The following is a 72,089-nucleotide window of genomic DNA, read 5'->3' on the forward strand; positions in this document are numbered from 1 at the left end:
CCTTTTTGTTCAATTGAGTATCCAATGAAAATACATTTCGAATCAAATTTCTTCCTCAACTCATCAAATACATGAGCATATGTAATATAATCAAACACTTTCAAGTTTGGTACATCAGATTTCTTGTTGTAAAACATTCTTTAAGAGTCATACCCCATGAACTGTAACTGTAGGAGACATGTTCATAATATAGACAGTAATATGAACAACCTCAAATAAAAAATGCTTGGGCATATTTTTCTCAACCATCAAAAATTTTGTAATATATTCATTTTTCCTTTCTACAATATCATTTTATAGTGGGGTATACCTACACATAAATTATCACCTTATCCCTGAGATCTTAAAAATCACTAACTCATTAGAGATGTATTTTTTCCCTCCATCTGATCTCAAGCACTTAACTTTCAAGCCAATTTCTCTTTCAACAACAATCTTGAAAGTTTTGAAGTGCTCAAACATTTTACTATTTTTTCTTTATAAAATATACATAAAGTTTTCTAGAGTAATAATCAATTAATGTAATAAAATACTTACGGCTATACATTCTAGGTAGACCCCTAAACATCCGTATACGCCATAACAAGTATATTCTTGCTTACATCTCTATCATGCGTTAATTTCAATCTTTCTAGATTTACATGTTCAATACATTTGTGGCATATTTTAATATATAAAACCACACATTTCTCTTTAGCATATATAGCAATATTTATAATAGAGATTCTAGTATTCGAGGTAAACATGCGACCGAATCTAATTTCTTTTGAAATCAATCTGTACTTATTATTAAAGTCTTAAATAAAATAGCCCTTCATAAAAAATCTAACTTACAACCCTTGCTCTATCATTTGATCAACAGATACTAACTTTTTATGATGGATAGCACATGTAAAATATTTGATAAACACGTTATCTAACCATTATGTAAAAACAATGAAACTTTTGCAATATGTAAAATTAGATAATATGAATCATCACTTATCTCTATATAATCTAGACTTTGTAAATTATACATCTCTCCAAACCATTCAACATGACTAGTTACATGATTAGATACATTTGAATCAACATACCATACATCATCACATATCCCCTTTTATATAACAACATTCATCATATGCTACATAAAAAACAAATACTCATTTTTTTCATCATTCTATCCTGAAGATGATGTATAATTTCCTTGCTATAACTTGCCATTGCAAATGTCATCATTCTTATCAAAACAATGGGCTGCAATATGATTTATTCTTCCATAGTAATGACAAACAATATCAGAATTACTAGAGTCTTTGTACTGCCATTCATCTCTTCCTCTAGAGCTCCCCTTGCCTCTAGAATTACCGCGCCCTCCCAAATTTTATATACCACTATATTAATGATTTTAATCTATTTTAATAGCTACCACTAGTACAATTCATACCACAATCTCTTAAAGAGAATCTACCACATCTCCTTCTTGAACTTGAGTAAAAAGCTTGGACATCTTTGCTACTTCTTTTAGATGATTCACCCTACATGTTAATCTCTTCAATGATCATGAGAAAGATCAACTCATCAAAATCTAGAAATGACTTTCGTATATATACAAAAATAACAAAAGATCTCCAATCCTCATTATTAAGGCCACCCAAAGTAGATAAAAAGAAATCATTATCATCAGGCATTGCATCAATAGTTGCAAGGGTATCTACAATGCCTCTCACCTTCAAAACATGCTCATTTACAAACATCTTCCCTTTCTTGAAAGTATTCAATTATTGATTGAGTTGAATCTTCCATACCTTTGTATTTACTAAAAAACACATTCTCAAAAGTTATCTAAGGTCCATATGAACTTTTTGCATTTCTGATATGGTGTTTTTTATGATTGCAAATAATCTTAAATTTTATATTTTTGTATTTTACATTCCATTCTTTTGATACCTTTAATTACTGTGTAGTCACAAGATCACTCAGCTTTTGATCATTTTCTTCACCTAAAATAAGCTTGAAGATGCCATTTCTAATAAGAAAGTTTGTCAAACAAAAATTCCAAGATAGATAGTTTCTAGCTTCTCAATAATAGAATTTACATTGTTCTCGCCCATTATGACACAACTAAGTATCTTCTTCATAAGATATACACATCAATAAATTAAGTAGCCCTCTTTATTGACTGCTCAATAATACATACAATCTACAACTAGTTTGCATATAAACCTTGTGTTTGCCCCTTGACAAAGACCTCAAAACTTACAGATTTAAAATATGTAACCTATGCACCAAAGAACATCGAAGATAGCTAAAATTACATATGCTTGAAACTGGTGTCCACCACCCTATGGAGTTGAAATGGGGCTCGAAATTGTCTCAGATGGCCAAAAACACAAGGGAAAGGCCCAAAAGGACTCATTTGCAAAATACACATCGTTTTGCTTGTGCTGACCAAGAGAAAGTTCAAGGCTACATCCAAAGATGAGAAAATACTAAGAATCCCAAAGGTGCTAGATGGACACTATCGAGCGAAGAGCTTGCAAGAGTGCATTGAGAAGTTATACTTCAATTGCTTAGGCCCTCATGAAGATATGATATAAAGAAAACTGGCCTACTAAGTTAAACAATGCATAACTCACCATATTAATCGATTCGCGCTATAACTATGCTAGTTGTAGGTACATATAACTAACCAAATATAATAAGCAATAAGTCCATGGCCATGTGAGAATCATAATGACCACCCATATGCTAAGTGTAGATGTATGGACCTATCTAACCAAGCAATCCTTCATCAATGTTTGCATGTAGCTTGCCATCTCAACAGCTTAGATGCTGGCTTGAAGATTATCTATGTATTTTCATAGTGGCGTGCTCTTGGAAGCCTCCTCAAGCATGTGCCAAAGAAGAAGTTATTGCCAAAATCTTTTGGTGTAGATGGCCACAATGTTGCCTTCTTGCCAATATAATTTTTCCCAATTTTGCCTACCATGAAGATGAACTAAAAAGAAAGGAATGATCCTTTAACCTATTCTTGAAATTCATTCCACATGGTAGGATGGTTATGAAGCTATGACAGAGGAGATTCCACCAAAGTAAGGCTTTATCTGGAAAATAATTGATGACACACTTGATTTTATCATTTGCAGGATAAGATTCTTCATCAAAATAATCATCAAACTGGCTTGACCAAGACAAGAAATTTTTGCACCCCCTTTTTTCATTGAATGACCTACTACTAATTCTCTAGTCCTTCTTTGCTTGTTGTGCATCCCCCTTGGGTGCCATGTGTAATGTACCCCTCCTTAGAACCTTGGAGGATCCTCATGTTAGTAGTTAACTGAAACTTCCTAGTTCCACAAATAATTTCGTTGAGTTTCCCTCCTAAGAGCAATGGACTTAGTTGAATGTGGGAGTTTTAATCTCTACTTCTTATATGAAACAATGTATGGTCACCCTAATAGCAATCTAATGTCCACCTAAGAAAGGTCACTTTGAAACCATTCAAAATTGAGAACGAGTAAGATTGTACTTAGTTCATAGAGTGCGACAATCTTTTGAACTTCCACACCCTCAAGGACCAATACTCTACCATTCTCTATTTCCCTAAACCAATGTTAATTAGGTTATCCAATTGAAGATAGTCATGAGCGCCCAGCTCCGAAAGCTACATGACTAATCACGTTCACACGTCCATAGGATGGGATCATAAAGACCTCCACCCTCCCACTTTTCATCTTCTCACATAGTGTTCTTAAGTTATTAATTAGTATCACATTATGTTTGGCATACACATTCCTTCGTCACATCTTTAATACTAGTTCATTCAAACAATATTTTTATGCAAACAAGGATACACAAATAGTCCCTTTCTTGTCTAACTAAGTAAACTCTAATTTATACAGAATCTTTACAAAAATTGTGAATCAGTATAGCTATACAAAATATGTTGGTAACCTAGGATCTAGTTATTAGTCCACCATTGGGTATGTTTCTAAGGGATTGTGCACCTCATCCTAAGTAACCAATAAGGTGATGAGCTAGCTAGCATTTTCCCTAAACCTAATACCTGACCCTTGTGCTCCTCTAAGGGATATCACACACTAGGGTTAGACTTTTTATTGCCTACCTCATGACCACAATATTATGCTATCCCTAAAAAATGTGGCTCACTTATTGTGATGTATTTGTGGATTTTCATTTGTCTCTTTGTTGCATCATTAGTGACTTGTTGCACTAGGTACCACGTGTGACACTCATTGCATTATGCATGGTAGGTAGAGGGTAGGAAACTAATGTGTAATGTGTATCTATTGAGCAAATTATTAGACAAAGTTATGTAGATAAAGCACTTTTATATTTTATCAATGAAAAATATTTTGGGGTGTGAAATTTATTAATAGCATTGGGCACTTCCATTGTGTCGATTTATTATTGTTGTAACCTTTGTACTAATGCCTTAGAGCAATACAGATGTTTTTATAAGATAGACTAATTATAGAAAGCTTGACTCATACTCAAGACATTACGAGTTCAAACCCTTTAAGAGTTTCTTTTTATTATTTGTTACTTTTTTATTTCTCTTAGAATTTTAAATATTTAGACTTTACCTTTTACAAGTTTACCTTTTTATTTTGAAGCCCCCTTCTAAGCTTTCAAAGCCTAAACCTCTCTAGAAAATTAAAACAATTTAATACAATAGCTTGTTTCTTGTCATAAAATTTTCTAGGGAGAAATAAAAATTTAAAGAAATAACAAAAAGAAAAATTTAAGAGAAAAGTTTAAATGGTTTGAATCTGTACCCTCTCAAGTATGGGGCAAGCTTTCAACTACCACTCTATATACTATACACATGTTTTAAATAATGAGTTCTAAGGATACTTTTTTGCTAACCATTTTGTGGCACCAATTTTATAATAATCACTTTTCGATTGACTAGGCTTACATTTTTTACTAAGCTTACTTTTTAAAAAAGTAGTGATCACAATCACTTGCTTTTCTTAGGTGTGACTTGGACCATAAATCACAATGCTTTGGGATCTTTAAGACCCCATGGGAGATAGTGTTGAGGGCTAGCCCTCACGTTTGTTGCAAACTGCACTTGCAAGTAAGCTATTAACTCAAGCAATGTCAAGATTTTGAAGGTGATAAAAGAACCAAATCAACTAGACACATAGAGGGTGCAAAAAATCTAGGGCATTGATGTCACAATAGAAGATTCAAATGGACATTCTAGTCCATCAATTCCTCAAATGTGGCTTGTAGTATTGAACTACCTTGCTATAGATCTCCACAAACAAGGCAATGTTTCCATATGTTTAGGCTCACTTTATCTTCTTGTCCCAAATTTTTACATAACCTTATCCTCAATTATCCTAAAATCACACCACTGTCACATCCCTTATGACAACAAAAGTATGGTAAACCTTATTGTCACACCATTGTTACATCCCCTATGACGACAAAAGTCATGGTAGACCTTAATGTCTCAATTTTGATTGGCTAATCATTCAAAACTCCCATGGATTGGACCCTTCATCCATCAACCACTCTAAAGAAGAAGTGCACATCCTCAAGCGGTCGAAACTCTTAACACGTACTCCTTTTACTCTTGTGCCCCAATGTGTATAGTGCATGGCGTCTTTGGTTTCCCATTATATTGTTAATCAAGATGGTTGTATCATGACAAATTACATCTTGATACTTCATGCAAAAGGTACATCAATTGTATTCAAGCCCTCCTTGGACCTATAAATCCTTTTGAGAGCTTGCCATAGCTGAATATTCTACTTGAATAACATGCTTAAAGGCATAAAACATGGATTGAAACTCCAAACAAGTCCATTAGTCCTAAACTACTATTTTGCTCCATGGGGCCAAGTAGGTTTGGGTGCACCCATTGCCATTGATTATAATAGGATCAAAGTCTCCCCTAGCTTGTTCTATGTAGCCACTAATCTAATTGGTTAGCTTGATTTTTCTAGAGTTTGGACATCCCCACACATGAGACATCTAGTGTGATTAGACTGTGTTACTAGCTCTATGGAAGGCTATGATTGGGCATAATTAGGTACACTACTTTGGTTCAAAGATAGGGTTTGTTGTTATGCCCTTTTGGGCCTTCTTTTCTTGATATTCTTTTACCAATCTAAGTTGCTTTGAGGGTTTAAGGACTAGAATAGGAACTACTTTGAATCTAATTATAATGCTTACGATTGCTTTGAGTTCTAGGCATAACTTTTGAACGTGCAACTTCACTATCATACTAAGAGGCTTTTCCTAAACCTACATTGGTCTTTTTGCTTGACTCCAACTCTAGAGGACAATTAGTCATCATATAACCATGCTCTTGGCACATGTGAATTATACATCCTTTCCTAGTTCCACCCCCATATCTTCTTCTTGCTCTTGGATTCAAGGTACATACCTCACTTAATAGTTATATGAGATGTTCTATTCCTTATCATTTTGGTAAGTGAACAACTCAACACCATACTATAGCATATATCAAATATGTGTTCTTGAAGGATAGAACAGCTAGGGATTCTAGCCATTTTCCTTAATAATGGCTTAGGGCAACTGAATTTATTTTGTCCCATCTGCTTCACTCAATTGCTCATTTCTGTTGTTTTTGGATTTATTTCCAAAAGGTTTGCCTTCCAATCATGCCTCATCATAGAATAGACTAAGCTCTTTGTATTTCAAGGAAGGGTTTGTAATCAGAAGCTAATCTACAAATGTTCAGGATTAACTTTCTATCAAAACAAAATGATTGTACATGCAGTTCAAAGGGCTCATACTTGTGGTTTTGGTATATCAAACACCTCAATGCTATTTACCTTGGCTGAAACCAAGAAAAATAGACACGTAAAGAATGAAAAAACTAAAGATTGCTTTCTTATCAATCTCCAGCTGTGATGAAAGAACATAGACTGTGTATGATTATGTCTGAAGTTTTCAATTTCATGGTGCAGACCATCCATAGGCACACCTATACAATAGAAGGTATCAAGAATCCAACATCTGGGCAAGCTTTTCCCTGTTTGTATCTTTCTTGCAGTGCACTGCAGCATATCGGATCATAAGAGCTCTATAATTTTATCACTTCCGAAAGGTAGAATGATAGATTTGTGGACTTGTGCCAGGTCTCTGCCTTGTGCTCTGATTCTAATGTACATGTATTCATGTGCATTGTGGAGGTTTGAATGCACATAACTGGATTGACTCCCAACATTTGCTATTCCTTTTAATCTTAGTATGTGCTTCAAGTGTACAAACTCAGTGGTCTTTAATGGTTTTCAGATAACATTCTACATGGTCTTTCCTCATTTGTAATACTGCTCATGCATGTCCAATCAATGAAACGCTCACTAGTAGCTTGATTTCAACATCTGATGGTTGTCAAAACAAGTAATAGTTTTTACAGCTTTTGGGGATGTGTCCTTAACTGTTGCAGGTGCTTTCCTACTTCACTAACAGGAAACTCATCTTATCAACCCAAATCTACAATTGTGCCTGCAAGTCAAAAGTTTAAGTTATTGTGGTTCTAAATCGGCTTGTTTTGGTCTATGTTTATCACGAACATATCATATATAGGGCATCATATAGATGCATCAATGAGAAACTGATTTATTTGGAGATCCAAGAGCTCTGGATAATGAGACCCTTAACCACCTAAGGCAGAATAGGAGTAAGGTATTGCTACAGAAGGATAGGAGTTAGCTTTAAGAGAGTTACTGGGTTTGGGGTCTATGTTGCAACAGACATTTGAGCATTAAATTAATAGCATGTCTGTTCTTTGTGCTCAAAAGTTGTGTTGTTCTAAATCAAATGGTTTTGTTCCTCTTAAATTAGTCATAAGTCAAACTGATTATCATAGACACTCCAGCAAAAACTGATTGCAATGTCAGTTCTTTATGCTCAATGTACATAAATGAATCAAGCATTAAACTAATCACAATGCTAATCCATTATGCTCAATGCACATATACATGTGAGAAAAATAGGAGTACAATAACTTACCTATGTTAAAGTAGGTTTTGGGGCTTCCAGCTGACTTCAGAGGCTGTTTCTCTATCTGCGAGTTCGGCTTTTGTCCCAATCTTGCACCATTCATGGATCAAAACTACAGTTCTTTTGACTGCATTTGAGGAAAGAGACACTATTTGCTTCATACTTCTAATGCCAAGATGTCCAAGACGTGAAGACAAGAGCGCTTCGCTGTAGCTTGATCCAAAAGTGAAGTTACCAGGTAGTGGCGTTGCAAAAGATTAATATCCATTTTAACACAATATTTACAAATTAGGTACCATATCTTCATAATTACAAAGATTTGACTGGTTACCTGCAAAATGTACGAACTTTGGAATAGAAAATAGTCATACAGATTTAACTTTATTGATTGAATAAAGCCCAAGGGCCATCCTGTGGCATATGATTTGCACTAGTCAGACCTCATCTAATACAGATAAGTTTTGTGTACACAATCTCTCGTGAACTATGGCACTATAACCATCAAAAACTTGCATTTTTCTGTACAAAAATCATTAGTTAGCTGCTCTCAGTTCAGCGCTCTCCTGTCACAAGGCTTCATGTAAGAATTTTGGAATATGAAAGTTTCTCAAACACTAAAGTTTATTTGTTGGAATCAAGCCCAAGGGCCACTATGTGGAACGTATTCTACACAATGAGAACTCATCTGAAATACAGAGAAGCTTTGTGTGCACCATCTATAGTGATTATGGCACTACAGAGCCAAAAACTTGCATTTTGTTACAAGAATCGTTAGTTAGCTGTTCTTTCTAGCAGAAAGATATTGCCCTTCTACACAATGAGAGCTCGTCTGAAATACAGAGAAGCTTTGTGTGCACCATCTATAGTGATTACGGCACTACAGAGCCAAAAACTTGCATTTTGGTACAAGAATCGTTAGTTAGCTGTTCTTTCTAGCAGAAAGATATTGCCCTTGTCATCTCTTCCAATTCTCATGGTATCATCAACATATCTAGCAGCAGTCAAGGTACAAGGTTCTTGTCAAACTAACACAGACAGGATTAGAAACTGAAAAACAGATTTTGAGCATCACACTTTGCCAATTAGAATTTGATGTGTTGGAGTTTAAGTTGGCTGAACCAAAGAGTTTTAAGTAGGATCTCATCCCAGCAAACAAACTTATTATCTTTATCAGCAGGTTATGAAATGGAGAAAGTTTGAACTCCAACCACCAGCCTACAGTAGGACACTACCTTGTGCTCCACATCGTGTAAGTGGCATTAAACACACTTCCTAGAACTGACTGTTATTTTCTATTATGTGAAGATCACAAACGTTTTGTAGACTGATACAAGATTATGCAGTTGTCCACAAGAGCATTACTCATAAACTAAAAGATTTTAACCTTATCTGCATACTAACCACCTTTCTCCAACTGCATTCATCATGCTGTGAATGGTTTTCCAGCATACTTTTCATTTCCAGAAGATAGTTATTGATGGTTTTTCTAAGTATAAAATGGTTTTTCACCTAGTACTCCTCATTTCCAGAACATGTTTATTAATGGTTTTTGTAAGCATTACAAAACCCAGGCCAAACGAGAAGGATACGTTATCTCCAACCAACCATCTGGATTGAATATACTTAGGAGAAGATCATAGTTTTTCTGAAACAACTTAAAAAGCTGCAAATATAGATCATATGATTAGCAGACAGACTTGTGTGAAAAAAAGTATGATACGTTTACCTTGCAATGTGGACATGTACCTGCTCAGGAACTATACTAGATTTCTCAAAACAGATGTCAACCCGCTACATCATACAATAAATCAAATGTCAGATAATATCATTATATATCAAGGTTGGGCTGAGAAGATAGATAACATAATGTAGCATGCTAATGGATATACCGTTGCACTTGCGACGGTGTATGAGGCTTCAATAGTCAGTGCACCTTGAAGCATGCCCAGTCCAGCAACACTAAATGTGATTGTATTTACAGCTTTGCTCTGACTTCATCATTACAATGAGGAGAGTCAAGTGAACAGAAAGAAAGAAAAGCGATAGCATCTCGATTTTTTAAAGCACCCACTATAACTGCACAAATGTATAAACCCCTCATTTCCCTCTCCCTGTAAATCAAAGCTTAAAGAAAATGAATCCATTTCATTCAGGAGACACAAAAAATTAACCTTCCCTGGTGTGCTAGCCTATCAATTTCAATCACATTGTTGAACTTGATGAAGACTGCAAAAGACAAGGGAGCTAGACAAAATTATCGGCACAAATTTGGGAACACCAGACCAATCATCTAACTACTTTCTCATGTTCACTGTAAAAAAGAAGTCAATGTCTGCCTTCATCAAAGACGGGAAATGATCATTAATCTATTGCCTTGTAAGTCAAGACACAAAAGGAAGTTGATCTGCTTCAGCTGCTATAAAGCTTACAGTTGAGCAGCAGATGGTCTAGCAGAGTGGAACACTTATAATAATGGCTCCAGTTGAAGAGTTTGTTAAGTAGAAGTATACTTCAAGAATAATGTGAGCAGGTAAATAAGCAAACTTTGGATGAGATACTTTCAAGGCAGAATGCTCACACAATGTCATCAATCATGGATGAGGGAAACTTTTCTTCAACAGAAAGGACAGCACACAAAACAATCTGACACACACTGCATTCTGACATAGAATTTGATTTCTGTAGACCTGATCAATGGCAAAATATTCACCCTGGCGCTGTTATATGAAATGGTACCTTCCCCACATCAATCACTTGCAAAAAATCTCCAAGTGTAATGAAATCTCTTAACCCAAGCTTTGTCCTTTTTGCACCTAAAATTGATATTGTGCTGTACAGAAGCCTCCATTCACCCTTCACCTGTAAGAGTTCAATGTGTTTAGTTACAACCGATTTCTTACCAAGGAAAATGGTACTACAAAAATCACAATAATGGTACCCTTCCAACACAAACATGCTAATCCACAGGTCTAGCCTACAACAGAGCAGAACAACAACCAAAACATAACCACAGTCTATCCAACAGACATACCAACTACTTTCATTGAAGTTACCTTCTCCAACTGCTCAGTTGGTCGAAGGATAGGATTTACTCTCTCCAAAGACTCAATCAATTGCTCAATCTGGACCTTCCTCCCAACCGATACGCCAAATATGCCTCTGTTTACACCTGCCACCACATACATTATCCACTTTAAAGGATTATCTGACAAGGTAACTTGAGTTTCTACGATGCATAACATGCAAGAGCTGACATGAGGGCTTGTGACCCTTTACAATACAAACTATCAGAATTACATAAGAATACTTTTTCAAACATTGACGTCAAAATGTATCAGAAATGGTCACAATGTAGGCTAAGCTACGTAAAATCCATATTGAATTTCAGTCACAAGCCTGTCTGACAAGTTATCACTATTCGTTTGTCTACTAGTGGCTTTGCAAGTGCTGATGTCATTGGAACTCATTTACCCAGTTATTAAGAAAAGTAAAAATTGTACTTCCCTATGTTTCTTAGCTGCAAAAACAATATTAAACAAACTGAAGGGGAGGGAGAGAAAGAGATTCAAAGAGATTCACATCAACCTTGTGTGACCTTTTTGGCAAACACTAAACCCTTTATTTTAGATCTTTTGCATGTGTTGCTGCCTTGGACTTGTTTGAAATAGTTGACCACTCTTCCCCATCAGGAATCTTGCACAAAGCAGAACGACTGATGGGTTGCTCACTTGGACTGCAACTGCCTGATCAATTTGTAAAATATAGCATGGTTGTTTGCATCTCTAGGCGACTGTGGCAAAACAGATTGTATATGTATTATAGATAAGGTAACTCCAGATTTTGATATGGGCTACCCAATTCTGAGCACCTATGTTGTTAAGGTTTTCTCATGGTGTCATTACAAGGAAAAAGTAACTCCAGATTTTGATATGGGCTACCCAATTCTGAGCACCTATGTTGTTAAGGTTTTCTCATGGTGTCACTACAAGGAAAAAGTAACTCCAGATTTTGATATGGGCTACCCAATTCTGAGCACCTATGTTGTTAAGGTTTTCTCATGGTGTCACTACAAGGAAAAAGTGAAAAAGAAAAATTAGAAAACACAGGCATTTCGTTAGTAAACGTGCTTTGATCTCTACTTCAAGGCTGCACTGGTCAAGGACAGGTATCAATGGGAATTCACTTCACAAAATTTTGCCTCTGCAGAGGGTTCAAATCTCGCATATGTCTTTTGGATTAGACACAAACCATTGGGCATGAGTCTTACATACCTAAGCTTGATTCCTGTTGGCATTGGTACTTGTATGTTCCATGAACCAAAGACAGATGATTGGGAATACAGTGTCATGAGCATTAGAAGGACATTTGCAACACTTAAGCCTCCATATGTCCTCATTATCCTCCATATGTCCTCATCACTATATAATATAGCATTTCTATTGACATGGCAACAAACTTTATTTTTGGGCATTATATGGAGATTTATTGATATGCAGCTGGAGGCACGTGTCCTCACTATCACCATATAACACAAGCATATCTATTGACATGGCAACAAACTCTATTTTTGGGCATTATATGGAGATACTGATATGCAGTTGGAGGTTGCTAGAATGCAATGTTTGAGACATTAATCATACAAATTGGTGGCATGGAATTAAAGACAAGAGGGTGTTGCACATGCGAACTCACCTTTCTGCATATATGGGAGAAGCCAAGTGGAATGCACGTGAGCAAGGCCTCTAAATATTATAATAGGTAAATAACATTTAAGTGATGAAGGATTCAACTAGTCTGCTTGGATGAGGTGATCTCATGATTCTGTTTTTGGGCAAAGGTGGAGCAGGTAGGGCTTTGCAAGAGCAACATGATTTAACTTCTCACATCTAAGATTGCTACGCTCTACTTTTCTTCTTCCGATGCAACAGACTCAGCTATTGGAGTACCATGCTCAAGGCAATAAGGCACCTATGAGGCATGCTAAGTACTTCCAAGAAAAGCACATAAAGGCACTGGCAATAAGCCCTCATGGATACCCATGCAAATTGCCACAAATGTTTCCTCTCCCACTTATTTCTTCTAAGTCCTCATGGAGACTGACACAACCTATTACAAAGGTTTCCCCCTGTTTGAAATACACCAGCTATGGAGGAGAGGGAAATGAGAGAGTGAGAGTAGACAATGTAATAGATAGTGTGGGCTGAAAAATGGAGTGTACTAGCTAAACTGGAAGTGATAGCATGAAAGTATAACCCTAGGTCTAAGTAGACCAAATCCTAACTTAATTGAAGTCAGCTAACTCTAGAACTAACTCTAAATGTGGTGACACAACTTATTAATTTAGTTGCGTTCATATTGCAAACTGACTAACTAAAACATTGGGCACTGCCCATAGAATTGGCAAATTCTAGCATCCCCTTGCAGTGCCAATGTGATGGAAGTACAAGAAGAACAATCACCAAAGGGTAGTAAGTTCAAGGACTTTCACAAAGCCTTGAACTTCTCACAAGATAGTGCTTTGGTGAAAATTTTGGCAACATTTTCCTATGTAGGAACATACATCAAATTGATCTCTCTAGCATAGCATCTCTCTCTGACATAATGGTAATGTACCTCAATGTGCTTCGTAAGAGTATGAAACACAAGATTCTATGCCACTGCAATAGCACTCTAACTATCACAAAGAATGGGTATAGGACCCTCCTTTGCAATTTATAGATCAACCAACAATCTACACGGCCACACACATTCCACTGTTGTTGTGAAGGCTGCCCTAACTCAACCTCACAAGACAAGGTAGCCATTGTAGATTGTTTCTTACTTAGCCACAAAATGCATGAGCAACCCAAAAACAAAGTCTCCACTAATAGATTGCCTAGTGTCAGAATCACCAATCCAATCAAAATCACTGCAAGCCTGTAAGTGCAAGTCTTTCCCCTAGGAAATAATAAAGCATACAACTGACTACCTTGCAAATATCTAAAACTTTGCTTGACAGCTTGCCAATGTACTATTCATGGGCTATGCATAAACCTACTTACTTGAGATACTGCAAACTGTATGTCAAGACGTGTGTTGCCAAGGTAAATCAGATAACCAGTAGCCTAGCTGTAAATTGCAACATCTAACATCTCTTCACCATCATGCATGGACAGCTTGAGCCTTGGCTCCATAGGAGTGCACATAGGTTTGCAATTTTACATAGTAAACCTATACAAAATCTTATCCACATACTACGATTGTGATATGACGATGCCATCCTCATTTTGGGTGAGTTGAATCCCCAAATAGTAGTGTAAACATCCCATATCTCACACAGCAAAGGCATGTTTCAGTTTACCCTTGAAATCTGCAATTTCATGCTCTTTTGGTCCAGTGAGCAGCATATCATCTACATATAGAATGATAGCCAGCAAGTCCCCCCCTCATTCTTAGTGTACAAAATGGGTGCAACTCGACTATTTGTGAAATCAGTGCTGGCCAAATAAGCATCAATCTTAGCATACTATCACAAGGACATGAAATTGTATTGCTTTGCTTAGCATTTCATTAAAAGTTAATCAAATGTGCAAATGTGACTTGCACATGTGAGGTGCAAGTTAATTATTTCACAATGTGGGACCCATCGCTCCAAGATATCAATTAGCACCAAAGGCAAATATTGTAATAAGTTATGCCTAACAAATAAAATGTGGTACTCCGTGTCAAATTTGGGCCTAGACCAATTTATTGGCCACTAATGTCGATAGTGACATTACAACTAAGCATTAATTAATTAATTAATTAATTAATGTCGATCTAGGGACTAATAACAACTCATTGGAAGAAAAATTGGCCTAGCTATTTTAATTATTGGCCGGTGGAATTATTTTCCTACATACTAGATGAATTATTAAATTTTTAAAATTAATACTCTGAAAATTCATTTAATAAATTGGATAATGCTGAAATTTGGGATTAGAAGATTGCCACTTGGCAAAACTTGCCCATGCAAGTGAAAAATATGTTTTTGGGAGTAACAAAAGTGTATTTCTACTATTGTGAGAGAGAAAGACATTGTTAGAGAGTAAGAAGATGTTGCTGATGTGATTTACAACCACTAAAGACCAATCCTACAAAAGTTGACAACGATTTGGAGCCCTCCAGATGCAAGTGATAGCTTCCCAAGGTCCTTCTAGCACAAGGATAGCATATAGGACAGAGCAGCAACCTTTCTGGTAGTCCTAAGCTATAGGTTACTATCAGAGTGAAGCAATGCAGAAGCGAATGACTATGACAAAAAGTGAACAGAGAGAGAAAGAGCCAGTGAAACGCAGAAAATTTGCAATGAAGAATGCTATATAAGGATGCAAAATTATACACAGATGCAGAGAAAATATTTGCGTATGTCTCCACCTCAAGGATCTCGATCTCTATCAGCCCCGAGAGCAATCTCTACAGTCAGCAGGTTGAAAATCTGTCAGAGACAAAGTAACAAGACTGCTGGAAACCCAGCCTTTTAAAGGCTAAAAATAATACCCTGAAATACTCAGGTTGGATGCATTAAATGCAGCCCTCTCAGATCATGGACAAGGTAGCAGACGGAGGGATCTAGAATGTCGGTGAAGTAAAGCCTGAGAAAGTGCCTTCGTAAACAAATTTGCAAGATTGTCTTCAGTCTTACAGTATTTCACATCGATGGTCTTATCCAAAAGCTTCTCCTTGATGAAGTAATGCCGGATCTCTATGTGCTTCATCCGGGCATGGAAGACACGATTTCGGGCCAAGGCAGTGCAACTCTCATTGTCGCACCGCAAGATAGTAGGACAAGTCTGGGGGCAACCAAGCTCCTCCAACAATCGCGGAAGCCACACAATCTCACATGTGGTAGAAGACGCAGCCCGATACTCTGCCTCAATCGAAGATAGGGCTTACTGTGGGCTGCTTCTTGCTACTCCAAGAGATAGCACCAACACCCAAGGTAAAACAATAACCTGTAGTAGACCGCCGTTGGTCCACGTTGCCATCCCAATCCGAATCACTCCAACCTGCAAGAACAAGATCAAAAGCACCTGTACCTGCTGGATAGGAAATCTCAAGGTCGGAGGTCCCCCTTAGAAACCGAAGTATCCTCTGAGCAGCCTGCCAATGCACTTGCTGAGGTGCACTCATGAACCCAGCCAAGAGACCTACAACAAAACATAGATCAGCCCGTGTGTTGAGGAGCCAAATTAATGATCCAATCAGCTGACGGTAGCAGGTAGCATCCGCCAAAGGAGAATTTGCATATGAAGTGGCCTTCTAGTTCGGATCCATAAGAGTAGAAATGGACAGACAATCCTCCATCTCAAAAGTCACCAAGAGCTCCTGTACATATCTCTGCTGAGAGATGAAAATCCCCCACTAAGACTAATAAATCTCATGGCCCAAAAAGAAATAGAGAAGTCCTAAATCTATCATCTCGAACTTCTAATGTAAGACCGCCTTCGTCTCTTAGACTTGCTAGGCATGATCACCTATAACAATCAAGTCATCAACATACAAAACAAACAACACACGACCACCCTCAGAAGTGTGCACATAGAGCTGCGAATAGGCCCTAGAGTGCTGATATCCCAACTTGGCCTGGAGAAACAAATCAATCTTCTCGTTCCAAGCACATGGAGCCTGCTTCAAGCCATACAAGGCCTTCTTCAACCTGTAAACCTTCCCATTTGAGGAACCAAAGCCAAGAGGTTGCTTGACATAGATCTCCTCCTTCAAATCACAATTCAAGAAGGCCGACTTCACATCCAACTCAAAGACAGGCCATCTCCTATGACCATCCAAGGCAAGAACAACACAAATAGTCGCCATGCAAGCAATAGGGGCAAAAGTATCATGGAAATCAACACCTAAGCATTGTGCAAAACCTTTAGCAACAAGGCGAGCCTTGTGCTTGTCCAAAGAGCCATCACTATGGTACTTGGTCTTAAAGACCCATTTGACACCAATCACCTTTTTATGAGAGGAACAAGACACAAGGTACTAAGTGTCATTCCGCTCAATAGCCTCCAACTCGGCTTCCATCGCTTTCCGCCAATGATCAAATTGTGAAGCCGCCTTCACTGATGTAGGCTCTCTATCCTGCATAACACGGAACATTAAACAGTAGTTAGGGCAAACAAGCTCCATAGTATGTGCCTGGTGCCGCCATAACCTCCGCGATCCATCTTGCGATTGCCACTCCTCAGGGACCCCCTCAATCCCTGAATCTCGCAGCGTGTCACAGGCCCAACGAGGAGACCTCACCTCGGCACTCTCCATCTGCAGAAGTTTCTGGAAGATCCACTAGTAATGGAGGACCAATCGGTGAATCCGGTGGCTAGGTAATAGGCTCCTCATTTGAAGAAGAGTCCTCAAGAGACACAGGCTCGAGAGGAACGGTCGTTGGGGCCCGATTATCACCGGGATCTCCAAGTACACAGTGATCCTCACCCCCCTTTGGGGCTAGAATCTCCATGAACCGAACATCACGCTCGTGTAGACATCTCGCTTAATAGGATCATACAATTGGTAGCCTTGAGATTGCGAGCGACAGCCCACAAACACCTATCTTCTAGAAGCTGCCTCAAATTTGTCACGCTATATCTTCGGGATGTGAACATAAGCATCACACCCAAAAACCCTAAAATAAGAAACGTCGGACTTTGTTCCAAAAAGTACACCTCAAAAGGTGTCATACCAACAACAGCGAAAGTAGGAGAACGATAAAGGATGTGAACTGAAGTAGCCACAGCCTTAGCCCATAGACATTGGGGTGTCTGACGATGCTCCATCATGGTACAGGCCATCTCGATCACATTGCAATTCTTCTACTCCAAAATGCCATTATCTTGAGGGGTGTTTGCATTGGCAAACTCCTAGTGTATACCATAATCTACACAAAACAAAGTAAACTCATTAGAAACAAATTCTCCACCCTTGTCCGATCGTAAGATCTTCAGCTTCCACCCCGATCGGTTCTCCTCAAAGAGCAACCAATCCTTGACGTTGGAGAAAGCCTCCGACTTCAGCTTTAAGAAGTAGGCCCATGTCATCCTACTATAGTCATCTACAATGAGCATGAAATACAAACTCCCTCAAAGGGATTCTGTCTTTATCAGTCCACAAAGATCGGTGGAAACAAGCTCCAAGGGTGTTGAAGACTGCCTCGAAGCCTTGCTAGGAACAACATCACGAGTCTGCTTCCCACAGATACAAGATACACAAGGTTGCTGACTCACCACAATATCTGGCAAACCTCGAAAAAATTGGTTCTTAGACGCCTTCCAAAGGTACTCATAATTGAGGTGACCAAACGGAGCAAGCCAAAGCTCGGACTAAGTTTGAGAAGTAAAAAGAAGAGAAGTTAGGGCACAAGAAGACCGCAACTTATTGACTCTATTCTCCTCATAACCTGAAGAAAGAACTGCTCTCAATCCTCGATCAAGAATCCAAAAAGAATCCACATCAAATTCGACCAAGAGGCCAAGGGCATAAATCTTGTGCACCGAGAGAAGATGATACCCCAAAGCCAGCACATAAAGTACCTTAGAAGCATGGGCACCACCATGCCTATCTGGAATAAGATGCATATTGCCCCATCCCTAAATAGTAATAGATGAGCTATCTCCAACAAGAATCTGTCCATGAGAAGGCGGCAAATGAGTAACACCTGCAGAAGAAGTCATGTGCCTAGAGGCACCACTGTCAACAATCCACTCCCATGTAAATGGAGCGGTCAACGTAGCATCATAAGCCGACAGGTCGAATCCTCAACCACCTCCAAATGGAGGAAAGCAACTGATGAGGGAGCAGCCACCGCTTCAGAATCCTTTGAAGATTTCTCCTTTTTCTCCTTCTCCTTCTTCTCCTTGTCGGGGAAATCCTTCTTCGAGTGAGCTGTTTTGCCACAAATGTGACAAGTAAACTCCTTGTCTTTGTCCTTCTTAGATTTGTCTTCCTTCTTCTTCTTTTAGTCCTTCCCCTTCTTCTGAGAAAATTGACCAACCAAAGCTTCAGATTTCAAAGCATTGGTTCCTTTCAGTTGCTCCTCTTGGTCCAAGACCATAGGAACCAACTCTTCCCACCAAAGAGTCTCAAACCGCCCTGAAGCAATCAAGGTGGAGTAAAAACCATTGAAGCAAGGTGATAGCTATGAAAGAAGAGTTATCGCCATGTCTTCAAAAGTGATCACCTTCCCTGCGTTTTGAACCTGCATCTGAAGCTACCTTAGCTTGTTGATATGCTCCTGTATGGACAATGACTTGTTAACACTCGGAGTCCTCATTTACACATCCAAAGAAACGCGCTTCATGACAGTCATCCGACTATACATCTGATCCAACTCCAACCATATCTCCCTAGCCACCATCAAATGCTCTATGTGAGAGATAACAGTTGTAGTACATGAGATAAATAAAAATGAGCGAATGCAAGCGTTGAGTTTATCCCAATGTGCCTGAGGCTTTGCCAACTCTACCTTCTCACTAGAAGAAAGTCTGGACTCATCTCGCAAAGAAAGACGATTGATAGTCTCTATAACAAGCTCCGCCAAATCATAGGACTCCAATATAGCAAGCATCATGACTCCCTAGATGCGGTAGTTCTCACCATCGAGCTTTTGATCGGAAGGAAGAGCCGGTAGGACATGCATCTTCCATAATCACCTAAAACTCTGTCTCGGTCTCAAAAGACACCTTCTCTTACAATACCTGCACAAAACACAAAAAAAACTGCCCCCTCTCACTGTGAAAATACAACCTACTAGGATTGAGGTTCACTCGTCGCATTCCTTCTTCACCCACTGGAGGCGATGAAGATGTAAAATCTACACTTGAAGGCCAAAAACGCAGCCTTCTTCCTTCTGTAATAGCCAAAACAGTAGCAACTTCAACAAATCTTCTCTTTTCTCGCATACCCACTCACACCTCAATCTTGTTTTAATGTGCAGCCCACCTACTCGCACTTGAATGCTGAAAATGCAACCTTGTGTTGTGCTGAAAACTCCTCTTCAGATAGATCCACCCTAGGTCAGTCCTTCAATGCTCAGATACCATGTCAAAGTGAAGCAATGCAAAAGTAAATGAACGTGACAAAGAGTGAACATAGAGAGAAAGAGACTGTGAAACGCAGAAAATCTACAGTGAAGAATGTTGTATAAGGATGCAGAATTATACACGGGTGTAGAGAAAATATCTGCATATGTTTGTTAGACAGTCATTTCCTGGACAGTTAGTGGACAGCAGGCTCCACATCAGCAATACGGCAGTCCACGTTGGCAGTACGGCAAGGCACAGGTACAGTCGGCCAAATTTGCTGGTACAGTCAGCCAGATTTAATGCAATCGGCTGCATTTAATGCAGCTGACCTACTCCAATAATTTCTTGTTTTTTCGGCTATTTATAGCCTATTTCGTGGCTCAATCCAGCATTCATTATTCAGATCTCAGCCAAACTGTGCTCGGGCTGACAGAGATTGAGGTCATCAAGTCGGAGACATACGCAGATACTTCCTCTGCCCCCTTGTGTATTTCTACACTCTTATACAGCATACTACACCGCAGATTTTCTGTGTTTACACTATCTCCTTTTCTCTCTCTCTCTCTCTCCTCTCTATGTTCTCTCTCTCTCAGTCTTTGTCCTACGCTTTTGCATCGCTACACTCTGACAATGTCTCCACCTTGAGGATCTCAATCTTCGTCAGCCTCAAGAGCAATCTCCACAGTCAATAGGCTGAAAATCTATCTGAGACAATGTAACAAGATTGCTGGAAATGCAACCTTTTAAAGGCTAAAAATAATACCCTGAAATAATCAAGTCGGCTGCATTAAATGCAGCTGACTATAGTCGGACTGTCCGACTGCTGCCACGTGGCAGCCTACCACATGGCACTGCTGACGTGGCCACTGGAAATTACTCCTAACAGTTACAACTTCCATGGTTGTTTGAGCAAGGCAGCAATAGTTTTTCAGTCTTTCTCATGATGAAGCTCTAGAATCTCTCTTCAACATTCTCTCTCATCCTACAACCATCTCTCAAGTTATCTCAGCAAAATCCAACCATTTGAGTCATCAGTGATGGAGATATTGGAAAATCATTGCTCCAAACACTAATTTACAACAAAAATTAGTTTGACAACCACCTTGAGATGCATGCTCAAAATCAAGGACCTAGGAGTTGAATTTCAACAACTAAAATTAAAGAATTTTAGGAAGATTTAAGAGGCCAGCTAGCTCATATCAGATTTGAGGCTTAATTTGTCTTTCAAGGAGTAGGGTGAAGATTAATCCCCAAGCAAACCAAGGGGAAAATTGCTTTGAAGACTTGTTGGTCAGTTTTGACAAGAAGAGGCACTTGGATTAGCAGAGGAGATCAAAGAATCTCAGTTATACTCCATCCATTTGCAATAAAACTTAAAGAAATACCACAAGGGGTGCCAATTTTAGGGCCAACTATCAGAGTGTAGCGATGCGGAAGCATATGACCAAGACTGGGAGATAAGAGTGAACACAGAGAGGGGAGAGAGAGAGAGAGAGAGAGAGAGAGAGAGAGAGAGAAGAACAAGAAGATCTGCAATAAAGGAATGCTGAATAAGAATACAGATATATATACAAGTGTAGTGCATATGTCTGCGTATCTCCACCTCGATGATGTCACCCTGCTGTACATCTCGAAGTTTGCTGCAATCAGCACAGTCTCTGCATAATCTCAACTTGAAGTCTAAGATCCGGGGGTTGGTTGGAATATACAACCCATTAAATAAATAAATAAATGTGCACAAGTCGACTGCATTAACCGACTGTGACAATAAATGGTCCAACTGCAGAAAAAAACTGTTGATTGCACAGCTGCCACATGTCCGACAGCTGGCATTGCATCTCTAGCTGTACGACCACCTGCCACGTGGCAAACCTGCTGCAACTACAAACACAGGACTTGTCATAAATGCAATGACTGATCAGACTGCCACCTAGCATGTACAGCCTGCTCTCACTCTAACAAATTGCTTTTGAATGCCTATTTGACAAGAAAACGCGTGAATACTGCCTAATTTGACACATGCCTGTCCAATGTATGATCATAACACTAACACCAACATGCTATGTGAATTTTATGATTGCTATAACTGTTGATTAATTGGTTCATTGCCACCCTCTCCAAGGAGGAAGGCTGGTTTCAAGGTTCCATCGCTAGGATACCATCAACTCCCTTGAATTGGTGAGCCCGAGGCACCTTATTAAAGGTCAAAGGCTTTGCTCTAGTGTTGCTTTGCTCTAGTGCTGAAATTGTATTAAGCTAAGCATTACAACAAGAATGTCTTCAAATAGTGAGATGGGATCAAACAATGATGATGCCTCTCAATCTGAAAATTTAACGAAGTCTTGGGAGAAATGCGATGTCTGATCTTAGATAAGGCATTTAGTATGGGCAATAAGCTGATAATGTTGGTTTAGACCAAAATGTGGGTCCTTCTTGGGCTTTAGAAGCTGATGACCTAGAAGAGGGAGAGGAATTTAATAACCGGTTTAAAGCCAGTTGAAGATAGTAATTGAAATGCTTGTGCAATTGCCCAAAGATCTTCAGTTTATGCACTTTTAGTACCCCTTAAAAAGAGAGCAACAAAGGCCTGAAGAGAAAATTGTCTTCAAAGAGCTTCGAGACAGCAAGATACACCAAAGGAAGAGCCAATACATCAACATGATGTTCCAAATGTGGGTAGTGAGAATAAGCAAATGAGACCGGTGGGGCAATTGATACAAATGCAAGGCCAACTTAGAAGTGCCAATCCAATGCTTTTTGGATAGTAGGACAAGCATGCAATGATGGGGCAGCCAAGGCACTTTGATAGTCGCACTGGTTTCCATGCTATGGCGCGTCGAGACCACATAAGGGAATATATGGCACAACTCCTTATGGTATGTAGCAACCAATGTGTGGTATGTAAAGACCAAACCCCATGTATAGCAATGTTGCCATGATGTTGGGGCATAAAGGGGCAAGTTTGGCAATACACATATGCAGCCCACTGTGTTTGGGACTCATAGTATTAATACCGGTCATGCAAATCCTCCATGTAGTGCAAAATGGAGCTATTAATGCATGCTACGTATGGGAAAATATATCTTGGTATGGTTGCTAGTATACAAATTCCCATGCATAGTCACCTTGCAATGGTCCAAACTAGGCAAATAAGAATGTTTCTTAATGCACTTGGTGCTCTTAGCATATCAAATACACATGAGGGGCTAGTCAACTAGATGAATGTTGCATATTAGTTAGGTTGGAATTGCAGCAATGTGAAAGTATAAAGCATCGCAACTCTCAAGAGGCAAAAAAGTCCTAGAACCTAGTGGAGGTTTCAAGGCAAGTGAGGTTAGAGGTAAAGTTTACATATGCTTCTTGGTGAAGTTTTAGTATTGCTTCACCTTTAATGAATGCAAGAGATGAAGGAGGGCGACCTGGTAGATCATCCTCGATGATGCACTTTACCTTGATGTGTTTTAGTTAGAGATGATTTTGGATCAAACTCTTTCAGATTCAGCAAACTATAGAAGGTCTAGGGTATTGTCTGATACTCAAGGGGAAGGTTGCACCTCCACTCCCTAGTGATGGACACCCTAGTTATCTAATGGATCTCAAATGTACTTGGTCTGCATCTAGGGTACTGTATACTGACAGTACTCTTGCCATTGGGATAATTATTTAGTATACTAGTCATTGTGAGTTGATGTAAGATGCGTATGGTTTACTACTAAGCTTTGAAACTATACATTTGCAAGGTTGCAAGCATGTATGGAATACGTGGAATGTACATTTAGATGTGATATACATTTGCAATGCATGTATGGGCTGCATGGATGGTATTGTCAAAAGTGGATGCAAAAAGGGAAGCATGAAAGAATGGTGAAATAGACTACTGAACACAAGATAAAAGAGTGAAAAGAGAAAACACAAGAACACTACAAAGGAGAACTCAAAGATGTGCTCAAAAAATGGAATCCATATACCAAACACAAGACGGTCGCGTACAACAACGATTCACTAGTTGTGTGGGCAATGGCACCAGCTCCCCCTCTCCATAGGGCATGCATTCAATTTGCAAGTGATGAATGATTGAATGTTGAGGAGGAGCCTGAATAAATAAACCAAGAATAATGCAATAACTGCATCACATCAGCCAGCATTTGATGCTGGTCGGCTAGTAACAAATGCATAAATCACCATCAAACTAACCACTAAAAAATACCTAAATAACTTAGACTCACACATGAGCTAACTAGACTGCTAACACCCTCTCTCAGATCATGGAAGTAATCTAATACAATACAATGATATAATGATAAATACTCGTCATAGTCCTTACAACAAAGACCACCAACATAGGACCATGGATACCCAAGCAATGGGTAACCAAGCCACGACCAAAGTGCCTCGGAGAGAACCTAATGTCGATGTCGATCGTACCAGAACCTCAAAATAGACAACAATCATAGTACCTCTCTAAGTTTGTCACCAATGCCTCGCAATAGCATACATGATCATCCTATCAAAAATGCCCCTAAGCATACGTGAATATGGATTCCCTGCCTTTGGCCGAGTCCGCCAAAGTGTCCCCTCATGTGAGCTCGGACTAGGAGCCAATCTTGCTCTCTATCAAGTAACAGCCCATCGTGAACCTCAAAGTCAATCCTAGCTCCAAGATTTCAAAACCCACAAAGCTTTAATTGATGCATTGGGGAAGTCCCTCACTCGAACCTATGCACCTATATACCTATATAGATGAAGCTCACCTCACCACCCTCTCATACCCCCTCTTTGGCACTGAGGAGTCATGAGGAATGACTGCATCACCTACACTAGAAAGCAGGAAGGGCTTGGCAGCTCCTCCTAAAGTCTGAAGAAGATGAGCCTTTCCTTGCCTTGGGCTAGAGAATCCGTTCTTCTTCTCCTTATTCTTCCTCGAAGCCCCTAACTGTTTACAATCCTTGTGCAAATGTCCCTTCTTTCATCAACGATAGCATTGGGTCTTTGACTTCTTCCTATTAGCCCTCTGTGAAGCTGTAAATGCCTCATTGGAGCCACCTTACTGAGATGGAAGCCACCCCTATAACTGAAAAGATGCCTCATACTCAACTAGCATCGAGGACATATATGTAAAACTCACTGGCGTCAAGGATGTTTGGGCCTGCAAAGCATTGGCTAACTCTATCAAACTCTGGAGGGAGCTTGTAGAGCACAGTCCCCACAGGATGAGCCTCTAGAAGGGCGAATAGACATGTATCAAAGCTACCCTATATAACATGAAGCAAGAATGACAAGATAGTATCCTTCAGCTCAAACTTCATCTACTGCAAATGAGCATAAAGGGTATCTACACACATAGTCAAGGGCTCCTTGTACAACATCTAAAGCTTCGCCCATGTCACTTAAGTAATACTGCAAGAGATGATCGCCAAAAGAACTTCTTTAGAGATGCAACAAAGAATAGCAGAATATGCACAAGCATCATCGTTATTCCATTTGAGCACACATTCTTTATAGTTACCCTCATCAAAATCAACTAGAAAAGGAGTGGGTGCTCAAGATGCTCAAAAGCTCTAGAAACAACGTACCATAAACACTTTTGCACAAACCATGCTTTCATAACAGCACTCCATGTTAGGTAATCAAGGTTGTGAAGCTTGTCATCAGTAGAGCAGTAGGGGAGGGACCATCTAAAGAGGATAAGAAAAGAAAAGAAAGGAGAGAGAGAGAGAGTATAGCCAAAACACAACACAAACTGCACTAAATAGAGTTCACACACAATGTAGAGAGAGCTGATCACAAAATGACGGCTGCAGAAGGACAAAAAACTGATCAAACACAACCAAAAGCTGAAGATTACAGCGAACAGAGCTGGAAAATACAGTCGCCCAGCCTGGAGGAGTCAAAACACAGTTAAAACAGGCATTAAATGCAATAGTACCACAAAATGCAAACTGCCGGAGACAAAATGCAAGCAGTAGATGGCTGAAAAGAGGCCGATTTGGAGCAGTAGTAAGTGGCCCAATCAGCAACAAACAAAAGGAGGCCAAGGATCAGCAAAGAAGAGTGATGGAAGATCTGTAACAGCAAAACACAGCAATAGGAGCATAGATCTTGAAATCTAATACCATGTCAAAAGTGGATGCAACAATGGAAGCATGAAAAAATGTTGAAATAGACTGTTGAACACAAGAAAAAAGATAGAAAAGAGAAAACACAAGAATACCGCAGAGGAAAACTCAAAGAAGTTCTTGGGAAATGGAATCCATATGCCAAACATGAGACAATCGCATACAATAGTGAGTCAATGGCTATGTGAGCAATGGCATCAATTGTCTCTCTCCACAAGGTATGCATTGGATCTACAAGTGATGAATGATTGAATGTGGAGGAGTTTGAATAAATAGGCCAAGAATAATGCAATAATTGCATTAGGTTGGCCAGCATTTAATATTGGTCGGCCAGCAACAAATGCATAAATCATCATCAAACTAACCGCTAAAAAATACCTAATTAACTCAGGAATGCCTAGCACATCCCAGACTCGCAAATGAGCTGACTAGATTGCTAACAGGTATGCAATGTACATTTGCAAGTGATGCAAAAGAAGTACAGTTGCATAAGTTATATGTGGTTCGCAACTGATGTATGCTTTACATGACTATCATGTGGTACATCATTGCTATGAGATGTTGTTTATGCTCGGTTTATGCATTGCAATGCCTTGGTGGTCAGAAGAATGTTGAATTTTGGCATGTGGATGTATCCCTTATGGTTTTGACAATGGTTATGATTCACGTGTGTGGATTGTAACTAGTTTAAGTGACTGAAATTTCACATATAGAGGGCATGATCATGGTTAAGAAATAGGTATGTACGTTGTTCGACTACGATGCCAACATGTATTTCCTATAGTGGCACTGGATGCTTTGGCACATTGTAGTGCAATTGGGAACAATTGCAAGGATTTCAAGAAGGTGATCTGTCACGCAAGGACGTGAAATTTTACTACTTTGCCTAGCATTTGATTAAAAGTTAATCAAATGTGCAAATGTGACTTGCACATGTGAGGTGCAAGTTAATTATTTTACAATGTGGGACCCAAGGCCTCAAGATATCAATTCCCAAAGGCAAAAGTTATAAGTTATACCTATAGGTATTAGTTGGTACTTAGTGTTAAATTCGGGCCTAGACCAATTTATTGGCTACTAATGCCAATGGTAATATTACAAACTAGGCATTAAGTATTTAATTAATGATGATCTAAGGGCTAATAACAACTCGAGGATACTTGAAAGATAAATTGGCCTAGCCAATTTAATTATTAGCTAGTGGAATTATTTTTCTCAACACGAGAATAATTATTGAATTGACTTTCAAAATTCATATTCTAAAAATTAATTTAATAAGTTGGATAATGCTGAAATTTGGGATTAAAAGGCTACCACTTGGCAAAACTTGCCCATGCAAATGAAAAATGCATTTTTAGGGGCTAATGGAAGTCTATTTCACCCATTGTGAGAGAGAAGGAGACTGTTAGAGGACAAGGAGATATTGCTAATGTGATTTGCAACCACCAAGGACCTACAGAAGGTGACAACAATTTAGGGCCTTCTAGATGCAAGTGAAAACAGCCCAAGGTCCTTCTGGCACAAGTGACAGCATACAAGAAGGGGCAGCAACCTTACTGGTGATCCTAAGCTGTGGGTGACAGCTTCCATGGTTGTTTGAGTAGGGCAAAAATAGTTTTTCAGCCTTTCTCACAATGAAGCTCTAGAATCTCTCTCTCTTCAACATTCTTTCTCATCCGACGGTCATCTCTCAAGTTATCTCAGCAAAATCCAGCCATTTGAGTCAGTGATGATGGAGATATTGAAAAATCTCTGCTCTGTAAACCCTAATTTACAACAAAAATTGGTCTGACACACACCTTGGGATGAGTGCTCAGAATTAAGAACCTAGGACTTGAATTCTAACAACTGAAATTAAAAAATTTCAAGGAGATTCAAGAGGCCAGCCAACTCATATCAGATATTGGGACTTAATTTGTCTTTCAAGGAGCAGGGTGAAGGCCAATCCGCAACCAAACCAAAGGGCAATTTACTTTGAAGGCTTGCTAGTCAGTTTGACAACAAGAGGCACTTGGATGCGCAGAGGAAATCAAAGAGTTTCAATTATACTCCATCCATTTGCAATAAAATATAAAGAAATAACGCAAGGGACATCAAGTTTAGGGCCAATAGGCTATCCATTGTCCAAGATTAAAGTGATAAAGTGTGCATTTCATTTATGTGAATTTTATGTTTCTTATAATTGTTGATTATAATCAAGTCATTACCACCCCCCCTAAGGAGGAAGATTAGTTTCACATACCATGCATGAGGAGCTTGTTTTAAGCCATAAAGAGTTCATGCAATTTGCAAACCATGTGCTGTTTGCCTTTCACCACAAACCCTGGAGGTTGTGACACATAAATATCCTCATATAAATCATGTTAGGTTAGATTTCAGCAACACACATACGCACACACACTCAGTGAAAAAGCGAATAGCAAGAGAGAAGAGAGTGCTCGAATTCCATATCCACTATGTGAGAATGATATGAAAGCGTACCACACCCACCAGCAGGCGTTCACACGAGGAAAAAAACCTTCTCCAGCTAGAAAATAAAAAGTGCCCGTGAATAAGGGAGCATTCAGACTAGAACTTAGGAGGAACACAGTAAGTGTAACAAACCTCCTTCGAGTGAATGATGTTAACACATACAATGAATAGAAAGATCAATCCCCAAATGGTATCAAGCCTACAACCTTGTGAAAGGCTTCAAACTTCTCTCTAGAGAGAGCTTTTGTAAACACATCTGCCAAGTTGTCCTATGTAGGGACATAAAGTGTCCGTGGATAAGGGAGCATTCAGACCAGAACTTAGGAGGAACGCAATAAATGTAACAAACCCCCTTTGAGTGAATGATGTCAACATATACAATGAATAGGAAGATCAATCCCCAAATGGTATCAAGCCTACAACCTTGTGAAAGGCTTCAAACTTCTCTCTAGAGAGAGATTTTGTAAACACATCTGCCAAGTTGTCCTATATAGGGACATAAAGTCAATCCCTCCTCCATGGAGCATCTCTCTGACATAATGATAATGCACTTCAATGTGCTTAGTGTGAGCATGAAAAACTAGATTCCTCGCAATTGCCATGGCACTCTGGCTGTCAATATGATAGGAGTGAGTAACTATTGTCCCATACTAAGATCGACCAATAGGCATCTAAGACATATACACTCCAATGTAGTTATAAATGCTACCCTATATTCAGCCTCACAACTGTTGAGAAACCCTTCACCCGCATTTTGCGTTTTTGCGTTTCTACATTTTGCGTTTAGGGTTTGCAGCCCCAAAAAGGGGCGCCATCCTAGACTGACTATGCCTATTTATAGGCCACTCTCTCATTCATTCCTTACGGCTGATTCATTCAATCCGTCGCCTCTTCTCTCTAGCCTCTCCACTACCCTCACACCCCTTCAAGAGAACATTGCGGTTCGAGGTTCGTGGCTGTCTTCATCATCTTTCTTGTGCTACGGCACCCTTGTTCCCTTGTATCACATTCACTCCATGATTCGGAACTTCATCATTCCATTCATCAGAGTTACTTCTCTCTTCTCTTCTCTTCTCCATATTTGCCGATTTCACTCTGTGTTCCTCCTTGCAAACCCTACTATCTCGCTAGTACGTCATCTTTTGGCATGGTATCAGAGTTGGATCTGCCTACCTAGCAGCGAAGATCCTCCACTCCAGTGAAGGCAAAGACCGATGGCGGGTTCGGCATCCACTTCTCTTCTTCTTCCACTATATCAAAATCTCGTTTTTGCAGATTTCACGTGTTTCAGCTTGCTGCCCACACCCCATTCGCGGAGGACATCTCAACCGAAGCTGTCCATTGTTGTCTCCATCAGTTGGCGCCTCATTTCCAACCCTCTTCACACAATTTGGAGCTGATTCCAACCAAGCAACTATTGTTCCTGTGCAGACCTGTTGCCGTACAGCCTGCCACATCATCATAGTTGTTCCTATGCAGACCTGTTGCTGTATAGCCTACCACATCATCACAGTCCTGCTATCTGCGTTTTTAGTCTTTCTCTCTCTTGCAAGCTATCCTGCCTGCGTTTTAAGTCTTTCTCTCTCTAACAGGCTGTTCTGTCTACGTTTTTCATCTTTCTCTCACCTGCTGCCTGCGTTTTTAGCCTCTCTCTCCTCACCTGCGTTTTTTCTACTGGTTGCAATCTCTTACTGCTGGTAGCATCCTCGTCCCACTGGCAGCTCACTTCAAGCCCTTCCACTACCCTCCCACCCCTTGAGGTGGACATTGTGGTTTGTGCTTCACACTGCCCTCACACCCCTTGAGGCGGACATTGCAGTTCGTGGTTCATGGTGGCTGACCTCTTCCTTCTTCAACAAGGCACATTGGTATCCGTGGCTTCTTTACCATCGACCTTTGCTCCCCACCCCCCCAGAGTATATGCATCTTCCACCAAGCACTCCTTGTGCCACCTATCCTTTCTGGGCCACAGAGATTGTTCTGTATTAACTATTAGAGTACTATACTCAAGGCAATAAGACGCATCCGATGCACCCTAAGTCCTTTCGAGCACATGGAGGATCCATTAGCGCTACGACCTCCTTGAGATCATCACAATGCCAGCAGCAGTCTTCTACCACCTATTTTCGAATACTGTGGCTACCATGACCTGCAGTTCTGCAATCTACTCCATCGAGAGACAGTGATTGTTTGATACCATCTCCTCGTCAATCTGCTCCTTTGAGAGACAATGGTTGCTCAACTCCTCCCTCTTCTTCGGCTCCCCAATCCGCTCCACTGAGAGACAACGACTATTGCCCACCTCTTGCTCATTCTAAGCCCCACCCTTCCCCACCCTCGACTACTCAGGTTCGAGAGGCCACCTCTGGGAGCTCTTCAGCACCCCAAATACCTTCTTCGGCACGACCGGTGGCACTTCATCATCAAACATTTCAAAGTCCGTGATCCATGAGTTTTTGGATTCCCTATCTACTTCAAGGGGAGATTCAAAGAGGGATGTTATTTCTTTGCTCTCAGAGGGGGCATCTACTTCTTTTTCGACTTCAGCGCGGGCCCCTCCACCTCCCACCTCAGAGAGGGAACCTACTCCACATAAATTTATTCACCCATCCTCTACTTTCTTAAGGTGGCTGTCTTTGACCAGCCATCTCTTATATTGATACCCAGGATCTTCAGGTACCACCTAGATTGGAACCTCGGAGGTTCAGCCGCGACTTGGTGATAAGGCCTTTGTATTCCTTCCAGCGTGGATGCACGGAGCTAGTGGCTTCTCTCCCGAGGTTGAGTTTCGGGTTCTCTAGTTCACTCTGTCTACTGTTCTTTACTGCAAGTTCCCTTTCCAATGGAAATCTTGGATCTTAGGGATCCTCTACCTCCTATGCATTGCATGATTTTATCATCTTTGTAATAGGGCGCTTGGGCAAGTGAACAATTTTCCCACAAGGGACACTGTCCAAGTGGCACCTGCTGCATGAGCATTCTTTAGCATGTAGCATTGCATCTCCACCTCACTCTTCTCTTGTTTCCCTTTTTGGGCCTGAGAGGGGGTGTTGAGAAACCCTTCACTTACAGTTTGCGTTTTTGCGTTTCTGCGTTTTGTGTTTAGGGTTTGCAGCCCCAAAAAGGGATGCCATCCTAGACTGACTGTGCCTATTTATAGGCCACTCTCTCATTCATTCCTTACGACTGATTCATTCAGTCCGTCACCTCTTCTCTCCAGCCTCTCCACTACCCTCACACCCCTTCAGGAGGACATTGCGGTTCATGGTTCGTGGCTGTCTTCATCATCTTTCTTGTGCTACGGCACCCTTGTTCCCTTGTATCACATTCACTCCATGATTCGAAACTTCATCATTCCATTCATCATAGTTTCTTCTATCTTATTTTCTCTTCTCCATGTTTGCCGAGTTCACTCCATATTCCTCCCCGCAAACCCTATTGTCTCACTAATACGTCATCTTTTGACAACAACTAGATGTAGCCACTGTAGACTGCTTCCTACTCAACCAAGAAATATATGAACCTCCAAGCATGAAACAATTACCACTAGTGGATACCCGCATGTCAAAACAACCAGCCCAATCATTGTATGTAAATGCATGCAAGCAAAGAGAAGTGCCTTAAGGATAAAAAAGGCACAACGTCTAAGTGCCTTTAAGATAATGAAAGACATGTTCAACAACTGACCAATGTGTAGTAGCAAGGCTATGCATAAAGCGTGCCAACTAAAAAACCCCAAATTAAATGTTTAACCATGTATTACATAAATACAATAGACACCCAATAGCCTACTGATAAGAGAAGTATCAAATGGATCTCCTACACTTGCCCAATGTACTTAGACTATCACAAAATAATGCCCCCCTCAACTGCAGTAAGCTATATACCAAGATAGTAGTGCAAGTGGCCAAGATCTATCACATCAAAAGCATACTACAATTCAGCTTGTAAGGCCGAAATTTATACACATCATCAAACATTGTGTTACTTTCTAACATAAACTAAGTTGTCTGAAAAACATATGAAATGAGCAAATTTTCTCTCTACATTTCACTTTCAGATTGTACAAATAGATGGAAAAAAAAATGTGATGTGAAGACAACTACTAGGGTTTGCACTGAGGAACCACAAAGTGTACGACCACGACAGAAAGAGAGACAAACAAAGACACAAAGAGCAAAACTCAAACCCTAAATGCAAAACTCAAACCTCAAACCCTAATGCAAAACTCAAAACTCAAACACAGAAACTCAAACACAAATAGAAGAAGGGAGAGAGAGAACACAACTCTAAAGTGTATAGTGTGCTCAAGGGCAGAGCAATGTATAGTAAATGAATGTAAGAGTGTATAGTGTGCTCAAGGGCAGAGCAATGTCAGAGTGTGACATCCACCCGAGACGGATCCCAAGTCTGGACCACCAGTCAAAGTGTGTAGAGAGAGGAAACTGCAAAAGGTTGACACCAAGAGCTGCCAGAGACAGAGGCGACAGCTGCAGAAGGAAGAGATGACACCAGGCAGCTCCAGAATGATGCAAACACACGTTTTAGGAGGTCATCTGATGTTGGAGATGCTACCGATGGCAGCTAGAGGCTAAACGCAACTTGGGAGATGGCGCCAAACAATGGGCGACAGCTGGAAGAAGGCGCCAAGGCAAGGCTAGAGGGAGAGGTGGCAGCAATCGCAAAGGCTGGACAACCACATGGAGGTAGACTAATGGCTACAATCTACACTAGAGAGTGTGAAACCTACACAAACGAAATGAGGCTAAATGGGGGCAGTCTGTCTATTTATAGATGTAGAAGGGTGCCCCAAAGGTTTTTGGGAGACCACTAAAACTCTCTCAAACCACTTACCTTTTTAGGGTTTTTCATTAATTAAGTGTGTTTTGGGGCTATTTAAGAATGCTAATCAACTGAAAAGTAAGTTTTAGCTCAACACCCCCTCTTAGATCCCAAACTAAGCCAGAAGGTTAGGCCAGCCACAGTGATGTTAACTTACCCCAAGGCGTCCCACCCCAAAGCAGCCAGGGCATCGAAAAAGGTACACGTTGGCTGCCCAGGGGCCTACCAAGACTACAGAGGCGATATTTATCTTACCAAGGAAATCCAAGTAGTCACCCCAGAGAGGACAGGGCATCGGACAAAGGGTGCACGTTGGCTGCCCAGTGGCCTACCAAGCCCTACAAAGGTGGATGGAACCACATTTAACCTTTTTTTTTTCAATAAGTGAGTTAAATTTTATGAGATGCGGCCGATTGAGTAATGGTGACCCACAAGACAGGGGTAGGGAGGGTACAGCCAACACGCCACAAAATAGTACAAGCTTACCCATCCACCCAGGGTGTCGACGACAAGAAAAAATAGATGATAAGGTATCCATGTGATGGAGTATGGTGATGTGGTGACAACAGCCGCTGGTACAAACAACTTAGGATCCGCTCAAGTGGTGCTCTGCACAATGAGATGCAAAGTATGCTACATGCTGAAGAATGCTCATGTAGCAGGTGCCACTTGGACAGTGTCCCTCATGGGGAAATTGTTCACTTGCCCAAGCGCCCTAGTACAAGGATGATGAAATCATGCAATGCAAAGGGTAAGGTACAATAGGGGGAAGAAACCAATGTCCAAGACAAAGTGCTGAAGCTTGTAGAATACCAAGAAGGATAGGAACCCCCTCTCAACTTGGATGTAGATGCCGAAGAAGGAAGAGAAGCCTAATGTCAGTCTTCATATGGTGTCGAGAACCATAAGGAATGAAAGAAGATGAAGTGGATAAAGCACCCCACTAGAAGAGCAAGGTAAAAGTCACTACCATGATAGCATCGAGAGAGATGCTGCATGATCCACCTCGAGAGGGAAAACCGCCATGTTGGAAGAAGATCAAGCACTCCTAGGATTATGAAACCATGAAAGGAACGGTGTGCATCCCCACGTCTCTAGCCCAGGTAGAACCAAATCAATCTGCAAGTTAGCTCTACATTGAAATATAAAACCCTGCAAAAGAGATGAGAATCTGCAAACACACAGGTCAGTGGTGAGATACTCCAAAGCAAAACATAACAGAAAGAAAATCTAACTCAAAATAAATTCAATGAATGCGTATGTGTGAGTAAATGCAACAGAAGACAAAAGAATGGAAAAGCTAAGGACAATGAAACCTATGGGCCCGACTCTAAGAGTGCGAAAAATGAATGCTAGACTGACCTAGGGTATCAGAAATGACCTAGAGATATGCTAATTTAAGAAGGTGGCCACCATTGCGTACGTCCAGTAGCAAGGCTTTGCCAAGGGAGTGCCTGACGAGGTGGATAGAAAGGTGAGATGGATGCATGAAGTGCAACAAGATCAGAACCGGCAAACTAATCAGTCAGTCCCTTAGGGGTAGTGAAAGAGATGGGCTATTGAGGCTATACTTGAGCCACATGTCCAACAGCAACAACTGGTGCTGAAGGAGCAGATGAAGCAGGAGCGGAAGGCGTAGCCCCACTGGAGTATGCAGTCGAGCGGTCTACTGAGGCTTGTTAGGTGGAAGACCTTCGGCCTTGGAGCAACACTCCTTGTCCACATGGCCTGCTCTCTGGCAGTGTATGCAAAACTGGTTTTTCTTTGGGAGTTGCTGCCAAATAGGTCTAGATTCTTTAGTTCCATTTGAGGAAGAGGAGTCACCCTTTAATTGGCTTGCCTTCGCATCTTGCGAGTTCTTGCCATTGGTGGTTTTCCCTCCCGAAGAAGAGGCAACCAACCCCCTCTGCTCTGAATAAGGCTGTGATGAGGATTTTTTGTGGACTTGATCATGCAGCCTCGCGTGACGCAAGAACTGGCACTCAAACTTATAGAAGGTTGGCAATCGAGGTTGGGAGATGATGTGTTGAATGAAATTGAAGTACTTTTCGGACTTTGAGGAGTACTATCGCAACAAGTGTGGTGATGTTTGCACCTTTCCTACCGGTTTTGCTACCACATTCGGACCGGTTGGTGAGGTTGGCCACCTCTCCGATCATGGAGGACATACGGCCTTCAGAACGTCTAGCGATCCATCTTCATCATCTCAACCACGTCCAATGTCAGGTTTGTACAATCATTTTGAATTGCATGAATCAAAACCCTCGCTTGTCTCTTCTTTTGAGGTGCATGATTCGGATGGCTTTGCGTATGTGAACTTTAATAGAGGGGGCTCACAAAGCAGACAAAACTCAAGTACATCTACAACTTCTATTTCATTTGAGCATGTCACACGCACTTCTCACTTCCCTCCCCTCCCACCCTCTTCTATATCACGCCTTGATCACCTCTCATCATCTTTGCAAAACCTTGGATTACACTCCACATCTGCATCACACACCCTAGGGGTTGGATCTTCCATCTCCGCTCTTAGCACCTTCTCCTTCTCTACCCCATTCTCTACCTCTCTGCACCATGGTACTTTGTTAGGGGGAATGTCACCCTTTAACACAGTGCCTCTCACCTTTCATCAAAAACATTGCTAAGTTGCCCAAAAAATACTTCAATTCCATTCAATATATCATCTCCCAACCTCGATTGCCAACCTTCTACGAGTTTGAGTGCCAGTTCTTGTGTTACGCAAGGCTGCATGATCAAGTCTACAAGAAATCCTCATCACAGCCTTATTTAGAGCAGAGGGGGTTGGTTGCCTCTTCTTTGGGAGGGAAAACCACCAATGGAAAGAAATCGCAAGATACAAAGGCAAGCCAATCAAAGGGTGACTCCTCTTCCTAAAATGGAACCAAAGAATCTAGACCTATTTAGCAACAACTCCCTAAGAAAAACCGGTTTTGCACACACTGCCAGAGAGCAGGCCATGTGGACGAGGAGTCTCGCTCCAAGGCCGAAGGTCTTCCACCTAACAAGCCTCAGCAGACCGCTCGACTGCATACTCCAGTGGGGCTACGCCTTCCGCTCCTGCTTCATCTGCTCCTTCAGCACCAGTTGTTGCTGTTGGACATGTGGCTGGAGTATAGCCTCAACAGCCCATCTCTTTCACTACCCCTAAGGAACTGACTGATTAGTCTGCAGGTTATGATCTCGTTGCACTTCATGCATCCATCTCACCTTCCTATCCACCTCGTCAGGCACTCCCTTGGCAAAGCCCTGCTACTGGGCGTACGCGATAGTGGCCACCTTCTTAAACTAGCATGTCTCTAGGTCCTTTCGGATACCCTAGGTCAGTCTAGCATTCATTTTTCGCACTCTTAGAGTCGGGCCCATAGGTTTCATTATCCTTAGCTTTTCCATTCTTTTGTCTTCTGTTGCATTTACTCACACACATACACATTTATTGCATTTATTTTGAGTTAGATTTTCTTTCTATTATGTTTTGCTTTGGAGCATCTCACCACTGACCTCTGTGTTTGCAGATTCTCATCTCTTTTGCAGGGTTTTGTCTTTCAATGTAGAGCTAACTTGCAGATTGATTTGGTTCTACTTGGGCTAGAAACGTGGGGATGCGCACCGTTCCTGTCATGGTTTCATTATCCTAGGAGTGCTTGCTTTTCTTCCAGCATGGCATATTCCCCTCCTGAGGTGGATCATGCAGCATCTCTCTCGATGCTATCATGGCGATGACTTCTACCTTGCTCTTCCAGCGGGGTGCTTCATCCACTTCATCTCTGTGATTCCTTATGGTTCTTAGCATCATATGAAGAGTGACATCAAGCTTCTCTTCCTTCTTCGGTATCTACATCCAAGTTTAGAGGGGGTTCCTACCCTTCTTGGTATTCTACAGGCTTCAGCACTTTGTCTTCGACATTGGTTTCTTCCCCCTATTGTACCTTACCCTTTGCATTGCATGATTTCATCATCCTTATACTAGGGCACTTGGGCAAGTGAACAATTTTTCCATGAGGGACACTGTCCAAGTGGCACCTACTGCATGAGCATTCTTCAGCATGTAGCATACTTTGCATCTCATTGTGCAGAGCACCACTTGAGCGGATCCTAAGCTGTTTCCACCGGTGGCTATTGTTACCACACCACCATACTCCATCACATGGATACCTCATCACTTATTTTTCATCGTCATCAACACCCTAAGTGGATAGATAAGCTTGTATTGTTTTGTGATGTGTCGGATGTACCCTTCCTACTCCCGTCTTCTAGATCACCATTACTCAATCAACCGCATCCCATAAAATTTAACTCACTTATTCAAAAAAAGAAATTTCAATGTGGTTCCATCCACCTTTGTAGGGCTTGGTAGGCCACTGGGCAGCCAACGTGCACCCTTTGTCCGATGCCCTATCCTCTTTGGGGTGACTACTTGGATTCCCTTAGTAAGATAACCATCGCCTCTGTAGTCTTGGCAAGCCACTGGGCAACCAATGTGCACCTTTTGTTCAAAGCCCTGGTTGCTTTGGGGTGGGACGCCTTGGGATAAGTTTGTTAGAAGATAGGCATAGGAACCCACTATAAGCAAGGGAGTATGAGGGCGAATGGGTGTGAATAGCCTTAGAGGGAGGGGAAACCCTAACCCTAGCTTGGCAGAGGCTATATAAACAGCCTATGGGTCACTATCAAGAGTGAGATAGAGTGTACCCAAGTTGTACCTTGAGCAACTTATTAAACAAGAATTTGTTCTTGTACTTTGAGCCTTTTTCTCCCTCTTGTGCACACATTCCAATGCTGCAACTCTGCTTTCAAACATGGTATCAGAGCCTCCTCTGATCCCCTCAGCTTCCTATACCCTCAGCCTTACTAAGTGCATAAGATAGTCCATCATCTTCATCTTTTACCTCTTGCCTCCATAGCCAAACCAGACCCACCTCTGATGGAGGACTTGAGGAGGACAAAGGAGGCCATATCAGCTCCTCGTTCCTTCTGAGGAACTCTTCCACATCTCAGGGCGCGCTGCCTATCACCATAGACCGTGGAATAAGGCACGTAGAAGGACGGCATTATGCTCTCAGTCAGAACGGCGCAGTTATGGGTAGGCGACTACTTCGTGCTGAAACGCGGGCTGTAGGAGACGCATTGATGGCGGCTACCATAGGGCTTTTGTAGCCCCCCTAGTGGGCCATCTATTCCTAAGAGGGCTTTGAGAAATTCAACCTCTGCTGGCTGCTACAAGCCAAACCCTAACTGTGGGTCTCTGGCAGCCATAGCCAAGAGCTTCAAGCTTCATCCATTTTCAAATTTTTTTCAATGTTTGGTTATCAACAGTGATTTTAATCACTGAGTCAACTCTTACAGAGTGTGTTATTAATCTGGGAATCTCATTTTAGAGGTTCCTCTACTCGAAGAGTCAACATCAAGCTCATTAAGACCAACATTTACCATCTCTATCAACATGAGCTACAAATGAGTGCCTGTAAGCACTAAGGCACTTTGTTTAAATCATCATTGCTGCTAATACCTACACAATCTGAATGCTTTTATCAAGAAATGAAACAACTAAGTGCTCTGCTTAAAATTGTAAGGCTATGTGTACAATTATAAACACATAGACCATCATACACTAGAAGTGTATTGCATATCTTGAGTGACTTTGTTTCAAGTACACTGGTCAATGAAATCAAAAGGATGAGTGTCATTGTACTCTCCTCAGAATCATCAGCAACAAGCATTGAGATCATAGACCAACCTTGTCCAACACAAGCTTCATCCACTAAGCCATACCACGAGGAGGAGCCTGAAGTCCAGTCTAGGTTTACTTCATTAAAACCTAAAAAGACTATTAAACCTCGGAAGAAGATTGCACGTAAGAAAGGATCACCACAGTCATATCTTGAAATATTACATCTATATGATTTTCAGCCTTTTTCCTCATTGCAACTTTAATTTCAATTGTTTGATTTGCTTCCGCATTCAATGGAAAATTTGTAAGGGACTAGACATTGCCCTTGTCCTAACAAGTGGTAAGACCTTCCCAGTGGCCACAACATATGCTGATGTCCGTCCTCAAATTTGAAAGTTTGATGGCAAAGATTTCCACCCATGGCGTGTACTTATAAAGTACAAAATGATGGAGAGAGGGTACTGGCCTCTCATTCAAGGCACTAGAGTTGTAAACTCTGCAAATCTGATTGATATAGGGGATGACCAACGTGCCCAAGCAATCATAATGCTACACTTAGATGAGTCCCTGATTCATCATGTTGATCAACTAAACACTGCTAAAGAAAAATGGGATGAGCTTGAAAAGCTCTATGGAGCCACTGGTAAAAATACTAAAATCTTCCTTAAAATTGAATTCTTTAGCTTGGAATATAGATCAGGAGAAGATTTGGGAAAATTCATCTCTCACATGAAGGGACTTATGGCACAGCTTGCCTCTGTACAAGCTCCAATACATGAAGAAGATGCTATTGCTATTCTTCTAAAAGCTGTAAAACAGGTGTTTCTTACTCTTGTAACCACTCTCACCAACATTCCAGATCCTACATTGGCAAGTACCATTCAATCTTGTTTGGATGAAGAAAAGAGGAACCACAAAGAAAGCAACAACAGTCAAGCATCTTCAACTTCCCGTGATCGAGTATTGGTACATACAGCTCTCACTAGATGTTCTTTCTGTAAGAAAAAATGACATCTTGTAAACAACTGTTGGAAGAAGTATCCCGAGAAAATGAAATGTAACAAATGCAAGAAGACAGGGCATATCACTAGTAAATGCCCCAACACTCCTGATGTACCCAAAGAATTGGTGGCCAACTATGCCTCCAATCCATCTGAAGATCGATTGTTTTGACTCTTTAAATCATCTACCTGAAACACTCTTGTAAGCCTGATTTATAAAGGCATCCCAAGAAGGGGGAGGGACATCTTACATGCCTTGTGATCCAATGCCACCCTGGCATTGAGGGGGGGTGTTAGAAGATAGGCATAGGAACCCACTATAAGCAAGAGAGTATGAGGGCAGATGGATGTGAATAGCCTTAGGAGCAAGGGAAACCCTAACCCTAGCTTGGCAGAGGCTATATAAACAGTCTATGGGTCACTATCAAGAGTGAGATAGAGTGTACCCAAGTTGTACCTTGAGCAACTTATTAAACAAGAATTTGTTATTGTACTTTGAGCCTCTTTCTCCCTCTTGTGCACACATTCCAATGCTGCAACTCTGCTTTTAAACAAAGTTAACATCATAGTGGTTGGCCTAACCTTTCGCCTCAATTTGGAACCTGAGAGGGGGTGATGAGCTAAAGCACGCTTTTCAGCTAATTAGCATTCTTAAACAGCCCCAAAACACAATTAATTAATGAAAAACCCTAAAAAGGAAAGCGGTCTGAGATAGTTTTAGTGGTCTCCCAAAAATCCTAATTTTTTGGGTACTCTTCTACATCTATAAATAGACAGGCAGCTCCCATTCAGCCTCATTCCGTCTGTGCAGGTTTCACACTCTCCAGTGCAGATTGGAGCCGTCAGTCTACCTCCACGTGACTGTCCAGCCTTCGCGACTACTGCCACCTCTCCCTCCAACCTCGCAGTTCTCTAGCACCTTCTTCCAGCTGTCACCCATTGTTTGGTGCCATCTCTCAAGCTGTATTTGGCCTCCATCTGCCATCGCCAACATATCCAACATTAGGCGTCATCCTACAACCTGCGTTTGCATCATTCTGGAGCCACCTGGTGTCATCTCTACCCTCTACAGCTGTCGCCTCTATCTCTGGCAACTCCTGGTGTCAACCTTTTGCAGTTTTCTCTCTCTACACACTCTGATTGGTGGTCACAAACTTGGGATCCGTCTCCGGTGGACGTCACACTCCGACATTGCTCTACCCTTGAGCACACTATACACTCTTACATTCATTTACAGCATTCATTCACTTCAGAGTTGTGTTCTCTCTCCCTTATTCTATTTGTGTTTGAGTTTTGAGTTTTACTCTCTGTGTCTATGTTTGTCTCTTTGTGTTTCTGTCGTGGTCGTACACTCTATGTTTCCTCAGTGCAAACCCTAGCTGTTTTCTTCACATTGATTGTCCAAGATTAATGTGGTAATGTATTGATCTCAGATTTGTGAATTTATTTGCTTGATGTAATTAGTGTTAAATCAGGTCATCTACCACCCTATCCAAGAAACAAGGCTAGTTTGAAGGTACCATTGCCAAGATACATCAACTCCCTTAAGTAGGTGAAGGCACTCGCATGCAAGCCAATGAAATTGTATTTTGCTGAAATTGTGATCAACTAAGTGCAAATTAGCAAGCATGTCATTATCTAGTGAAATAGATTCAAGTTTTGATGATGCTTCACAATTTGAAGGTTCACAAAGAATTGGGAGAAATGCAATGCTTAATCTTGGGATGGGCATGCAGCCTAGGCAGCATGCTGAGAATGTTGGTTTTGACTAAGAAATGGATCCTTTGAGGCCTCTCAATGTTGATGACTAGCGAGAAGAAGAAGAGGATGATGATCAGCTTAAAGCTCAATTAAGAATAGCAACTTATCTCTTTGCACATTTCACAAAAAATCCTCAATTTGTGCAATTCTTGAATGCTCCTATGCAAGACAATAAAGGCAAGAAGAAGGCGTCAACTTCTAAAGCTTCAAGACAACATGAGGTTTCAAAACAAGAGCCACTTCAACCACAAAATACACACAATGTTGGTAATAACCAAAAACAAATGATGCCAGTGGGGGAAGTATTACACATGCAAGGCCAGCTTGGTATCGACAATCCAATAAGTTTTGGACAACAAGGCATGCATGCTAATGTGTGGCACCAAAGATACTTTGGTGGTGGATCTATCTTCCATGCAATGGCTGGTCAAGGACTGTCTGTGGGAATGTATGGCCCGAATCCTTATAATATGTAACAAGTGATGCATGGAATGCAAGGCCCAATGTATCTCGATATGGCAAGTGGAATGCAAAATCCCATGTAATGTTAGTTGATGCCTAGGGCACAAACTAGCATGTTTGGTAAACCCGGTATGTTTGGGCCTCATGGTATCAATGTTAGTCATCCAAATGCTTCATATGGTGCTGGTTATAAGGAAATGCAACTAATGTACCATTTTTGGCAGTGATGTAAAAGTTCTAAGGATAGAGAGAAAAAGACTTAGAACATAGTGTGGGTTGTGGGGAGGTAAAGTTTCCGTATGCTACTTGGTGAAATTTCATGATTGTTTCACCTATAGATGGTATGTATGAGACACATGGATGGTATACAAAGTACATTTGTAGATGATGCAAGGGAAGTACATTTGCCTAAATTACATGTGGTTTGCAACTAATGTATCCTTTACATGAGTATCATGTGGCACACCATTGCTATAAGGCACTTTTTATAGTTGCTTTATACATTACTCTCCCTTGGTCTTAGAACAATCTTGGGTTTTGGCATGTGGATACAGACCCCTTATGGTTCTAACAATGGCTATGATTCATGTGTGGATCATAACTAGTTTAAGCCACTGGAATCTCAGACATGCAAAGGGCATGAGTATGGTTAAGCAATAGGTGCACCTATTTAACTATGATGTCGGCATGTATTTCCTATAACGATTGCAAAGATTTAAGGGAGAGGTTTATCAGGAGGACATGAATTTTTTACTTAATGCGCTTTGAAACTTAACTTGGGACACTTAAGTTGTACACATGTGAGGTGTAAACATGAGATTAAGTTAAATGTGTGTCACAATGACAAATAATCCTAGCCTTTGTAGTGGGGGACATTAGCAAAAGTTGTCACAAATAGGTGCCAATGGGATGCCTAGGACCGATCTTGATCGAGGGCATTGAATTCCCCCTTCGAAATGGCTTTTGGTGTCATGGGGATTAGAGATTTAAATAATTTAATGTCCTAGGCTAAGGTTTGTGAAAAGTTTCAACACTTTCAAGTTCACAAAGGTTAGGAATTTAAAATTGAGGTTGGTTAGCCTTCAATGTTATTTCAATGAGGGTAGGGCCAAAGGGTTAGGCAGCTCACTTTCCATGTGGAGACCCCAGTGAAAATGGAAATTTACCATATGTTAAGTTTAGATCAGTTTTGGGCTATTGGGCTGTTTTTCTCCCAGGGACTGTCTGGGGCAGATCTAAGGGTGGAGAACTAAGTTTTGAGCAGGGAGAAAGCTGCTGAAGCTTCAGGACATCATGGCAACCTAATCTGGAACAAATTCTGGGACTGTAAATAGCACAAAACCCAAAAACCAGGTCATTGATAGTTGTTGGTGCAGAAAGTAGGGTTTCAGACGGTAACAAAAACCTACAAACCAACAGATGACCTAATTTTCTCTCTCTAAAATAGGAGGGGATTGCTGTTACAGCATTTTCATGGTATCAGATTGAAGGTCTCTCTCTCCTTTGCTGTCCTCCCTCATCTCAGCAAATCTGAGGATATTCAGCACTGTTTTGCTGAACTTAAACCTAATTACTGCTGTACTTAGGGTTTATAAACTGTCTAAAGAAATGTGCCATTATATCTCAGCCACTCCCAGTTTTGCTTAGCTGTTTGAAGGTGGACTGCAGTGTTTATGTTGCCAAAACCCTAATTTAAAGAAGAAAGTAGGGTTCTCAGCCAACTCGAAGTGCAAGCCCACCCCCAAGTATTTACAGAAGATTTGGTGGAGATTACACATCCACATTGAAGTTAACCACATGCAAGTATACCACATTCAATTTGTGCTCAAATTGTGTCAGCATCAAGGGGCAATTTGAATCTTGATGCAAATGGTCATCAGTAAAAGCCAAATGTATTGGAACGTGTAGAAAGATCATTCTATAGCTCAGTGTACTACATATTCAAGAGCAATATAAGTTGAAGAAATATCGCAAGGGATGCCAATTTTGGGGCCAACTAAGTGTCGGTTGTCCAAGATTAATGTGGTAATGTATTTAATTAGATTTGTGAATTTATTTGCTTGCTATAATTATTGTTAAATCAGGTCATCTACCACCTTATCCAAAAAGCAAGGCTGGTTTCACCACCTCCCAACTACCACATCATCATCCGGTGGACCTACTACCTGCATTTTTCGTTGTCAAGAGGAGCACTATGTAAGAGTGTGCAAAAGAAAGGAAAGTGAACACAAAATGAAAAGAGAAGAAGGAGACCAAAAAAATGCAATAGAATGAAGGAACAAAAGTAAAGCAAAAGATTGAGTGATTACAAGGCTGCAACAATTAGCCCCAACATGTAGCTCAGATCATCAATGTGAGTGCAAAACAAAGGCAAGAGGAGGAGCACGTGACGTGGCAGGCTGGCTGAGAAGAATGAACGGACTAATTGGTGAAGTTGGAGGCAGCATATAAATAGGCAAAGGATGGAGTAGCTGACAACCAACTTGTGTTTAATGCAGGTCAGACCACCAAATAATGACAAAAGTGCACAATAAAATGTATTAAAATGCTGCATGTGCCTGAAAAAATTCCACCTTGCCGCATGGCACTAGGCCTTGCTCAGAACTCAAGAAACATGTTGCCAAAGGTGAAATGCAGATGTGGAAGCCCATCTAAAATGTCTAAGACAAAATAAATGACAAACAAATAGACTATCAAAGCTCCAAATTTCTTCATCTAACTCAGAATGTTAAAAAATATAAATGGATCTGAGGATGGCAAGAGGAATGCCACTGCCAATGACAACCATCGATGATGAATGCTAGCCGAGGAGTAAGACCCCCTCTCTAGATGAAAATCCGATTCAACAATAGGCCACCATAGACCCATGAGAGTGGAGAGGCCTCAAATGGATCACTCCAAATATGTCCACTCAGGAAGGGCTGAACCACAACTCTGACCCAACTAGGAGACAATAGTGAGAAGCTGTCAAAGGCATTGTAACCTACCAAAAAAGAATAGCAAGGGTCGGTCAGAACTGTAGGCAACAATGGAAGTAAAGAGAGACTGCTGTAGTAGACTGCAAGAACACAAAGAATAGAGAAGAACACTACAAAGAACACAAGAGCTCAAGAGAATATGCTCACAAAATGGAAATCCATATACCAAGGCGCAAGAACAATACAAGGGCTAGGGTATTAAGTTACCAAGCAATGTGCACTGCATCCCTCTCTACACCAAAATGCAAGCATGCTAACACATGAGTATTTGCAAGTGACTAGAGGAGGAAACCTGCCTATAAATAGATTAAAAGTGTGCCAAAGAAGATGACCACTTGACTAGCCAAGAAACTGGTCCCAAAATACCAATCAGCCAGCCTCAAATCACATCTAGCATAAAATAATAAGTTCCCACTAATGTAGACTCTAGCCCATGTGATGTACGCTCTCATAACAGCCTCTCTCAAATCATGGGTGATCAGTACAATAAAATTTACAACGATAAGGACTTAACATTTCAGACCACCCAACAGTCTGTAAGCTGCTACCTATCCGTGAGCTAACAGGGGCAGAAGGCCAAATGGTATTCATGTTTTCACTGCCTCTTTCTGAGCTGCACATTTGACTCTTTGGGACAAGCCCATAATGGAGGCAGAGTAGCTATACAGTGATGTGACAGAATCCTCAGTTGTCGTACAACTTGTCTATTGTCTCAGATTAATGGCGCTGATTTTCTACCTAGAACTGCTGACCTGCTTAGACTTCCAACTTACAACCTTTGGTTGGTCTGACTGTTGGTTTTAGAGCAAGGGGCTCCACCATGTTGGATTGAGCCAGATTGCCTTTTGCTATCAAGTAGTTTTTGGGGCTACTTGATTTTGATGGCTTAGTGATGGCCTTGTGAAGGGTTTTGGAGAGGAAATGAAGGCATCCATGAAACATGTAGCTCTGGAAGCTAATCTTTGAGTAAAGAGCACCTTTCATCCAGATTTGTGGTGAGATGGCCTCTTTGGTAGACAGTGACACAATTCTCGACATCGAGTGGTTTGATTGGGTGCAACCAATCTCAGCATGGCCACAATGCAGGTTCTTCATCACTGTGTTATAGGCCTTGCAGGCCTACAGGAAGGACCGCGCATTCCAACTTGCCTTGTAGTGAGGAAAGAGGTCCAGAACGAGAACCAACTCTGCAATTGTGATGTAAAAGATCGTCATTTCACTTAATCCGCTGAAACTGTATGAGTCTACTTCAACTGTCTGAAGGGAGTATTGGTGGCAACAACCAGAAGATGAACTAAAAGTGAGATTACTCTGTTTGTATTATGAAGTCATGAAAGAACTTGCAGCTCAAACAAAAATCCAATTTTTCATTTTTCCAATTTCTCAAAATGTGAAGTACCCTTGAATATCATAGTTACGAGAAAATGGAAAATTTTGAGAGATTAATGGGAAATTTCATACAACCACAAAATTTCCAGTTTCTCAGAATGTGAAGAACCCAAGGGGGTAAACTTTGAGTATCAAAATTAAGGGAAAATGGAAATAGGGAGGGATTAATGGGAAATTTCACACAACCACAAATAAAATGTCAGATTTGCTCTGTTCCTCCTGTAAACATAAGAAAACTTACAGCTCAACCAAATTTCCCAGTTTCTCCTATTTTAGGGGGGCAAATAAGCACAAAAAAATAACTTGAGAAAACTTACAGCTCAAACCAAATTTCCCAATTTTTCACTCTTTTTTCTTCTGAGATAAGACACACATACACACGCCCATCTTTCGACTTATCAGAATGTGGAACACCCAAAGATCAGAATGTGGAACACCCAGAGATCAGAATGTGGAACACCCAAAGAGATAAGACTGGATAATGGATGGTCTGAGAAAATGAACCTAACAAGAAACCATACCTGCCAGAGCTTCTTTAAGGGAATGCTTAATCTCTTCACTGGTTATAGAATGGGTATTTGGTAGCCCAGTCTCGGACCCAAAGCATCTGATAGCACGCGGATTGATGCCAAATCTAGAGCTGCAGATGGAATGAGAGCCGAGGGAACAGGGGAGATGCAGAGAGAGAATAGAAAATGATGATAGCTGTGATGATCTTGAAGGGGAAGCGTGGATTGAAGTGAAATTGGGGTTGAATGGCATCGCCATTGCTAGCCTACCTGCAGCTTATTATCTGGTTCTTCTGTCTCTTGCCTCTCTTCCTCTCATCTTTCATGGCTGAGTTATCATGACGTGTGAGGCTTTCGAGAACATAAACACTTTAAATAACGTCCTTTTTCTGATTTTGGAGGCTCGCTTGACAACAAAATAACCCCCAGATACGCTCAGCCAGGAAGCCAACTCGAGAGCACACGCACCCCACTTGGCCCTCAACCTTCCTACCAGCTGAGCTACTTCTCCTGGGTAAGGTTTTAATTCACATTGTGTGTTTTACCCTTCTTTTGGATAAGAACTCTACATTTGAGACCACAATAATATAATCAAAAAAAAAAACTCTCCAAATATGAGGAAAGATTATATCAATGAGTTTTGCTAATGCAAAACAAAATGTATGTATGATGCAGAGTGTGAACCTTTTCTGTAAAGCTATGCCATTACGACATTTTAATTGAAAGTTTGACATCACCCAAACCTCGAAAGGACCAGTGTATGAGTTGGTAGCAATCAAAGAGTATGTGTTCACTTAAAAGTGGGGTCCGAGGACAATTCTTAACCGAAAACTCGATAATGTTTCCTAAGGAACTTATAGGTCACTTTGAACATAGAGGACTTATTTCCTAGCCCTGTTAGCACTATCAAAGGCCTCTTCTTTGCACATTAGTTCATCCATTGAAGCGTACGTAGGGACTCTCCTCAAAAACTTTGGCATTATTATAAGACCGTATGAATCTCATTGGCTACTTCTCTCATCATACCCCATAGTTCCACCACCCCTTTATTGAGTCACCCATAATCCCCAAACAAAATGCTCTTAACACATATTCAAGAAGTAGGGTAACCTTCCCTCCATTTCAAGAGGACTTCTCCAGGCTATATGATGTCGCTTTCTGCCAACTCCCACCTATCTACAATTTCAACAAAAGACAGCCACCTAAGGGAGATATGGTCTGACAAGTCAATCCACCTCCTTATTCCTCACATGTAGATCACCTTGGAGCATTGAGGCCTATTGAGGATAGGCAAGTACAGGTCCTTAAAAGCATCATCACAAAACCAATTTACTTGTAGTAGCCTTGACTCTCTTCTCCCCCTTCTATACCATTCAAGCTCACACTACCACAATCTTTTTTGTTGCCTTTAAACTAAGAATCTTAACTTGAGACGTTAAAGTTAGTCTAGCAAAGCTTAGGCCAATATCTACCTCCCAATAAATTGCAGCTTGATACCAAGTGTCTCATGAGTGCAATCAACGATTACTTGTTATCTACACTTTTGATCACCTTAAAGACGTGTCTTCTAGCCTTGCGTTTTGAGGACTCTATCCCCAAACCACCCTTAACCTTCTTTCTTGTGACCAAGTTGCAAGAAACTAAGTGCCATAGTTGACTCTCCCCATGAGACCAAATGAACCCTCTTAATATTTTTTCCCACTAAGTGTCATAGTTGACTCTCCCCATGAGACCAACTGAATGTTCTTAATATTTTTTCCAACTCTGTCTAGCATGTTGCAACGAAATTCAAGATGGTGGCCAAAAAAACCATAGCAACAACAAGCATTGAATTCAAAACTACAAGTCTACTACCAAATGAGAAGCTCTCAATTCCCCACTTCAAAACCTATGACTTCACTTTTGGTCTTAAACCACTAAAACCTTTGAGTTTAGGTTAGGCCAATCCCCAAAGGACCACGCAAATACCGAAAGACCTATCCATTCTTAAGCACTTTAAATCCATTGTAGCCTTTCACTATGCAATAGCAATATTAGCACAAAATTCATGAAATGTAAATTGAACAAGGGAGAAAATAGAGACAAGAATGCACAACAAGAGAATGGGTACAATCTTCCCCCACATGCCTCAAGACTATCTCCCAGGAGGCCTTTTTATGACCCTAGAGAGATGTGATCAACAATTCACGAGCCACCTCAGTCTCGCTCCTCAATCCCTATTGTCGATCCATGAAGAAGTAAACCCATCTTGCGATTGAGAACCCAGCACCAAAATTTAAACCTGGGTGCCCACGAAACTGCCGTAGGGTGACATACGTTCGTGGACCCCACTCGCGCCGCACTTCTAGACATGCCTTAACTAACCACGATTGGTGGGTCAGAATCTTCATAATTCTCGCCATGGAAGTGACCAATTGCTGTCATTGACAGCCAAATTGGAGTTGAGGTAGAGATGAAGGAGACCCCATCATTTCGTTTCTTTTCCTCTAGCCCTAGCCTCTGCCTTGATTTTGCACCACGTACTCCATCTCTGCCCCCCATGACTATCTCCTATGAAATATTAGTCTATCTCTACCCCATCTCCACCCCCGCCCCTGCTCAAGACCATCTCTGTGCCATCTTCGACAAAATGATGCCCCTGCTCAGGACTCCCAGAAGTCATCGATGCTCTGCGACTTGAGGCTAGGTTTACTCTCCAACAGGGTGACGCCCCTGCTCAAGACTAGCCTGAGGTCAACGGCGCTCTATGGCTTGGCTCGAGGCTGGGTTTACTCTATGACGGGGTGACGCCCTTGCTCAAGACTAGCCCAAGGTCATCGGTGCTCTGCGGCTCGAGGCTAGGTTGTCCAAGCTCAACCTCTGGTGTCCATCCAAGCTTGAAAACTGCCCGAGGTCACACATTACTGCATGAAGTCACACGCTCCTTCCAACAAACTACCCAAGGTCACACGCTCATAGATTAAACTTGATGTATTGAGATTGAACTTGCATGATCATGTATTTTAAGGTTCAACAACCATAAATAGTAAATATACACATGAAAAACATAACATCTGAAACCCTAAACCCAATATTTATACATTGAGAATGATTATGAGTAAACGATGTGTAAAGTAGTGTAGTTTTTTTGCAAGGCAACATATGTTTATATATGTATTTTGAGAGGTATGAATGGTTGATACCATCACTTTGAAATTTGAATTTTACTTCATGTTTACCTTTTTGTTGGCATATAGTAACATTATACTTGTACGACCCTTTGTCAATTGCACAACCATAAAGAAAAAAAATACACTCAACAACAAAACAACTAAAATCCTAAAGTAAATATATATGTGTCGAAAGATTAGTGCAAAGAATGTGTAAAATACTGTATTGTTTAGCATGGCAACAAATTGTATATACATACTTAAGGGGAGATGTTGATGGTTAATACAATCATCTTCAAGTTGATAGTTATTTAATGATGTGTTTATGTTGACATGTACCAAAATTATACTTGTATGATAATGTGTTCAAGATTGAACAAGCATAAACAGGAGAAATAAACTAGCTGATGAAACACCCAGAACCTGAAGTCAATATAAATGCATAAAAATATTGGCCCAAAGATGGGCAAGATTCTATATTGTTTTGATTCGATAACATATGATATATACAGCTTTTAAAGAGATGTCATTTGTAAACTTTTTGAACCTAGATTGTGTAAAACATAAAGAGTCATTCACCTAACATCATGACTTGGTGCAATGCATCAACTATACAATCCAGACTCACTATGTTTTTGTTTGAAAGAACATTTTTTTGATTTACTACATCAAGTTCATTTATAATTCACCTATGTTTTGAGGCATTCAATGAAATCTATTTCAACTAATCAAGTTATTTACATCAGTCATGTATGTTTTGGTTCAAAGATTCAAAGTTGCTATGTTATGGTTCAAAATATAAAGTTACTATGTTTTACTTTTTTGCAAATTCAAAACTCTTTGGGTGTGATCTTGCTATGCTTATGAGTTGTTGCTATAGGATAAACAACTTAAAGAATGTAGCATTTCAACAAGAAAAGTAACTTGTAGAAAGAGGTAGGAAAGCTATAGTGTTGGGGGTAAAGGCACCTCCGCCGTGCCGCCCCGTGTATTACTACACTGACAGTACCCGCCACTGCACACTGCAGGTGGCGGGCGCCCATCACGTCACTTTATTATTTATTCTTTTAGTGACTGTTTGAATAAAGGAAGGCCCGGTCACACATTGTGACCGTTGGAGTTCCCATTTCTTGTCTCTCTCTTTCTTGCTCTTGCTCTCCCGCCATAGCTCGCGTGCAAGCTTCGATCCTTCTCACCTTTCAACTGGTATCAGAGCTTGGCATTCTCTTGCTCGAGCTCGACTCGGTGCTTCCCGACCTTCGCATCGACTCGCTTCACACATTGGGTCTCCATCCCGGCAGCCATAGCCGACCTCTTGAGCTCCCGACTCTCCCCGGCTTCCCAAGCTCCATCCTGGCCTTCTTGAGCTTCATCAGGGCCTTGCCCTTGAGGTATTGCTTCAGCATTTGCAGGCATTTGAGTGTATTCTCAGATTGAAACAGGGCAGGAACAAAGGGCAGCCACTCTTCTTGAGCTCCATAGCTCATATCTTCCCTCCCCTTTGCATTGGGCCTTCATGGCTTGGTATGTGCCTACCTTGGGCCATCATTGAGCCCCCCATTACCCCCTTTTCAGCCCATGTGGAGCAGCAGCAAGTTCAGCACCAACAGGGCAGATTGCATCATTTTTTCCAGGCTGTGAGCACTCATCTACTTCAGCTCCACACTTGGCCATTGCTTCTTGCTCTCTACCTTGATCAAGAGGGCTATAGACTTCATGTTTGATGTCATTAAAGCTTTGGGCATTGGTCTTGATCTTTCGGGGCTGATTTCTTCAGATTTGGGACTGTCATAAACTGTCATAACAGGCTGAAAACAGGGCAGCACCATTGGCATTAGCATTTGTTGCTTATACTCCATTCCGATTGTGCTATTTGATGCCCGTATGCGGTCTACATGATGCCTAGTGCCTTGGGAATGTATGCACATGATTATGCCATGATTTTTGCTTGAAATATTGGCTGATTTGGGACTGTTATTTACTGTTATACAGTGCTGGAAACAGGGCAGCCACACTTGGCATTGGCATTTAATGCTTATACTCTACTCCGGTTACCTTGTTTGATGCCCGTATGCGGTCTACTTCCTACCCGGATGTATTGGGGATGTATGCATTTGGTTTGACCATGATTTTGGCTTGAATTTGGGGCTGAAATCTACTGTTTAGAACAGTAAATACATGCTGGAATAACAGTGGGCTGAAGGTACTTTACATGCTTTGGCACTTACCTACCGATACCGGATGTATGCTTTGAGCTTTGGCATGATATCTCTGACATTTGGGGACGACTTGGAGCATATGTATGAGATTATGGGATGCTTTTGAGCTTTGCATTAGCTCCGTCTTCACTGGCATTTGGACCGACTCGGCATGCTCGTGGACCGCCTATGCCTCATGTCTCTGCTTGACAGTTAGGCTTTTGCATTACATGCTTTGGTTCGTGACATATGCTATTTGGTTCGTGTATGCCATACCGACATTTGGAGCTTGGATTTGGATGTATTTGAGCATTCCCGGCTTACTTGATCACTGATCTTGGTTGCTATTTGGATGTCATTGAGTTGACCGAGAGCTTATTTGGGCTTAAGTATTGCTTCATGGTTAATACGACCGGTGCTTCATGTATGTCATGCTCTCTCGGATGCGCTTGATGCATTGACAGGGTCACTTATCACTGGTGCTTTCTCTTGGGTTGCTTGAGCTTCTGAGCTCGCTTTGTACGCCTTTTGTGCCAGTGGGAGCATTTTACATGCTTTCTTGACCTTTGACAGTTGCATGCTATTGGAGCACTTACATGTATTTGGAGCAGTTTATGTCTTGAGCAGCTACATACACATTGAGACTTTGGGATCATACTCCGATCTTTATGGATATGCATTGATGTACTCTTGGTTCACAGGATGCTTATGAGCTGAGTCTCATATTTGGATCTTTCTCTTTGAGCAGATACCTATTTGTGTCAGGTTTTGGCAGTTACATGAACACTTTGCCTAGAGTGTCTGGGGGTGTGCCTTTCACTGGCAGATGTTATTTTGACATGCTTGGTGTTGAGCTCATGTTCTTTTCACTGTCATTGGCTTGCTTATGTCCGTTTCATGCCGGCTTTGGACCTAGCATTGTTTGCTTGACATTGGATCCTATTTTGGGACAGTTTGCTCTCTAGACTGCATACCTGCAATTTATTACAGCAAGCAGTTATTGGTGGACTGAGGTGTACTTTTCATGCTGAAATATCCTGATTTGGTATACCGCACCTAGTACTAAGTGGGCAGCAACTTTTGGCACACTTTGCTCACCCTTTGGACCCCGTTTTGGTCATTTTTGGGTAGTTTCTGCAGTAAAACAGCAAGCAGTTTTGGACTGTTTGGGCATTTCCAGCCTGCATAATGGCGTCATCTTCGCATGATAGTGCCATCTTTAACATTACAAAGTTGGATGGTACCAACTACTCTTACTGGAAGAGTCAAATATGGCAGGTTTTGGTGCAGAAATCTCAGATTAAGCCACTTCGGTTGAGTGGGGAGCAGCCTGAAACTATGGACATTGACGACTGGCTTGAACTTGATGAGCTATGCAAGTCCACGATTGTATTGTCTCTCACTGAACAGGTACATTATAATGTATTTGAGGAAGCACAGAGTGCATGGGATCTATGGAATAAGATCAAGAATCTTTATGATAAGAAAAGTCCGGCGAGTCAGATGTACTGGTTGAAGCAGCTTATGGATCTGCGCATGAAGGATAATGCGACTATGTCTGCTCACTTGAGCCAGTTCCATGCTATACTGAAGAACCTGACTTCGCAAGATATCACCTTTGGAGAGGAAGTAACTCCTCTTTTCTTGCTTGGAACTCTAAATGAGTCATGGGATGTATTCCGCACTGCTCTTTGTGCCTCTAGTGCTACTCTAAAATTGGCAGATGTTGAGAGTGCTCTTCTTCAGGAAGAGGTGAATCGCAAAAACTTGGATGCCTCTCGTGGTAGTCATGCTTTGACAGTTAGAGGCAGGAATGACAGGTATGACCGTGGTAATGGCCGAGGCCGTGACTCGCAGAAGGGTCGGTCTAAATCTCGTGGTGGCAAGTCGCGTAGTAAGTCGCGTGGACGCAATGCAAATGTCACTTGTCATCATTGTGGGAAAAAGGGCCATATTAGACCACAGTGTCATGAGTTGCGCAATGAGAAGCGCAAGGATAAGGGGAAAGATAAAGTGCAGGAGAAGTCCTCTGATCGCAGCATAGTACCTGCGAAGTCCAACGTCAAGATTGAGGAAATTAATGTCACGCAGACTGAAGAGTCCGATGGTGGTGATGAGTTTATACTTGCAGCTAGTTCTTCTGATGCTTCACACTTGACTGAGACACCTAGTATGTATGCACAGTGCTGGTTATTGGATTCAGGTGCGTCCTTCCATGTGACGCCTTACCGTGAGTGGTTTCACTCTTACCGTACTGTATCTGGATCAGTCAAACTTGGAGATGACAGGTCTCTTGATATTGTGGGCTGTGGAGATATTCAGTTGCAGTTTTCCACTGGCAGTTCCTTTTTGCTCAGGGATGTACGTCATGTACCTGCGCTTACGCGTAGTCTTATGTCTGCAGGACAGTTGGATGATGCAGGATTTCATGTCTGTTTTGGGGATTCTGCCTGGAAGATTACCAAAGGCAGACTTGTGCTTGCTAGAGGCGCCAAGGCTGGCAGCCTCTATCCTCTTGTTGTATCTGGGTCTTCTGTAGACCATGTTTTGGCAGTGGGCTCTATCCCACATGTATCACTTTGGCATGCCCGTTTGGGGCATATGTCTTTGAAAGGAATGAAAATGTTATCTGGTTTGCAGTATCTTCCGCCTTTGGATTATGCATGTTTTGACTCGTGTGATCATTGTCTTTATGGTAAGCAGAATAGGTCTACGCATAAGAAATTGGGTAGGCCACGCATGAGTGAGCCCTTGGCATTGGTGCATTCCGATGTTTGTGGGCCTATGCCTTGCATGTCTATGGGTGGCGCGAAGTACTTCGTTACCTTCATTGATGATTTTTCTAGGAAAGTGTGGGCTTATCCCATAAAGCAGAAGTCCGATGTCTTGGCAGTTTTTCAGAGATGGCTTGCTCTTGTTGAGAACCAGACTGGGTATAGGCTGAAATGCCTTAGGACAGATAATGGGGGAGAATATGTCTCGCATGCTTTTGAGCAGTTTTGTGATGACAGGGGTATTAAGCGTCAGTTGACCGCCCCTTACACCCCACCCCAGAATGGTTTGGCTGAGCGCATGAACAGGACTATTCAGGAGCGTGTGCGCTCTATGCTTAGCCATGCAGGCCAACCCCAGAGTTTTTGGGCTGAGGCAGTTAGTACGGCAGTGCATGTCATAAACCGATCGCCTTCCAGTGGATTGGATTTCCAGGTTGCAGAGGAAGTTTGGGCTGGTAAGCCACCCTCTTATGCGCATCTCCGTGTCTTTGGATGTGAGGCATTCTGCCATGTGCCCAAGGACAAGAGGAGTAAATTGGATCCAAAGAGCATTAAATGCATATTCCTTGGCTATGGTGAGTCAGGAGAGATAGGCTATCGCCTATGGGATCCGCAGGCGCGGAAAATAGTACGCAGCCATGATGTTGTCTTCCATGAAGACAAGATGCACAGGCAGCCTGAGAAGGTGGTTGAGATCCGCAGAGTGATCTTTCAGGAGGAGCCTAGAGCTCCAGCACAGCCAGTAGTACAGCCTGCAACAGTTCCTCCACATGGCCAGGATGTTGGACAGGCAGTTAGAGAGGCAGCAGAGCCTGCGGTGAGACGGTCTGCTAGAGACAGACGTCCACCTGACAGATTTCAGCCCTCTATGCATTATGTTTTGGTTACAGATGCAGGAGAGCCTTTCACTTATGATGAGGCTATGCACAGGGGTGACAGTCACTCCTGGGAGAGGGCTATGCAGTCTGAGATAGACTCCCTGCATAAGAATGAGACTTGGGATTTGGTTGCCTTGCCTAAGGGCAAGAAGGCTTTGCCATGCAAGTGGGTGTACAAGCTGAAAAGTACCCCTGGACACCCCAAGCCGGCATACAAGGCTAGATTGGTAGCAAAGGGTTTTAAGCAGGAACATGGTGTGGACTTTGATGAGGTCTTCTCTCCTGTGGTTAAGATGACCACCCTGCGCTTAGTCTTGGCTTTGGTTGCACAGCTTGACTTAGATCTATATCAGATGGATGTCAAGACGGCTTTTCTACATGGGAACTTGCATGATGAGATCTATATGGATCAGCCTAAGGGCTTTGCAGAACCTGGCAGGGAGCACCTAGTGTGCAAGTTGAAGAAGAGCTTGTATGGCTTGAAGCAGGCACCTAGGGAATGGTATCATAAGTTTGATGCCTTTATGCAGTCACAGGGCTACAGCAGGAGTGCTATGGATCCGTGTCTTTACACGAAGAAAGCCCGTGATGGCAGTTTGCTTATCTTGGTACTCTATGTTGATGATATGCTGATAGTAGGGAAAGCTCATGATGAGCTAGATGCTCTTAAATCTCAGCTAAAGAAGAGCTTTGAGATGAAGGATTTGGGACAGGCCTCACATATACTTGGGATGCGCATTAAGCGCGATAGGCATCAGGGACTTTTGTATCTCTCACAGCGGGAGTACATTCATAAAGTCCTTGAGCGCTTCCGCATGCAGGACGTAAAGCCTATTGGCTGTCCATTACCTTCTTATGTGAAGGTATCACAGGCCGATTGTCCGCAGACAGATGAGCAGAGGGCCGAGATGGCCAAGATCCCTTATGCATCAGCCGTGGGCAGTTTGATGTATGCCATGATAGCCACTCGTCCAGATATTGTACATGCAGTTGGTGTTGTGGCACGCTATATGGCTACACCTGGCAGCAGACATTGGGATGCCGTGAAGGGTATCATGAGGTACCTGAAGGGCACAGCAGATATGTGTATTTGCTATGGCAGCCAGGATACAGGGGTCGTGGGGTACACTGACTCCGATTATGGAGGACATGCAGATAGTAGGAAGTCCACTTCTGGCTATGTATTCACCTATGCTGGAGGGGCTATCTCTTGGATGTCCAGGGTTCAGAAGTGTACGGCTTTGTCTACCACTGAGGCCGAGTATGTTGCAGCCACTGAGGCTTGCAAGGAGGCCATATGGTTAGGCCGTCTAGTTGCTGACCTTGGGATTGATGCTACACCTACACTGCATTCGGATTCTATGAGTGCCATTCAGTTGGCTAAGAATCCGGTCTTCCATGCGAAGACGAAACACATTGAGGTGAGGTATCACTTCATACGTGGTGTCGTGGAGGACAGGTCTGTTGACCTTGTCAAGATCTCCACTGACGAGAATCCTGCAGATTTGCTCACGAAGAGCCTCACTACTGAGCGCTTTGCCTTCCTCAGGAGGTTGATGGGCGTTGGATGAGATGTCACCTTTCCTCATCCCTTGTACCTATGTACATTTGTACTGTCTTTTCTTTTTCTTTTCTCTCTCACTAGGGTAGATTCGCCTTTAAGTGGGAGGTTGTTGGGGGTAAAGGCGCCTCCGCCGTGCCGCCCCGTGTATTACTACACTGACAGTACCCGCCACTGCACACTGCAGGTGGCGGGCGCCCATCACGTCACTTTATTATTTATTCTTTTAGTGACAGTTTGAATAAAGGAAGGCCCGGTCACACATTGTGACCGTTGGAGTTCCCATTTCTTGTCTCTCTCTTTCTTGCTCTTGCTCTCCCGCCATAGCTCGCGTGCAAGCTTCGATCCTTCTCACCTTTCATATAGAATGTATGTAAACAACGTTTGTTTAAATAGCACACAATATTACTATAAATTGTGTAGCTTTTACCTTGTTCACTTGAAAATTTATGTGCCTAGGACCTAGAAGTAAACCCGGAATTGAAAGTATTCATTCCAAGGATGGTAAAGCAGTCGAACATGAGTGTGTCATGGATTATGATTCTTGTTTATGATAGTTGTTTATTGGGATTTAGCATTGATTCCTCTCTTCTTTTGTGCTTGGTCTTTGGTTTTGTTGGGGCTTTAGGGTTGATTGTTCGCTTATCTTGTCTAACATGTTCGCTTATCTTGTGTAACATGAATCGTGACGTTTTTTCAAGTTTAGGGTTGATAGGCACTTTCTTATGGCACCATGCATGAGGGGTCAATCCTCGCAAGCTTGGCCCCAACAACGGGACCCTCCACGCACACGATCAAAGAGAATTGTAATTTTCATTTATCTTTTGATTTCTACTTTCAATGAATTGTATTGATTTATAATGATTTCATGAGGGGTGCCTCCATTTTTATTTTGTAGGTGACATTACCTTCTCAGCCTACCTGTGAAAGCTACGACAAGCGTGTTGCACCTCTGCCACACAATGATGGTGCCATCTTTTGAGAATCACTCACCGGTAAGAGTTTTGCAATACCATGCATAGTGTTCGATGGCATTATGGTGCTCTCTAAGATTTTGGCATTGTGATGTGGTGGGCACTCACTATGCATGTGCTTGCTTAGGGTCAAGCACCGTATGTGGAGATCACTCTCCCTAATGGCTCTCAAGTCAGGCAGTGCCATGCTGATATCCTTTGCCCAAAGAGACATGTGACAATGAAGAGGAGGGTCAGCATAGTTGTCCACTTGAGAAATGAGCATGGCATCTATATAGATATTCCTCGGTGAAAGACTAGTCGCGTTGTTGGTATCACACACACTCATGTTGTTGTTGATGCATGGTGACCAGGTCGATACTTGTTTTGGAAACTTAGAGAGAAAATTAGAGCTAGCTCACAAGAAGTATGAGAGAGGGCAATATACAAGAGCAAGACACTTATGGGACTTGCTAGAGGAGGAGGAGTGTACCATGACACAAGAAGAGTTCGTAGCCACTTTTGTGAAAAGGGTTATAGGCCATTACGATTCAAAGAAAGAGCATCACATCCAACACACAAAAAAACGTATTGTCGAGGGATATGATAAGCATGTGAGTATCTAATATTTATTCTCTTATGAGCAATGCAATATATTGGTTTAATTATCTCACATTTATTTTAACACATGTTTAAAAATGACTCGGGTGTGGCATAGAGATGGCCCCACACTAGAGAGCCTGAGGGATTTGCAAGTGGTGATATTGATGGGGCTTCATGTGGTGAGGGTGATGCCATCGACCATCACCATGAGTCGAAAGTAAAGGAGCAGAACTTACAAATGGAGGTAGATGGCTTGTTGTAGTGTGGTCCTGCCACTAGTGATGAAGACATGGCTCCCCATGTTAGTATTTATTGTCGATGCTTATGGATAATTTTGAGAAATACGTGGCTTGTGAGACTTGAATCATGGCTTGTGGCTTATTGGGATTGCAAGTTGATAGAAGGCAGCTATTCACATCCCTTCTTCTCTCACCTAAATCACCTGCACCTAGCCCCATCACCATCTCCTCCCCTCATGGGATTATTAGCCCTGTATGACATTGTAGGTATACTATTAGTAGTGGCATGATAGATGTTATGCAGAATGGGTCTATTGTCAAGACAAGGGGCCAAAAAAATGTCACATCAAGGTATGTTCATATCTCTTGGTATGCTTGTCATTGCATATGTTAGTTCTATGTGAAAGCATAATGGAGGATTTGCATTTTAGGTTGGAGAGTTGTGTGTACATAGAGCTTGTGGGATCATGGTCGAGGCTACACGTTGATATTGACAAGGCCTTGATTGATGCCTTGCTTCACCCTAAAGAGGCATCAACACGCACATCGAATCTATTTGCCATATGAGTAGTACATTGTACAATATGTAGTGTTGAGGGTTTAGGGTAATATCATAGTTTACATTACTAATGATAGTTTTGGTTCTAGATGGATGGAGCATGTGCTTCCAAGAGAGCACACACATGATGTGTGCTTTGTCGATAGTTTGTGGTATCTGTACTTGTCCATGATTGAGGAGCATGACACCGTGGCCTTGAAGAATTACTTTGACGGCACCAATCCCACGACAATCACTTTTATTTTTTTTCCAGTGGTTTTGAGGTTTGTATACCATGCGACCAAATTGTTATTTGCAAGGGACTTCCACTTGATCTTGATGGCGTGATATACATTCTTGTTTTGTTGCAGGTCACATTGGAGCCTATTCATTGTCTACAACCCTAGAGGATCAAGGTGCCATCTTATACCTCGATTCATTGGGGTGTATTGATCCCATGGAATGCTTGCCCCTTGTATACAAGTACACTGAATCCCTCCAACCCCATTTGCTTGTGTGGATTGTGATGTTGTTCCACATATTGTTTTTTGATCACTCGTGTGTATGTGTTACACGGTTGTGTATGCATTGTTTAGGTGTTGCGTAGAATGCGGAATGTGCCAACATGTTGTCAAAAGTGGATCAAATGAAGCTTGTGCACATAAAGGTTGTACTTTATGAACGTCACATAAGGGTTGCTCATGGTTTAGGGATTAGGGTAAAAGGCCCATCTAAACTTCTTTTTGTGTTTTGCTATAACTAGGGCCCTCAACAAGCAAATGCAATGGACTGCGGGTTCTACGTGATGGCTTACATGATAAGCATCATCAAGGGTGGGGTGATTGGAAAGCCACCAAAGCACTGGGTAAGAAATTTTCAAGTAAAGCAAAAATGGGTTTTGGTTTTTTGGGCATTTTTAAGGATTGCGTGTTGCCTCTTGCAGTTTAGGAGAAGATGGTTTGATGCTGAGTATGTGTGATCGACCGAGGAGGATCTTCGCAAGTGGGTTGTTACTGTGTTGGAGTGGTAGTTGAGTGGTAGTAGACATTCTCTTATAGTCTTTGGAGTGCAAGTTAGTGTTTGTAAGTTTCATGTATGACTTGATGAAATATGGATTTGAAATATGCTTTTTTTTTGTCATGTTTATGGAATTGGATCACTCTTATTATGGAATTTGAAATATACTTTTAGGATGATTTGAATGTGTTAAGGGAGGTAAATGCCAATATATGAATCCTCACTTTTTGTGAATTTGTAAGAGTAGTAATATCTATGAGATTACTTGCCATGAACAACTACTTATTTGAATGAGGATTGATAATGAATAGCTGAAGTGTTTCTAACATACTGAATTCACAAAGTACTTGATTTTGTGATGAGATAATCCCATGTTTCAAGAATGGACCATCATAGAGATGCAAGAGGTTCAGATTCTCTCATAGTCTTTGGAGTGTAAGTTAGCATGTGTAAGTTTCATGTATGACTTGATGAAATATGAATTTGAAATATGCTTTTATTGTGTCATGCTTATGGAATTGGATCACTCTTATTGTGGAATTTGAAATATACTTTCATGTATGACCTAATGGAATATGAAATTATGATAGACTCTTATTGTAGCATAAATTCTGATCATTGGTTGCTTCCTTAATTACGTAAGCCTCAAAATACATAGGTATAGACTTGGGAGATACATGAATGATAGATGGCTATTGTTCATGACTAATTTTATACATAGATATAGATATAATCTTAGGAGTGTAAGTTTTGGGTATGAGAGAGGTAATCATGAAATATAGTGTATCCAAGTCCAAAACATTTAGTGACATGTCCAAGTTCAATGTTATTGATGATTCTCCCCTTCCAATGTAATGGTGGCTATTGTTCATGACTAATTTTATGCATAGATATAGATATTGTTGGACACTATGAATTGATTTTAATTCCTTCACCTAGGAGCAATTGATTTTAATTAGTGTTTCATGTATGACTTGATGAAATATAAATTTGAAATATACTTTTATTGTGTCCTTCTTATGGAATTGGATCACATTATTCATTTAAATGCAAGCTAATTGTATGTAAAGCACGTTCCCCTAAAGTATATTTTTAAATGAATTTGAAATATACTTTTATTGTTTCTTGCTTATGGAATCAGATCATACTATTCATTTAAATGCAAGTTAATTGTATGTGAAGCACGTTCCCCTAAAGTATATTTTTAAATGAATTTGAAATATACTTTTATTGTGTCCTGATTATGGAATTGGATCACACTATTCATTCAAATGCAAGTCAATTGTATGTGAAGCACGTTCCCCTAAAGTATATTTTTAAATGAATTTGAAATATACTTTTATTGTGTCTTGCTTATGGAATTGGATCACACTATTCATTTAAATGCAAGTTAATTGTATGTGAAGCACGCTTCATGTATGACCTGATGGAATATGAAATTATGATACACTCTTATTGTAGCATAAATTCCGATCATTGGTTGCTTCCTTTATTACGTAAGCCTCATCTTGGTTATGCGTAAACATGTTGATTTTTCCATATAACAAAAATAGGTCCACTAGTTTCTAGCTAATGCAATAACAACTATAAACCATAAACATGTTTCATATGGAGTGCAATGCATATATAAAATAAAAATTGGTGGAATCCAAACAAGCAATGCTCAAGTATACAATAGCAACATCTAACATCTAGATGCCAGCACGGGAGTGATCACCTGCCCATTGTGAGACGTGAGGGAGAAATGTTGCTCCTCATAAGGCTCCATATAGAAACAATCTAAAATAGTGAGAGTGCCACTACATGCCTCATCATAGACTCGCACCAATCTACCTACCAAGATCGATGTTGCATCACATGGATCATGCCATAAGGTGAGAGGGAGCAAAGCATGGCACGTATGGCATGAAAAAATGACCATAGGGTCGACCAAGAATGTTTTCATGTAGCAATGACTGCAATATATGCGAGGTTTAGTGTTGAACCTCACTTGACTCCTTCCTCTCTAATGCTTGCGCTTTAGCACACCTATGACAAGAGGACGCATGGGTTGCATGGAAGAATCCAACTTCTCATTCAGGCGACGGTGAGATCTCCTTCCATGGCCTAGGTGTGTCTATGTCGCATTCACTTGGATTTGATGGACCCCACCCTTTTTTGGCATACCAATCTCCATAGGGGCAAACATGTGATCAAGAGAGCTCTTGAAACTTTGTAGTTTCTGCAAGCAAGCCTCTTTCTATGATAAGTCATATGAAGGAACCTCGTCCTCAATCCTCTTGAGAAGCCTCCTTAGGTCCTCTATAGAGGACACGAGATCCTCCTCATGCACCCCCTCCTATGAAGAAAGCTCCTCTAAATTAGGGCCTTCAGATGTAGGTACGCCAATTGGTGCATCACCAATTGCCCACAAGTTATTGATGATGGATAAAACTTGGTGAAGGTGTGGAAAGTGCCTCTCCAAGATCAGTCTCAAGCCGCATAAGTGTTCGTAGTCAGTGACCCAATCAACACAATCACAGTAATTTGATTGTATACTCACATGGTACCATTTCTCTTGTTGTGTTGTACTAGCCATCTTGAAGAGCATTATTCCCTAATTCACGACTTGAAGAGAGGATTGATCCCTCTCATACCATTGGAGTATCCTCTCCCTTGCAGTTAGTCTAGCAGTGTGACTCTTGCTTGATCCATAGACGGCAAAGCGCGCGGAGTCAGCTGTCATAAGTAATCATGTTTAAAGTCACTCAATCACACATAGTCATAAAACAAGCTCTATTATAGGTTGAATACGCTATCTATCTCTTGCTTTTGTTTGAAAAACTCGATTGCAGTTCCACCCATCCTAGTGTTGGGGGTAAAGGCGCCTCTGCCTAGCCACCCATGTATTACTACACTCATAGTCACTGCCACTGCACACTGCAGGTGGCGGGCGCCCGTCACTGTCACTTTATTCTTTATTCTTTTAGTGACAGTTTGAATAAAGGAAGGCCTGGTCACACATTGTGATTGTTGGAGTTTCCATTTCTTGTCTCTCTCTTTCTTGCTCTTGCTCTCCCGCCATAGCTCTTGAGTGCAAGCTTCGATCCTTCTCACCTTTCAACTGGTATCAGAGCTCGGCTTCCCGACTCTTGAGCTTGGCTCGTGGCATTCTCAGCTTCCCATCAACTCCCCACTTGCATTGGGTCTTCTTCCCCGCAGCCATAGCTCATTCTCTTGAGCCCTCGTCACTCCCCGGCTTCCCGAGCTTCTTCCCGGCCTATTGAGGCACCATCAGGGCATTGACATTGAGGTATTGCTTCATTTTTTCAGAGATTTATCTCAGTCCACAGGTCTAGGCAAACATGGCAGCCACCATTGAAGATTCCAACCTTCATATCTCCTTGCCACTGGTTGTGGGCTGCTAGAGGCTTGTTCCCATGCCTCTTTGGCTCATGTTTGAGCCTTCCAACCTCTCCAGATCTACCACGTGGACCAGCAAGAGCATCAGCAACAACATGCAAATCTGTGCCTTTTTTTGGATAGCCACCATTTAGCCACTTTAGCTCCAGCTCCAGCTTGGCATTCAGCACTTGTTCGGGCTACATTTCGGCCGGGCTTCTTGCACATGTATTGATACTTGGCATTGATCCTTTGAGATTAGGCATTGGTTGGTGGCTGAAAAGAGTGTTTCAAGATTGTTATAAACAATCCACAGACATTTGATGCTAGTGCTACATTCATAGTTTATGCCTATGCTTGTTTGGGCATGACTACATAACCGATTTGATGCCTATTGCATCCCGATTGATTTGGGGATTGAAGCTACATATAATGCTATGATTTTGGCTTGATTGTGGGGCTGGAAATACTCAGTTTATAATACTAAATGCATGCTGAATACTCTTGTGCTAAAGCTATCTTTCATGCTTTGACATATGCCTATTGATTCCGAGTGTATGTCTTGGGATATGCTATGATGTATTGATCATCGAGGGACGACTTCAACCTTGTCATTGGATCCGGATGCTTTTGGAAGCTTGAGCTTATTTCAGCCCGCACTTATTGACATCGGTCTATGCTTGACAGTGGTTAGTGTTTTGACAGTTATATGCTCTTTGGGAACATGCTTACCCAATGTCTACGGCTTGATGCATTTGTCTTGGCACAGTGTATCGTGTACTTGTTGAGCTTTAGTGCTCTCTGAAGACTTGACTTGGATTCTCATTTGCTATTCCAGAATTTTGTATTGGATGTCATTTTTTTTGGTTGTCAGAGATATTTATTGGGATGTATGTTTTGCTCATGGATGCTACCTACAATTGCTTTGTAGTTGTCATGCTCTTAGGATGCTATTGAGGCATTGTCTTCGTTACCTGTCTTTGGTACTTTGACTTGGTTTGATTGAGATGTTGAGCTTGTTTATCCGCCTTTTGAGCCAGTGGGAGCATCTTGTATGCTTGACCGACATTGAGCATGAGATTTATGCTATTTGAGCATTTTGCAGATACTTGAGACTTTGGGATCTCTTACACTTACATGTTACATGGTTCATGCACTGATATCTTGGAGTTGCTTTTGACCTGAGCTTGGGCTTTGCACTCTTGTGAGCATACACCTACTAGTGTCAAGTCTTGCCAGTGTTATGTATAGTTTGCCCTACTGTCCAGGGGGTATGCCTATTCACTAATGGATGCTTTGGTGACATGTTTGGGTGTTTTCTTAGGGTCTTGATGATTGTTTGGTGCTGATTTATGCTCGTTTATGGCTGCTCATGTCTTGGCTGTCATTTATTGACTTGGTGTAGCGATTTGGTCAGCACTTGACTCTCACAATACCCTGCTGTCATTTATTACAACAAGCATATAACTCCAGACTGACATGGATTTTTCATGCTGAAATATTCTAAAATGATGTACTTTCACTAGTACTTGGTGGGCAGCAGCTTTGGTTACACTTTTCGCGCCATTTTCTCTCGATTTTGGTGATTTTTTGGTCATTTTCTGTAGTAAATAGCAAGTAGTTTTTAAACTGTTTGTAGTCTTCCAGCCTGCATTATGGAGAGTTCATCCATTGATCATGCTATTTTCAACATCACTAAGCTTGATGGTACGAATTACTCTTATTGGAAGAGCCAGATTTGGTAGGTGTTGGTGCAGAAATCGCAGATCAAACCTTTGAGGTTGAGCGGGCATCCGCCTGCAACTATGCCAGATGAGAAATGGCTTGAGCTTGATGAGTTATGCAAGTCCACTATTGTATTATCTCTCACAGAACAGGTTCATTACAATGTATTTGAGGAAGAACAAAGTGCATGGCAGTTGTGGGATAAAATCAAGAATCTCTATGACAAGAAAAGTCCAGTGAGTCAGATGTATTGGCTGAAGCAGCTTATAGATCTGCGCATGAAGGAGAATGTGACTATGTCTGCTCACTTGAGCCAATTCCATGCTATACTCAAGAACTTGACTTCGCAGGACATCACTTTTGTAGAAGATGTCACTCCTCTTTTCTTGCTTGGTACTCTTAATGAGTCATGGGATGTATTCCGCACTGCTTTATGTGCCTCTACTGCTACCTTGAAATTATCTGATGTTGAGAGTGCTCTTCTGCAGGAAGAGGTTAACCGTAAGAATTTGGATGCTTCTCGTGTGTCGCATGCTATGACAGTTAGAGGCAGGAATGATGGATATGGAAAGCATGGCAGTGGCAGTGGCCGTGGACGGGATTCTCAAAAATCTTGGTCCAAGTCTCGTGGGCAGTCACTAGCAAATCCCGTGGCAGGAATGCAGATGTTACTTGTCACCACTGTGGGAAAAAGGGCCATATTAGGTCACAATGCCATGAACTGCGCAATGAAAGGCGCAAAGATACGGGGAAAGACAAAGTGCAGGATAAGTCTTTTGATTGCAGCAAAGTGCCTACAAAGTCCAGTGTTAAAATTGAAGAGATCAATGGTATGCAGCCTAAGGATGTTGATGATGATTATATCCTTGCAGCTTCTTCTAGTGCTTCGCAGATGACGGAGATAAACTCTATGTATGCACAGTGTTGGCTCTTGGACTTAGGTGCATCCTTTCATGTGACACCTTGCATTTCAGTGCCTGACAATGCATTTGCAGGAGGCAACAACTACTCAGACCTCCCACAGACATACATAACTTAAACCTGAGACTTCATGCTGGTCCCCAACAAACAAAAAGAGAATAACCCTTACATACACATATATCATTAATTGCTTAAGGAACAAGGGAAAATACTCGGAAAGGTGGACGAAACCACCTGGAATGGCCACAAGAAGCTCCTCTGTAGCAAAGGCTCCCTCCAGTGACTCCGTTAACCTATATGATGCAATCACTAAAACATAAAACCATGAAACGTACCTGCACCAAACATGCATATGGCCCTCTTGGCCTAAAGAAATAGCACATTTTACTACAAACTAACTGGCCCTCTTGGCTTAAAGAAATCAAGCATTAAAACTCTTAAAGCAATTGGCCCTCTTGGTTTCATTCATACCGTACTATTTCGGGTTCTGTATGCTTGGGTGATGACAACTCTCTTGATATTGTGGGCATTGGTGATGTTAGGTTGTAGTCTCCTTCTGGCAGCAGTTTCGTTATGCAGGATGTATGTCATGTACCTGATTTGACACACAGTCTCATGTCAGCTAGATAGCTTGATGATGCAGGTTATCATATATCTTTTGGAGACTCTGCATGGAAGATCACTCGTGGCAGACTTGTGATTGCGAGAGGTGCCAAGGCTGGCAGCCTCTATTCCTTGATTGTATCCGCTTCTTCCCTTGATCATGTTTTGTCTGTGGGTTCTATCCCACATGTATCTCTTTGGCATGCTCGTTTGGGCCATATGTCTTTGAAGGGAATGAAAATGCTTTCTGGTTTGCAGTACTTACCGCCCCTTGATCATGCATGTTTTGATTCATGTGAGCATTGTCTTTATGGCAAGCAGACTAGGTCTACGCATAAGAAGTCTGGTAGGCCACGCATGGGCGAGCCCTTGGCATTGGTACATTAGGATGTCTGTGGGCCCATGCCTTGTCAGTCTATGGGTGGTGCAAAGTATTTTGTTACTTTCATAGATGATTTTTCACAGAAAGTTTGGGCTTATCCCATTAAGTTGAAATCCGATGACTTGGCTATGTTTTAGAGATGGCTTGCATTAGTTGAGAAGTAGTCTGGGTCTAGGCTAAAATGCCTAAGGACAGATAATGGGGGTGAGTATGTCTCACGTGCTTTTGAGCAGTTTTGTGACGAGAGGGGTATTAAGTGTCAGTTGACCGCCCCTTACACCCCCCCTCCGCTCGAGAATGGTTTGGCTGAGCGGATGAATAGAACCATCCAAGAGCGTGTACGCAGTATGCTTAGCCATGCAGGCCTATCACAGAGCTTTTGGGCTGAGGCAGTTAGTACAGCTGTGCATATCATAAATAGATCACCTTCTAGTGGTTTGGATTTCCAGGTTGCATAGGAGGTATGGACTGGAAAACCTCCCTCTTATGCGCATCTTCGTGTCTTTGGATGTGAGGCATTTTCCCATGTGCCCAGGGACAAGAGAAGTAAGTTGGATCCTAAGAGTGTCAAATGCATTTTCCTTGGTTATGGAGATGCAGGCGAGATGGGTTACTGTCTCTAGGATCCGCAGGTACGGAAAGTCATCCACAATCATGATGTAGTCTTCCATGAAGACAAGATGCATAGGTAACCTGAGAGAGTTATTGAGATCTGCAGGGTCATATTTCAGGAGGAGTCGAGGATTCTCGTGCAGCTAGTTGGACAGCCTATAACTGCAACAGATGCTCATGGTCAGGGTGTTGGACAGGCAGCTGGGTAGGCAACAGAGCTTGCCGTGAGACAGTCTGCTAGAGACAGACGTCCACTATTGATTTCAGTCCTCGATGCATTACGTCTTGGTTACAGATGCAGGAGAGTCTTTCACTTATGATGAGGCTATGTGCAGGGGTGACAGTCACTCTTGGGAGAGGGCTATGCAGTCTGAGATAGATTCTTTGCATAAGAATGAGACTTGGGATTTGGTTTCCTTGCCTCAGGGCAAGAAGGCTTTGCCATGCAAGTGGGTGTACAAGTTGAAAAGTACCCCTGGACACCCTAAGCCAGCATACAAGGCTAGATTGGTAGCAAAGGGTTTTAAGCAGGAGCATGGTGTGGACTTTGATGAGGTCTTTTCTCTTGTGGTTAAGATGACCACCTTGCGCTTAGTCTTGGCTTTGGTTGCTCAGCTTGACTTGGATTTATACCAGATGGATGTCAAGACGGCTTTTTTACATGGGGACTTGCATGATGAGATTTATATGGAGCAACCTAAGGGCTTTGTAGAACCTGACAGGGAGCACCTAATGTGCAAATTGAAGAAAAGTCTTTATGGCTTGAAGCAGGCACCTAGGGAGTGGTATCATAAGTTTGATGCCTTTATGCAGTCACAAGGCTACAGCAGGAGTGCTATGGATCCGTGTCTTTACACGAAGAAAGCCCGTGATGGTTCTTTATTGATTTTGGTACTCTATGTGGATGATATGCTGATAGCAGGGAAAGCTTATGATGAGCTAGATGCTCTTAAGGCTCAGCTCAAGAAGAGCTTTGAGATGAAAGATCTGGGATAGGCCTCTCACATACTTGGTATGCACATTAGATGCGACAGGCATCAGGGACTTCTCTACTTGTCACAGAGGGAGTACGTTTATAAAGTCCTTGAGGGCTTCCACATGCAGGACGTAAAGCCTATTGGCTGTCCATTGCCTTCTTATGTGAAGGTATCACAGGTTGATTGTCCACAGACAGATGAGCAGAGGGCTGAGATGGCCAACATTCCCTATGCATTCGCAGTGGGCAGTCTTATGTATGCCATGATCGCCACTTGTCCAGATATTGCCTTTGCGGTTGGTGTTGTGGCACGCTATATGGCTACACTTGGGAAGAAGCATTGGGATGCCGTGATGAAGGGTATCATGAGGTACCTAAAGGGCACTGCAGATATGTGCCTATGCTATGGCAGCCAGGATACAGGAGTCGTGGGGTACACTGACTCTGATTATGCAGGACATGCATATAGTAGAAAATCCACTTCCGGCTATGTATTCACCTATGTTGGAGGTGCTGTTTCTTGGATGTCCAGGGTGCAAAAATGCATGGCCCTTTCTACTATAGAGGTTGAGTATGTTGCAGCCACTGAGGCTTGCAAGTAGGCCATTTGGTTGGGTCGTTTGGTTGTTGACCTTGGTATTGATGCTATCCCTAGACTGCATTCGGATTCTATGAGTGCTATTCAGTTAGCCAAGAATCCGGTCTTCCATGCGAAGATGAAACACATTGAGGTGAGATATCACTTTATACGCGGGGTCGTTGAGGACAAGTCTATTGACCTTGTCAAGATCTCGACTGACTAGAATCTTGCAGATCTGCTCACGAAAAGCCTCTCTACAGAGCGCTTTGCCTTCCTCAGGAGGTTGATGGGGGTGGGATGAGATGACGTCTTTTCTCATCCTGTTGTACATGTGTACATGTTGTACTGTCTTTTTTCTTTTTCTTTTCAATCCTCACTAGGGCAGATTCTCCTTTAAGTGGGAGGTTGTTGGGGGTAAAGGCGCCTCCACCTAGCCGCCCGTGTATTACTACACTGACAGTTACCACCACTACACACTGCAAGTGGCGGGCGCTTGTCATCGTCACTTTATTCTTTATTCTTTTAGTGACAGTTTGAATAAAGGAAGGCCCGTCACACATTGTGACTGTTGGAGTTCCCATTTCTTGTCTCTCTCTTTCTTGCTCTTGCTCTCCTGCCATAGCTCTCGAGTGCAAGCTTCGATCCTTCTCACCTTTCACCTAGAACTCGAGGTTGAGCTACTTGCCAGGGCGTGTAGTAGATCCAGGGTGTGTACTAATATAATTCGATGTTTGAAAGATTTTAAAACAATTACACTTGATTTTTGCATTGCCCTAGAGTAAAGTTTTCAGAAAAACAATAAGCACTGCACTTAGGACATAGCTAAATGAAAATTTATCTTTCTAAAAAGCATTCAAAGTTTGACAAATGGTCAGAAATTGTTGATTAAACCATAGAATATGAGTAGAATAAAATAAAAATGTATTTTCTCATTGAAAACAAATGCAATGTTAATATTCATAATTATATTAACAAGAGTGTAATATTTCTGCACGAAATATTAATGACCTTAGACCCCGCACACCCCGCGCAAGAGCAATTTCAAGTGACCTCCCCGTGACAAAAAGACCCTTGGCTAAGTGCTTACTCTGCGTGTATCAACGAACTCCAGCCCGCGTCGCATATGGAGCATGAGCTAAGTGGAGTAGAGAGGAGCATGGGGAGGGGATCATGCCACCCTCCACCTGTGTGGCTACCCCCCCCTTACAAGCCTATAAGACCCCCCCCCCCCCCCCCTTGAAGCTTGAGGGAAGAGGGAGAGGAAATCATGCTGGCTGTCGCCTGCCGCCGCCATAGCTGCCGCCATCGTGTTGCCACACCATGCTACTGCCACCTCCATCCTCGCCGCCATCATCATCATAATCATCATCCTCTTCATCTCCTTCGTCATCATCCTCATCATCTCCCTCATCAATACTCTCTCTCCTCCACGCCATTTCCTATCACAGAAGCATTAGAAGCTTCTAAACAAGGCTTCCATAAGCCTTATTCATCCACACCTCTCGGGTTTTTCAAAAACCGCGACTGTAAGGCCCATTCCTATGCAGAAGAAGGAAACCCCGGGTAGAAAGAGACTTCGGAATGCGTACCAAGCTGGGGGAAAGTTCGCTGAACCAAAAAGCTACTACGTCAATGGCTCCAAAGCTAAAGGCGAGAGGAGCACACGGGGGAGCTTCCAACCCGAGTTCGTGTGTGGACAACACTCTGAATCTTAATGCCCAGGTTCCAATTGTATTCTTGCATGAAA

At 41.7% G+C, this 72,089-nt stretch overlaps 1 protein-coding gene and 1 long non-coding RNA gene across 3 annotated transcripts; one reads left to right on the top strand and one right to left on the bottom strand.

Annotated features, from left to right (window-relative positions):
* Positions 1-8,595: 8,595 nt before the first annotated feature.
* LOC148027902 (fibrillin protein 5 homolog) lies at positions 8,596-47,756 on the bottom strand. Of its 2 annotated transcripts, none has more exons than XM_087689611.1 (7): positions 47,265-47,756; positions 11,046-11,161; positions 10,729-10,851; positions 9,882-9,980; positions 9,739-9,783; positions 9,582-9,655; positions 8,596-8,983 (listed from the first exon to the last, which is right to left on the bottom strand). In XM_087689611.1, the coding sequence occupies exons 1-7, from the start codon at positions 47,509-47,511 to the stop codon at positions 8,908-8,910; spliced, it is 780 nt and encodes a 259-aa protein (XP_087545737.1). In that variant the 5' UTR covers positions 47,512-47,756; the 3' UTR covers positions 8,596-8,907. The 2 variants fall into 2 exon arrangements, with proteins under 2 accessions (XP_087545737.1, XP_087545736.1); XM_087689610.1 differs by having other exon boundaries at positions 9,882-9,984; positions 10,703-10,851.
* Positions 47,757-58,832: 11,076 nt separating this feature from the next.
* Positions 58,833-60,173, top strand: LOC148027903 (uncharacterized). Its single transcript, XR_015692558.1, has 3 exons — positions 58,833-59,379; positions 59,484-59,958; positions 60,039-60,173. It is a non-coding gene; the product is annotated as an uncharacterized LOC148027903 (long non-coding RNA).
* The last annotated feature ends 11,916 nt before the right edge of the window (positions 60,174-72,089 follow it).

Source organism: Lygodium microphyllum, chromosome 12 (assembly GCF_053477565.2).
Source record: "Lygodium microphyllum isolate KBCC chromosome 12, Lygodium_microphyllum_v1.1.10, whole genome shotgun sequence".
Classification (NCBI taxonomy): domain Eukaryota; kingdom Viridiplantae; phylum Streptophyta; class Polypodiopsida; order Schizaeales; family Lygodiaceae; genus Lygodium; species Lygodium microphyllum.

Bases quoted from the DNA above. Each gene is read 5' to 3' on its own strand.
- LOC148027902 (XM_087689610.1), bottom strand. From the start codon at position 47,511: ATGGCGATGCCATTCAACCCCAATTTCACTTCAATCCACGCTTCCCCT. The intron at 9,985-10,702 runs GTGAATATTTTG...GTAATGATGAAG, and splicing joins TTTCATATAACAGCGCCAGG to TCAGAGCAAAGCTGTAAATA. The intron at 9,784-9,881 runs GTATATCCATTA...TGTATGATGTAG, and splicing joins ACACCGTCGCAAGTGCAACG to CGGGTTGACATCTGTTTTGA.